Raw genomic sequence first — 72,089 nt, 5'->3', positions numbered from 1 at the left:
CCTTTCACAATAGTATAGCGTTATAATTAAGAGCATGTTCTGTGACATCAAGCTTCCTAATGCCTATTCTGTCCTATCACTAATAGCAGGATACACAGGCAGTGATAACCTCGCTAATCTATATCTCTTCATCATACACTAATTGTAATAACTCACATATGAAATGGTTAGGAAGTACAGACTTTACACTCTTCATAAATGTAAAACACAAAACTATAAACAAACACCTAGAAGATATGTAGGAAAAAACAGGGATGACCTTGGATATTGGGCAATTACTTTTCAGATACAAACCAAAGACACAATCCATAAAAAAAAATAATAATAACTGATAAGGGCCTCCATCAGTTAAGCATCTGACTCTTGATTTCTGTTCAGGTCATGACCTTACAGTTCATGAGTTTGAGCCCCGCATCAGGCTCTGCACTGACAGTGTGGAGCCTGCTTGGGATTCTCTCTCTCACTCTCTCTCTCTCTGCCCCTCCTCCAATCACACTCTCTCAAAATTAATAAATAAACATTAAAAAAATGATAAACTGGACTTCATTAAAATTAAAAGAGGTGCAAACTCCTTAGATGGGAGGTGGTAGGGGTATGGGTGAGATAAAGGGGTTTACAAGGTGTAAACTTCCAGTCAGAAAATAAATAAACCACAGAGACTAAGAAGTACAACACAGAGAATATCATTAATAATAGTTTAATAATGTTGTTTTGTGACATATGGTGACTATACCTATCCTGGTGAGCACTGAGTAGTGTATAGAACTGTTGAATCAATGTCATATGGCTAACACTAATATAACATTGTATGTTAATTATACTTCAATAAAAAATTATAAACTGCTCCGTGAAAGACACTGTCAAGAGAATGAAGAGACAAGCCACACAATGAGAGAAAATATTTGCAAAATACATATCTGATTAAGGACTGTTATCCCACATATACAAAGAACACTTAAAATTGACCAATAAGAAAGCAACCTGATTAAAAAATGAGCTAAAGATGATACAAGATGCCTGAACAAAGAATACATGCAGGTTGGAAATAAGCATATGAAAAAATGTTCCATGTCATATGTCATCAAGGAAATGCACATTAAAACAATGAGATACCACTGTGTAACTGTCAGAATGGCCAAAATCTGGAACACTGATAACACCAAATGCTAGTGAGGATGTGGAACAAGAGAAAATTTTGTTTATTGCTGATAGGAATGCAAGATGGTTCAGCCACTCTGGAAGACAGCTTGGCAATTTCTTACAAAAGTAATCATACTCTTAGCGTATGATAAGATCTAGCAATTGTTCTCCATGGTATTCACCCAAAATGAGTTTGAAAACTTAAGTCCACACAAAAATCTGCACCAGATGTTTATGGCAGCTTTGTTCATAATTTTATTTTAAAGTTTATTTATTTATTTTGAGAGAGTGTGTGCATTTGCATGCACGTGCATGTGTTTGTGAGTGGGGAAGGGGCAGAGAGAGGAAGAGAGAGAATTCCAAGCAAGCTACTGCTGTCATAGCAAAGCCTGACACTGGGCTAGATATCATGAACCCTGAGATTAAGACCTGAGCTAAAATCAAGGGTCGGATGTTTAACCGACTAAAGCACCCAGGTGTCTCAGCTTTATTCGTAATTCCCAAATCTTGGAAGAAACGAGATGTCCCTCAGTAAATGAATGGATGAATAAATTGTGGTATATCCAGAAAATGAAACATTAGTAACTGGTAAAGAGACATGAGCTATCAAGCCATGAAAAAACATGGATGAAACTTAAGTTCATATTACTAAGTGAAAGAACTCAATCTGAAAAGGCTAAATATTTTAATATTCCAACTATATGACCTTCCTGAAAAGGCAAAACTATGGAGATGATAAAAAGATCAGTGGTTGTCAGGGGTACAAGGCCAGAGAAATGAACAGGCAGAGCACAGAGGAGCTTTAGAGCAGTGAAAATACTTGATATCATTCAATAATGATGGGTAAATTTCATTATGCATGTGTTCAAGTTCAGAATGCACAACACTGGGGGTGCCTAGCTGACTCAGTCAGTTGAGCATGTGAATCTCACGGGATTGTGGGTTTGAACTCCATGTTGGGTGAAAAAACTACTTAAAAATAAAATTTTAAAAAGAAAAAAAGAAGAATGTATAACACTAAGAGTGAATCCTAAGGTAAACTGGAATTTTGGTGATTATGATATGTTAATATATCATTCTGGTAAAAAAAAAAATTCTGGTGAGTGACGTTCGTAACGACAGAGACTATGCACATGGGGAGGGAGGAGGTATAAGGATAATCTATGTACATTCTTCTCAGTTTTGTTGTAAACCTAATGTTGCTCAAAATAAATCATAATAAAGTCACAAAATAAACTTCACAATCTTCAGAGGAAAAAAAGTGTCTAGGCAGGATGGTGTGGCACATCATAGACTCTCAGTAAAGGTTAGCTATGATAATTGCTGTCATTACCACTATTATTATCATTCCATGTCCAAAGCTACAACCCTCGCCCACCTAGGCCTCACCATCTACAGTCACTTAACTGGTTTCTCTCCTTCCTGTGTTGCCCCTTTCCTATGCATATCTATTCAGCAGCTGGAACAATTTTTTTTTAATGTAAATTGGAATCGCATTATTTTTCTGACTGAAAAATCTTCTGTGATAGCCTTTTACACTTAGATTGATTTTGAGTTATGTTCTGTGATGCCGAATGCAATTTGGCCCCTGCCCATCTTCCCAATTTCAATGCTTGCTACGCTTCTCATGTTTCATTCACACTCCTTAGCTGAAAGAGGTTTTCTTTTCCTAAATCATGCAAAGATCTTTCCCATCCTCCCTGCCCCATCAGTCTTTCTGGAATACCCATCTACTCACTCTTCACTTTTGTTTTCTCTCAAATGTCAGCTTAAACAACACCATCTCAGAGAGGCCTTCCCTGACCACTCAATCTGAAAAATCTCCATTCTTTACTCTCACAAGAATTTATTTCCATTTCTGGCATGTACTGTACTTTCTAATTAAATACTTGACTATGTGTTACTGGTATATTGCCTATTTCCCACATGAAGGCAGGGTATATGACTATGTTGTTAATCGTAGTATACCCAGAGTTGTATAGAATATAGCAAATAGTCCAAGCTAAATAAAATAGTTGTTAAGTGAAATGTGCTAAAATAATTAACTGAAAGTATATGGATTTTGATTAAACATTAAATGGGGAAAACTAGGAGCCACATTTTCAAATCTTTTATAAAATACTAATATTAGCTAAGATTTACTGCACACCTGCATCTGCCAGGCAAAGCATATGTTATTGTTATGTTCCTCCCAGCAAACCTGCAATTTACACACAATCATGTACATTTTTCTGATTTAAAAAAATGAGGCTCAATTAGATTAAGTAATGTGCCAAATTATGCAACTTGTTAACAACAGAATCTCTAGTTCTGTGAAGTTCCAGGATCTTCCCATAACACCACAGGATAGCTATTAATGTAGATTAGACATTATATACTCAAAATTGCCAATTTCTTTGATGAGAAACTGAGGTGCAGAGAGACAAAATGCCTAACTGAATGCCATGCAGTTAGCAAATAAGAGAGAAGGCCTCTGGACTTGCAGTCCAAAGTGTTTCTGTCTCCCCTGTGTTGAAATACAAATAGCAGTTAAAACAATAGTTAATCATTTCAGAAAATCTTAATAACTTATCTTGTTCAAGCAGGAGGTCTACAAATAATTTACACTATTGTTAAAGAGTTTTTCTTTCTTCCTTAGGGGGATTATGCCTCTTCAGTGTTTTAGGTGTTTAAAAGGTGTTGTATTAGCCTTTGTAATTTGACACTTTTGAAGTATAAAAAAAATCCAGGCATATGGCAAAAAATATGTGTTCTAATTAATGATTACTTTTTGTGTCCTTCAAATTTTCTTCATCAAATCCTTTCATTATCATGTAGAAAAAGAGAATATTATTAAACAGACTTTTGTATATTTAGACTTCACTTCATTTGTAAGCCTGAAAGCTCCTCTAAAAGCAGGATGACAGGAAGAGGCAAGACTAAATAATTACTGAAAGATATCTAACCAGGTTTTATATGATAGCAATATCACAACTGTCTCCCTAGCTCATTTACATTGTTCTGAAAAGGTTATTACCATGGTATCCGTAATAACTGGCACACTATACATTTTAACAAATGTATTTTGAAAAACAAAAGTTTCCAGAAACCCAATAACAACAAAACATTTGTGATAAATATGTAATAATAACATTTGTAATAAATATGTAATACTTATTAGGGAAATAATATGTGGCAAGCACTGAGCTCTGATTATTAATGATCCATCTCATCTAATCTTCAAAATAACCTAATAGTAAAAAGAAAAGACCTTTATTATTCTTTTCACTCATGAGAAAATTGCACTTCAGGCACTTTAATTAACACCTGTGACTTCCTAGCTGGTAATGAAAGAGCTATCATTCTGACCTAGATCTTCTTGGATCCCAAATCCATAAACTTATCCAAAACAATGAAATTGAACATTAAAGGATGCCTTTAGAAAGAACAATATTTCTCAAAACTGTTGGAATATTCTTCAGAGTTTCCCCAGTGTGTGTTGAAGGTTGAGAATCATTAACCTACATGAACAGCTTCTTAAATGCTTGCAAATAGGAACAGAGTAAATTATACAAGTTCCTTCTAAATCAAATAAACATCATTTTATACATACTGGATCAAAGATTCATCTCAGCTTCACTGAGCTGTACCTGTATGGTTATTGAAGTGGGTTGGAAAGAAGGAGTGTTTCAAATAGAAGAAATCATGAAGGGAAGAGAAAGAAGGGTGTCTTTTAGAATGAATTTATTCAATGTCATTAAGACTTGATAGTATGATGTGTTAGTCAAACTCCCCCTCAACTGATAACCTTTGCAGAAGCATTATGATCCTTCTCACAGATCTCTGTCATTCAATTTTCCCATTTGTGAAGTAATTCTTACCTTGAAGTAATAAATCTTACACTGTAGGATTGATGTGAGAATTAGATACATCAAATGTACTACTATTTAAGCAGAAACTTAATATATAATGGTTAAATGGCTGAAAGTAGGGCAAATGGGAGGACACTGTAAACATGAACTTCAAAGGTGGGCATGCGGTAAAGAGTGAGGGGGACAAGGGAAATTCTACCATATTAAGAGTTTCAAATTAATTCTAAACATGACTATTATTTTAAAACACAAAATTCTAACCACACGAAAGAATTTGTAATAAAAAAATGTATAATCACATTTGTGTTTTATATAAATCATTATTATTCAGTCCTTTGGTTCCAGATTTAAGATGGTTTAGGGGTTTCAGGGAGAAAATAAAATCAGGTAAATAATGTATACAAACTATTTCAGTAATCCAAAAATGAAATTATTAGGGCCAAAAAAAAAAAAAAAGCCAAAGCTTTAGGGATGGAAGAGAGGATTGCAGTCAATCCTTAGTAGGTAGAACAAGCTATGGTGAACAACTCAATGTGAGTATAAAAAGTAGCATGGGACAAAATAAGGTTTCTGTCTTGGGTATTATTTTACTAATAATTATTAATAACTAATAATGATGGGGCTGGAGAGAAAAAAATGAGTTAAGTTTTGTTCATTTGGAGTTTATAAAACAGGAGAGAAAACAGGTGGCAAGGACAGGAAGCTTCTGCTCTTTTAGAGTAAGAATGTCAAACATTTCTATTTTGAAAAGAAACACCTATGATCAGGGAGAAAGCTATCTCATTTCCCATTAATATTCCTCAATATATGATAAATGCAAAGACCGGTTCCACCAATAACATAATTCCACTGGAACAAGAAATGAAATCACAATGATTGTGTTTATATTACATTTGTTTACCTAAATCCTATACTATTTTCCTATAAGCTAAGATAGTTGGGGAGTTGAAAACAGGAATTTATTAATGTGAGTAAAGATGTATGTTTTTGCTTTGCCCTTAGGATGTAGGAAACACCTGTAATCCTTGAACTACACCATGACACAGAAACTGACTCTGCTAAATATACAAACTCTTGATCCCTTTATTGTTTCATGAAATATTCATGAATTTTAATCTCTGTTCAAAAGAAGTTATTCCAAGAACATTAAGAATATGCTTAACTCAAAAAAATTAAAATGACAAATTTTAGGACACATCATTACACTATGTTTATACTGATGAAAAGTGACCTCAATATCAAGGGCCCTGAGACTCTGACATGTTGAAGGATTTGAAAACTTATGTTTTCGGGGCGCCTGGGTGGCGCAGTCGGTTAAGCGTCCGACTTCAGCCAGGTCACGATCTCGCGGTCCGTGAGTTCGAGCCCCGCGTCAGGCTCTGGGCTGATGGCTCAGAGCCTGGAGCCTGTTTCCGATTCTGTGTCTCCCTCTCTCTCTGCCCCTCCCCCGTTCATGCTCTGTCTCTCTCTGTCCCCAAAATAAATAAACGTTGAAAAAAAAAATTTTTAAAAAAAGAAAACTTATGTTTTCTCGAGCTCAGTGAATAACTGATTACAATATTTAATAAAAAAGCTGAGGGAAGCGCTGTAAGTTTTTCATTACTCTTATCAATTAAAACTCTCTGTTATAAATAATAGAAAATCAAATCCAGGGGCGCCTGGGTGGCACAGTCGGTTAAGCGTCCGACTTCAGCCAGGTCACGATCTCGCGGTCCGTGAGTTCGAGCCCCGCGTCGGGCTCTGGGCTGACGGCTCAGAGCCTGGAGCCTGTGTCCGATTCTGTGTCTCCCTCTCTCTCTGCCCCTCCCCCGTTCATGCTCTGTCTCTCTCTGTCCCAAAAATAAATAAACGTTGAAAAAAAAAATTAAAAAAAAAAAAGAAAATCAAATCCAAAGCAGTTTAAGAAAAAATAATCTTCATAAGCCCATATACTTCCACAATACATGACTGGGTGTAGCTTTGAGGTGGCTAAGTTCAGAATTGTCTTGGTCTGCTTCTACTGAATTGCTGTCATTTCTAAGGGCTACTCGGTTTTCCCAATTTCTTCAGTTTTACCACATTAACAACCCAAGTGGACAAGAGAGTTTGATTTCCTTAAAGAAAATCGGTTCTCACTAGCTTTGATTGAGTTTACTTGGATTGGTGACCCCCCCACCCCACCCCCCAGCCAAAGAAGTGATCATAGCAAGAAAGATGGAATGTGCTGATTGGCTTTTTCCAAGTCACATGCTCCAACTCTGGTGACCAGAAATGAGTCCAGCTTCATGCAAAGCATATGAGCTGAGGATAGGGTAATGATGTTTCACAAAGCAAAATTGAGGACTACTGATAGATGAAGAGGGTGTTGATGCTGAACTTCAAAATATTAAATGTCCATGTAGTATAAACAACTTGGAATTGTTCCTGGCACATATCAAGGATAGAAAAAAAATTTATTTGATCAGTAAATCTTAGGAGATTCTCTAGAGTTCTATACCCACTGAATTTATCAAGTCACTACAATACACAAGCAATAACAACACAAAGAAGTTATCTTTATATGTATAAGTAATTCATTCAAGCTGATATACAAGTGCCAAATAAACCTGAAAACAAAGTTTAACTGTATGAATCATCATTAATAAGATGTCTTTTAATTTATCAAATTGGCGATTTTAAAAAGATACTGCCAACTTGTGAGAGTAGAATGACAAGGACCTCATATATAGAAGAAAATTACTATATTTCTGTTGAACAGTTGTCAGCACAAACCAAGAAACTCAATATCGCAAACTGACAAAAAATTGGGAAGAATCTATATTTCAAACAATGGTTAGGTTCATTATGGTATAGTCCAGTGATATTTAATACTATAGAATCATTCCAAGTGTTTTGAAGATTATGGCAATATATGGGGAAATGCTTATGGTGTAATGTGAAGCTAAGTACCAGAGACAATTTCACATTTATTTATTCATCTCTATTTATTTATTTATATGTTTTGTAAATATTTTTATATATGTATATAAATATAAATACAAATACAAATATAAATATTTGTATATATGCACACACAATACACACATGTATGTGCACATACAGATACAAATACAAAATATTAATTATGGTTTTCATTAGGTCACCAACAAATTGACACGTCTCTGTATCATTCTTCATATTTCAAATATCCTTCAAGAAATGCAATTTACTTTTATTATTTTTATTTTAAAAAATAACATTTATTTATTTTTAAAGGAGAGAGAGACAGAGCATGAGTGAGGGAGGGACAGAGAGAGAGGGAGACACAGAATCTGAAGCAGGTTCCAGGCTCTAAGCTGTCAGCACAGAGCCTGACGCTGGGCTCAGACTCATGAGCCATGAGATCATGAGCTGAGCCAAAGTCGAAGGCTTAACAGACTGAGCCACACAGGCATCCCTACAATTTACTTTTATAATTAAAAAAAGTAATTCTTGCTCCTTCATATACTATTAGCAACTTAAGTGAGATGATCACTATCTCTTCTCTAAATCTTTACAATAAGCTTCAAACCATTCTCCTCCCTGACTCCCTGCTTCATATATATTCTCCTGAGTTTTGTCAGTTATTTTTCCATACATGTATCTGTTTGTAATCCATCCACATTTTAAAATCCTCAAGGTCTGGTACTGACTATATCAGTAATCCTTGTAATATTGTATAAAAGGTTCTTCACAATCTATCATAAGTAACCTATCCAGTTTCATATCCTGCTCCTGTTCATGTATGTACCTATAACTATGGCTCCAATGCTCCTACAAAAGCCAACATGTTTGGCAAAGTATACACACTTTCATCACTCTGGTTATTGGTTTATGCCATTCTAGATCCTAAAATGTCTTTTTTCCCCCTTCCCAGCTGCCAAGGCCTCACTAGAATATTTTTTACTCCACTAAATTTTTCCCAAATTATCTACCCCAGGTAGACTTAGTTTATCTTTGTAATTCCAAGAACAGCAGGTGCTATAATCTTCATCCTGTATCCTCCATGCATGCACAGAAGAGCAACACACTAATAAGTACTTGCTAAGTGAATAAATAAATGGATACCTCTGGTCTAAATGAAGTCACAAAATGCTTTTGGAGCCCAAAGGAATAATATTCCTAATTCCTTCTAAGAACTTAATTAAACGGCCATTAGAACACAGTTCCTCTTAGATCCAGGACCATTCTTAACTGGTCATGTATCTCTTAACTTAGCTTCTATGGCATTTGTGCTCCCAACTGTTCACCTTCCCCTCTTTTGATTCCTATGCAATATCATTCTTTGTATCCCACACTCTGTCCACAGGTGCACCTCAAAATATACTCATAATCTTCTTTACCTATAGTTTCCTCTAAGAGAATTATATAATCTCAGTTCATCTATGGCCCATATCATGATGGTTCACAAATATTAGTGCTAGATTCATATTTAAGTTTTTACTGGAGAAATACAGTTCAATACCTGAAACTGACTATTCCCACAGCTGAACTCATCACCATTATCCTTTTTGTTCTATACATCATTTTTTCTAGAAATGAAAGTTATAAGTCTCACATATATTTCTTTCCTAGCTCTCCATCATTCCATATCAGTAATTTTCATTTTCACTGATGTGCTCCTATATTTTTATTTTCTACCCATCCTTCCAAATTTCCATTTTCTTCTTTTTTAAAAAAAATTAATGTTTATTTTTGAGAGAGAGAGAGAGAGCAAGAAGGAGGGGCAAAGGGAGAGGAAGATACAGAATCTGAAATAGGCTCCAGGCTCTGAGCTGTCAGGACAGAGCCAAACACAGGGCTCAAACTCCAATGGGGAGATCATGACCTGAGCCGAAGTCAGAGGCTTAACCAACTGAGCCACCCAGTCTCCCCATCAAATTTCTATTTTCTAATGCCTAATACAAGTACTTATTTTTCTAGTTTATACCCTTAACATCTGATTCGCTTCCTCTTGTTTGCCAAACACATTTCTCTATTATTATTATTATTATTATTATTATGATAGATGATAGCTAGCTACCTAGATAGATAGATAGATAGACAGACAGATAGAAAGAAGGGAATTTTCAGCAAATATCCCCTACTTCTAAATTTCAAATTGCTTGAAGACTGAGTCTGAATTCCACATATACTTGCATTTTCATTCCATCGACTAGCTCTCATCACAGTAGATAGCACACAGGAAGTGCTTAATATACGTTTGATGAAATGAGTTAGTATTCATGAATTAGTTCACCTGTATTTCTATCTCAAACCATCCATGTGTTAAAAATTATTAAATATCATTGGTCCTAGTGCTTGCTATACCATACATTGGTAATTCATATGGGTTTATACAAAAAGGAATAATTGGCAACTATTTTCCTCCTCAACAAATGGTATCAGAATTTTTAAATCAGCTATTTTTGCTCTGTTATGACAATCCCCATGATCTTGGCCTATAAAAGGAGTGCTAACACAAATGCAATTCAGAAAGTCAAAGGGTAGATTTTTATGAATTTGTATTTCCTTCTCCAGGGAGATGTTGTAGAACTTTTATTAGCTCTATTCTCACAAGTCGCAAAGAGTTGGTAAAATCTAAATTCTTTACTCCCTCTACGGAGTAATATCATCACAGAGTTACAGCCACTGTAAATCAAAGTCTACATAATATACTTTATTTAGAAATTATTCTTAAAAGTAATAGAAACCATCTGGCTGTCCACTCCCTCAGTTACTTACTATAGCCAGATTTATGAGTTTGTGGGCTCAGGATTGCCTACATCTTCTGAGTATTGAGGTAGGAGGAGACATGAAGACACAGTTTACTGACATACTATTTTGATAAGATACTGCTTCTTTAATCTTCACAGCATTCTTCAAAGATAAGTGGTATGGAAACTTCGAGATATATTCCCTGAGATAATGCAAAATCACTTGATTGGCTCCCTACCTTGGCCCAGCTCATGTTTTCAAATGGGAGAAAGCTAATGTTCTTACCTTCTGTTGAGAAAGGAAAGATTGGTTTAGAATTGAGTTTCATGATCACTTAGAGCTTTCTCAGTGTATCATCAGTTATATGCATGTAACTTGCACTATCTTTGTTTTATGCCTTATACTGTAGTGAAGACTGAATGAAAAAAATATCATTTGTCATTAATCTGACAGTAATCAAAGCCTGCACTTTACTTGGCAGAATTTTTAGACATTAGTTATTACATTGTGGCAGGGTTTTATTGAATTATCCTGTTGGGGTCACGCCCTGTTGAGGTTCCCCAACCCGAAATTTGGCCCAGATGTCGAGACTGATGACGCTACACACAAAGGCACACCAAGGGGATGTGAAAATGGTTATTACTTACATATTGAGACTTTTTTGGGGAGAGCAGGGTGGGCCTGAGCAGTTCTGAAAATGACCTTAGAGTTTGGGGCTGGGGTAATGGATCCTGCATGGCTTGAATTTCCTGCCCAGATCAAAGACTTTTTTTTTTTTTTTCAGCTTGCTCACATGAGAGGAAAAAGGTAAGGAAGAAGAGATGGCACTTTAAATCTGTCGGCAGTTAATCACCAAAATTGTCCCATTACACAGTCCCATTTTATACCTTAGGAAATTTTCCGTAGCTCAGAGAGGTAACTAACTAACTGAAGATCACAAAACATATTTGTCAGAACCAGAACTCATATCAGAGGACAATTTCAAGGGACTTGTTTTTTCCACCATACCTGTACTGCCTTCCTTAGAGGGAAGTGACTTGATTAAAAATTAATCTGAGTTGCTTCCCTATCTCCATTTGAAAATGTTTCCTAAGACTTGCTGTGACTGAAATGGATCTAAGAAGCAATTGCAACTGAAGTGTCTGCACTCCCTGATATAGACACAATGTGTCAGATCAGGACCTACTTTTGGAAATCATTGTCATCTAAATAACAGAATATTTTAAGATACGATTATAAAACTCTAGTACTATAAATCCTTCACCTGCCCAAATAAATCAAACAATTCCTACCAGCTGTGCTGCATGTTATAACAAGGAGGTAAAATGTCTTTGTTAGGTCAACTTCACTTGCTAAGAAACAGTAGGGGTTCAGCACAGAGTCAGGGTTCCAATGCCTGCTCTGAGTTTACTTGCCTAACTTTCAACTTCTATTGCTTAGGTCCTTGTTCTGGTTCCTGTATGTATAAAAGACTCATCTCCTACTTTCTCTAAAGCCTGGCATTACTGCTTATCCTTTAACTATTATGTGCCCTAAAGTAAATGCTGGAGCATTGGATGTTCCCAGGTCTCTGCTTTATCAAACATACCTGATCACAGTTTATATCATGCTATAGCTAGCCTTCATCTTATACCCTATTAGCAGCATGAGAGGAGAGGTATCATTACTGAGATCCTATTACCCAAAATAACACTCATGGGAACAAAAAGACAAAACTTAACTCTGTAATGGTAGTTTCTCTCTCCCCCCCCCTACTCTGGCCTGCCTGTTTCTTAAGAGGCTTTCTTACTGGACAGAAAAAAAAAAGTCTAGAACTCAGTTCTTTCTTTTCATTTTTAATTGTTTTTTTTTTTTTTTTGCTAATACTCATCTTTTAGTAACTACTGTCTTTCATGCCTATCATATCTTTATCATAGAGTCTTTGAGATACTGCTTCTTGGGGTTTTCCGAGGTCTAAAAGGTTGAGCCACTTAGAACAGTTTTAAGAATTTGAGAAATGGCCAGGGAGAAACTTTCTCACTATTTACTAACATTTTTTTAACCTGGGTTGATTCTTTGTGATTCATAATCAACTTACCCCAGGAATGTCTATAAAAGATAAATTATATTCTTACAGTCTCCATGGAATTATAGAAAGTAAATTTAGCATCTTCAATTCTGGAAATCTCATTTGATAGAAACACTAAACCCATCACAAGTATCAATGATGGACTCATGTAATTCTCCAATTCACTTTATTCCCTAGACTTTCCTCAATGGTAAAATGGAATCTGCTATTTTTGTGGGGTCTAGAAGTCTAAATAGAATTTCTACCTTCTAATTTAGACCAACATAAAACAAGAAAGACAACCAAATGAATTATCTTTATGCATTAAGTAGCTGGACTTCTTGGAAGGTCAATCTATGATACCTCTTAGGAGTTAAATGCCAAGAGTTCACGGCTGTCAGAAAGCACGTTGCTATTTTATTGAGGTTTTGAAAAGACCACTGTTGGATTAATGGTGCTCAAAGGGAGACCATTTTAGTCCCTCAAAATTTACCAAAAATTAATGTTTTCTTTTAAAATCTTATATTCACTAAGGAGTCTTTACTCCTTGAGCAGAAAGTAATTTCCACCAAACTCCATGACTCAAAATGCAACATTGGGGTTTGTGTTTACATGTGCACATTCACCTGAGATAGTTCTACAGCAAGGTAGAGAGCAGAGCCTGCTTGCCCAGCTGATAAATTTCTATTGATAAATATTGCTATTTATTATATATATTTCTACATATTTCTATTATAATAGAAATTTATCTATAACCTACTGTCATGATCCTTGAGTCCACATTGTTTGTTTTGAGAGCCGCATCCCTCTAGATGAAGCATTGCTACATAGTTGGCAGAACGCAAAATTTGTAGTCAAATTAGCTCTAGATTCAAAATTTAGTTGGAATATTTGATGGCTATGTGGTATAGAACATGCGATTTCACAGCTCTTAACATTAGTTCATTGCCTATAAAAAGGGAATAATAATTTCTACTTCATCTAGTATAAATATTTGAGTGAAAAAAAACCCTCATTTATAGTAATACCAGGGGCGCCTGGGTGGCGCAGTCGGTTAAGCGTCCGACTTCAGCCAGGTCAAAATCTCGCGGTCCGTGAGTTCGAGCCCCGCGTCAGGCTCTGGACTGATGGCTCAGAGCCTGGAGCCTGTTTCCGATTCTGTGTCTCCCTCTCTCTCTGCCCCTCCCCCGTTCATGCTCTGTCTCTCTCTGTCCCCCAAAAAAATAAATAAACGTTGAAAAAAATATATAGTAATACCAATAACTTATAGCCATTATTATTAAAAGTCAGTCATTTGGCTTCATGGCCCATCATTAGGAGAGCAGATTCTGTTTCAATCAGTTCTTTCCCTAGAAAGAAGCTGGTAGGAGATATCTATGTATGCAGTTCAAAAATTAGATATCAAGGATTCCAATTCTCAGCTGATATTCAATATTACTTAGCAATAGTTTTAACATTTCTAGTTGATTCCCCTTATTCTTTCATTCTTCTATACTACCTGACGGCCCCAATCTCTATAAGGTAACTCAGTCCTTTAATCTTTTGATCATCTTTTTTTTTTTTTAATTCTTTTAATGTTTATTTATTTTTGAAGGAGAGAGAGACAGAGTGTGAGTGGAGGAGGGGCAGAGAGAGAGGGAGACACAGAATCTGAAGCGCAGACTCCAGGCTCTGAGCTGTCAGCACAGAGCCCAACATGGGGCTCAAACTCACAGACCGTGAGATCATGACCTGAGCCGAAGTCAGAGGCTTATAACCGACTGAGCTACCCAGGCACCCCTGGTCATCTTTTCATTGCAAGTGCTCTTCATTTTCCTTTTTCTAGCTAAATATGTCTCTGGGACTTTACTTACTCTTTCCTCCTTGCTGTTAGTATTTCTAAGGAGAATGTCTTCTCTCAAAGGAGTTTCTTTCAACCCATCTTCTCTGTTCATGACAGGCTGTATCACCTCTTTCTACTGCATCTCCTCTCTTTTCCTTCTCGATGGCTTTTGTTCTTACTTTATTAAAGTGTTTGCACAACTCTTCTCTAAAACATCTTGTTGCTCTGATCTCCCCTTAACCTAATGTCGCACCACCTTTCTCTTACCTTCATTTAACCTTGTGCTGTCAGAAATCCCTTATGAAAAAAACATGGGATATGAACATCTTTCTATATGGTATTAATTACAACTTGTAACCTCTTTGAATCTCAATTTCCTCCTTTGTAATTTTAATTTAATTTAATTTAATCTAATTTAATTTAATTTAATTTTATCTTAGGGAGAGAGAGTGTGTGTGAGCAGGAGAGAGGGGGACACACACACACACACACACACACACACACACACACAGAAAAGTTTAAGCAGGCTCCATGCTGAACACAGAACTTGATGATGGGCTCAATTCCACAACCCCGTGATCATTACCTGAGCTTAAATCAAGCGTCAGATGCTCAACTGACTCAACTACACAGGTGCCTCAATTTATGCTTCAAAATAACAGGAAACAGATTTTTTTTAGTTGAAAGATTTATATTAAAATATTAATTCAAAATAAAAACAAGAAAAGTAAGCATGATCCAAAGCTGTAAGGGTAATTAAGTTTTGCTTCCTATGCATTACTTCTTTTTCTTCTTCAGCAGAATCAAAAAGGGGAATCCTGTTGCCAAAAGTTTGGAATGTAAATGTGGTTAAAAGATTTGAAGAATAACAATTGAATGAACCTCATTCCTTGGCACATAGTAGTCATTAAATCAATGTTTGTAAAGGAATTTTCTAGCAAAAGCGTGTCGTATTGTGTCTTATATTTTATCAGAAAAGAGTGGTGAGAATCAGACAAATACCATGCCTTCCTATTATGCAACTTTGACTTTCCAACTGTTTTTCACCTACAGATGAAGAGAGCTAGATTTTCCCTAAATGGTGGATCCTGTCTTTCTTCATTAATTTTCATTTGGACCTCAGAGTAGCTAGTTTTATTATTGTTCATTAGTGCCTTACAATATGATCTTCATTATCATCATGTTGCACTCATATAATAAAGGCTACTTTAATCTTCACAGTCACCTTTCTTGGAAGAAAAGTTATGCTTTCCAGAATCATGAATAAAATCAATAGCTGATCCTGGAGGAGATTAACACCAGAATGTGACAACTCTAAGTTTCACTCTAATAACATATGCTTGTCTTCTATCTGCTTTAGAGATTATAGAAATCAAATTGAATGATAATTATAACCTAGGATCTATGTAGGTAAACTGATAGATGTCATCTTTATTGAAAATAGAAAAGGTATAATTAGCTAAAGTTATTTTAAACCCATTTATCATCTTAGTCATTAAGGTAGTTCTGAAAACATCTATAAAATACCTCAAGGACCAAGAATTCATTATACATTGGTAGCAATTCAGAACACAATATGCTGAATACCTGGTATCCTGGGTCCAACAAAAAATGATTATGAAGTACTATGTTAACATATAGAATCTGTCAAGAGAAATTAATGGGAATAACGATCAAACAACGTCAATGAGAGTAAAATTGGTAAAACAAGTGTTAGCATTTTTCTTTGTAGTCATATTAGCTATCAAAATTATAGTTTATATACAAATCAAAACTGTTTAAAATAATTTTGTATGTAATCTTAAGAGAATATCAAGAAAATTTATTATTTTAGATTTCACACACTAAGCTTACAGAGTTGATATCTATCCATTATTTTTCCATAATTAACTATGAATATAGGTATGAAGAATATTTCTTATACCCCATAATTTTATTAGGACAACTCTTGCTACTAAAGTATTATTTTGAAGGATTTTAAATTTTTTAATATAAAAGAAATAGATTGTCTTTTGAATCCTTTTGTTTGTTTGTTTGTTTGTTTGTTTTGACAATCTGCACAATTCTAATTGAAAGGGTAATCATAGTATTTTGGTATCACAAAGAATCATAACTAAGTTATTAAACTATAAATGAAAATCGCATATTTTGTTTTAATCTTTATAATGAAAATTGTTTTCTCATAAAAAGATCAAAGTGTGCTTACTACTTCCTTGGATTTTTAAAGAGGTAATGAGCAGCAAACTTGGCAATTACTCATACATATTACTAAATGTCATTCATTAAAGAGCAGCAAACTATGAAGAAGGAAAGATATCATCTATTAAGGAGAGAGACATTGGTCCGATTTTATACTCCGTGAGTTCTTATTCTTCATTGTAATGCTTGAATAATTTGATGCACAGCATTACAAATAAAGGTAGAATATTCTTGAAGTCTGTTTGACTTTGGCTTAATTGAAATGCCTCTTCCACAATCGTGTGTGCTAATTCAACCAGCAAACTTGATGTGCTTTTAAATGATACAAAGCTAGATAGTATATCACAATTTGCAAATGATACATCATGATGTTAAGAAAAATCTGTGTTGCTCTTACCAATCCACTGGCTTGGGTTTCTGTAAATCTCTTTTATCTGCACCAATAATTACCATACTTCAGCAAGGCAGCTTTAATTAAATGTCATCCTTTAAAATCAAGAAACACTTACAAGGTCAAGTAGGTCTAGGATAAAACTAAAGTTTGCTCTCAAATCATGGATTACTTGATATTCTGCTATAAAGAAAAATTATAAATGGGGCATACATAATTCTCCTCATACAATTTTAATGAGATTTTGACCAGTTCGGAATTGTTTCCTCTGTATAATTTTGCATCTGTTAGTTGAACGATAGATAATACTTTCTTACTTTTGACTATGAAAAAAATTTCCACAGGAAAGTATTTCATACAATAAGTCTGGTATTTCCTATTTTTATGAAAATCATTTTATGAGACCTATAATCAGTTTTTGCCAAAAGCAGTAAAAGAACTACTTTGGTTACAATTCCCCAGCTGCTTTGTAGAAGTCCAAAAGATGATTTTGTTAACTGTTTCATTCTATTTATGTGAATGTGTGTGTGTGCATGTAAAATTATAGGAGATATGTTGTACAATGTCTAAGGTATTAAAGGGATAACCAGAAAACATGTTGATTTTAATTGTTTGAGAAAAATATGAAACCTTGAAATATCCAGTGCTTACGCACTGAAAACTATACCTTCAAACTTTTATTAAATTATTTTATTTTGGGGGCACCTGGGTGGCTCAGTCGGTTAAGTGTCCCATTTCAGCTCAGGTCATGATCTCGTGGTTTGAGAGTTGGAGCCATACATCGGCTCCGCACTGACAGAGCCTTCTTTGGATCCTCTGTCTCCCTCTCTCTGCCCCTCCCCCCTTGTGCGTGCATACACATTCCATCTCTCTCAAAAATAAATAAACATTTAAAAAAATTTTATTTTGTATGTTCTATATGTATGTGGAAGTGATACATAAAGAAGTGCGCAATTATTTCTACAGGGATAGTTAGACTTAATGCAGGAGCTGCAGTTCTAAAAAATGTAGTAACATTTATTAATTACTTTAATGCAAACATGATATCATATGATAGATGAACAACAAAAACAACGACAAAACTGGCTGCAGGTCACTCAACTCATTAATGGTGACATTGGTATTTGAACCCAGTTAGTGGGATTCCAGAGTGCATAATCTTAAGCCTTAGGTTCTTCAGCCTCTGATAGCTAAATATTTGTAGGAGTTGAGAGAAGGTCAAATAAAAAGGAAAGCCTGAGCAAAGACTAAGGTATACAATAGCATTATATGTTGGGCAGACTTGGACACAATTTTCTCAATATGTGTCTACTTCTCCAGCTTCATCTCAAATCTTGCATTAAGTAATATGCAGTGTTTATATGCATACATTCTCATCTCTGTATCTTGTATAGACTCTCACTCCATTTAGAAGCTCCTCCCATCTTCAACTTTTCCAATATCCTTTAAAACCCAAATCAGTAGCCATACCTTCCATTGTCTTTCTATCTCCCATCTCCCCTTCATTCCCTTAAAGTGCTCTATATCATGCTATTGAATTTAACACACACTTTCTAATTATTTAACTAATTATCACTAGTATCAGACACAATAACTAGCCTAGGAAATCCTGATAACATTTTGTTGATCTAAATTGAACTTAAACATAAACTTTGTCTTTTTATTGTTTTCTTTTCAGCCTGCTACATATTACAAACTCAGACTTTTTTTTTTTTAAGAGAGATGGCACATGCCAGCTGGAGAAAGGGGCAAAGGGAGGGGGAGGGGGAAGGGGGAGAGGGAGAGAATCCTGAACAGCCTCCATGCTAACAGCACAGAATCTTGATGCAGACTCTATCCTATGACTCTGGGACCATGACCTGAGCAGAATCAAGAGTCAGACACTCAACTGACTCAGCCACCCCAGCATCCCTAGAAACTCAGACTTTTAATGACTAAGTGAATAAATGAATGGGTTATATGTGTGCTGGACATATGCACATGATTTAGTCTACTGGCCTGAGTTTGAATCCCCTTTCTGGCATTTAATTGGCATTTAATTTTTACAGATGCTTAGCTTCCTTGAGCCTCAGTTTCTTCATCTGCAGGGAAGGAAAAATGAAAACTATCTTCCCATATGATCACCAATATAGAATGAGATGATATAAGGGAAATGATCACAATAGCACTCAATAGAGAGTCAATGTTCAATATATGGTAATTATTAGATATTGACCTATTAGGAATTAACCTAGTTAGGTTTTTGGTATTAGTGGCCTCATGAATATTCTTATTTTAATTCCTTAAACATTCCCCAAACTTGATTCTTCCACAGTAGTCTAGATACAATAATGAATTAGGAACATTTACAAGCTAGTCAACATAAATACCCAAATAGGCAATATAAGATTAAGAATTCCTACAATTTTAAAGGAAAAAAAAAGACATTCTAAACACAAATACGAGTTCCTTTTACAGGGGGAACTTCAGGGAGTTATAAGCTGACCAAATTTTAACAAGTTTCATATGACTACCAAGCTGCCCATTGATATTCATTTTCTAGAGACTACTAAATTGTTCCACACTTCTGGAAAAAAGTCATTTAAATTTCCTTTTCATTATGTATACTGCCTTCGAGAGACCAGGAGCCGTCCTAAAGAGACATTCAGTGTGGAACTAAAACCATTTGAACCATTTATGGAGTGAAAATCGGTTATATTAGTGCAAAGTGAGACATTTCTGTAAATGTTAAAGACTTTTAAAAGACTTTTAATAATATCTTAAAGTTATCCATGTCTATTCTAGCCCTGCAAAAACTTTAAATTTTGTACTTTCTTAAGTCAAGGCAGTCTCTAATATGCTTTAGTCATGTATGCATTAGTAACCAGTGTTGCTGGAACAAAATCAATGCAAATTAAACTTTTTTTGTAAAATTTCAACACAATTTATATAGATGTTTTGGGCTACTTATTCTCTAGTTGCATTTAGTATCATTTGTTCAAAATAGAATAAAGGAAGAATATTCTTATTAAGTTAAAGGCCTATGTTTCCCAAAGTGTACAAAATATCACTGCTTTACTAACTTCAGCCATATTCAATTTAGGGAAAACAAATATTTTAAAAATTCAAGCAAAGCATTTTGTACCTCAGTTTTAATAAAATCTGTGCATTGTTGATTATATTAGCAAATTTTATAAACATTATTAATGCTGAAGACATTTAAATTTATAAAACAAAATAAAGCTGTTAATTTTCTTAAATTTTATGAGTAAATATTTTTAAGTACTGATAATTATGTATAAGGATACTTTTGCATACCCAATAATAATGCACAAATATACTTGAATTTAGCAAATATTATTTGACGTCTTTTTTTTGTGTTTGGAATTTTAATGCAGAATGAGTACTTATTAGTGTTTAATAAAAGACTCTTCTTTAGAGAACATAGGCAGTGATTCTACCTAATAAAATGTCTGAATTCTCTGCTGAAACTTCTAGATTTTTTCCAAAAATTACTTTACCAATATAGTACATGTGTTTTCAATCAAGAGACAACTATTAAAAATATCCTGCTATTGAGTCCTTGATTCATTTACCCATTTATTAATTCCAACCTTTAAAGTTTTTACACTGTGCAAATCACACAGTTTCTGCTCATCTGGAGCATTTTATTTTTATAAAGAAAGCTGCTTTATAAATATCAATGTGATAAAAAAGTTATAAGATCCACATTACGAAATACAGTGAAGGCTGTTTAGCAATACTGAGAAGGAAGGAATAATTTCAACTGTGAGTGTCAGAGTTTCATAAAAATAGTGACATTTGAGCAGGGGCTCAAAAGGTAACTGGGGTCCCATAAAGGGAGTCAAAGGAATGGCATTAGCCAAAGTGGAGATCTGAGAGAATGCAAAGCATATTTGAAGCATATCATATAGACTGACTAGTGTTTACTCATGGAAAGAGAGTAAGATAACATGGGTACTAATTGTCAAAGTTCTTGTGTGCAAGTTACAAAGTTTAAACTTTGTTGATATTTAACTAGTTTATTACTTTTGCTACTCTGCCTCATGTTGAAATATATTTGATTTGACTTACAAAAATGTTTAAACTAGAATAAAAATAAATTAACAGAAATGTAAAAGGAATACTAGCACCTAACTTAATAAACTTATGAAAAAGGACCTGAAAGAATAACACAGAATCTGTGGGATGCCTGGGTGGCTCAGTCAGTTAAACGTCCGACTCTTGGTTTCTGCTCAGGTCATGATCTCACAGTTTTGTGAATTTGAGCTCTGCGTTGGGCTCTGCACTGGCAGCATAGAGCCTGCTTGAGATTCTCTCTCTCTCCCTCTCTCTCTTTCCCTCCCCCACTTGTGCTGTGTCTCTCTCAAAATAAATAAATAAACCTAAAGAGAGAGGGAGAACATCTGGAAGTGGCATGACAAAGGGCAATGGGTTATGGAGTTGGATTCTAGAGGCCTTGACCCTTGTCTTCCTCGCTTCTATTTGGAAAAGTATTTGTGTAGTTAATGGGCTACTATGGACCTAACCAAGTTTCTTTGGAAGGACAGCATTCAGTGTGAAAATGTAAAAGGCAATGAGGGAGGCAGTGCAAAAATCAATTCAGAATTACTTGGATACTGAAGGACCTTAAGCAATTAGAGTAAATGAGGCCAGAGAAATATATGCTGAATTTGCTTGAACAATAAGATAAGCAGATATTTTGCTTTTCTTAAAAAAAAAAAAAAAAGTTTCCTTTTCAAGCTTCCACAGACATAGATCAAATGCAGGCACAGAAAGTGAGGTTGAATATATAGCATCTTTCTTTTTCTTTTTCTCATATATGGCAGGTAGGAAATGGTCATCAATTCTTTATACATCTCCCATTGTTAGGTTCTCCAGTTTCCTCCTCTTAAATCTGGGCTTATTTCTGAGTGCTCTGACCAGTGGAATATGGTTGAAGAAAAGCTATGTAGATCCGAACCTAGACTTCAAAGAGCCTGTCATGTCAGCATTTATCTTGTTTTCTCAGAACCCTCAGCCATCATATAAAAAGTCTAACCTGCTAGCAAAGTCTTGAGATTGCCTTGAGATGAAGGGAGACCAGGTGAGCCCAGCCCGGTCACCGGATGAATACCAACAACTGGAGCATAAGAATCACCCAGATGAGCCCACTGTAAATTCCCAACCCACAAAATCATGGTGTTGCTTTAAGCCACTAAAGTATATCCCCTCTGTTCCATATCTTGTAATGTATAATTTATTAAACACACATAGATGAGTAGAAAGCCTACTTCCCAAAATGTTGTATCAGAAGGGCCATCCTACTTCCCAGAATTTTAGATGAAATGAGTTAAAGGACTCATCTACTGAATAATAAATATGAAACACTATAATAGAGGCTAGGATCATGCAAATGAAAAAAGTGACATAAATTCTGTTCTGTAGAGGTCACAATCCAGTATAATAGTAAGGGAAATTAATAAAATATGAGAATAGGATACATGTGGCCACATCAGAAATTTGCAGAGATTAGGTGGCCAGAAAAAGAAGATATCATGAATGGCATAAAAACAAAGGAAAACAAATCGATCCCATTATATACAAAGCTCGTTGGCCAAATGAGCATGCAAACCGTAGAGGCTTTCAAAGCAAAAACTACAAAAAACCTATTAAAAGCTACAACAACTTTCAACAGCAAACCTACACATACATTTAAAGGCCATAAACAAATGAAGGAATTTGGGGGCCCTTGAGAAAAAAGGAAAATTCACCTGGAATTTAAGATACCAGAAACTTTCTTCAGGTGTCAGGAGTTACATAATATCATCTTAGTTCATTTATTGGGCCTATCAATTTTTCCAGAAGAAAGACATTTCTTATGGGGAAAGAATTTTTATTCTTTGTTCAATTCTTTTGTGGCAAAAAAAAAAAAAAAAAAAAAAAAGAAAGAAAAAAGGAGTTCAGTGTAGAGGTGCTAGTTATCTCACTCCACTAGTTATCCACTCCACTCCTCCTTCCTGTTATGTTTTAGACAAGTGTACTGGTGGTGAAATAAGCCCACCAGTTTTCTTCTAAAATCATTTGTTGAATCTAGATCTGCCCATTGGTAGTCTTAGTCCACTCACTTATTCCTGTATAGTCTGTACAGATCTTCCATATGTGTTGACAGAAGGAGTGACTATCAGCCTCCATCTCAACTTTCCTGTCTCCAGCTTCCTCATTTTCCAAAAGTTAGTCCCATTTGAATGCTCAGTTCTACTCCACAAGAGAGACCAATTCTGACCAATTCTGAAGAACTTTGTCTGATAGAAATCTTATTTTTGAGTAGGCTTTCTCATACAATTCGTCTTAGGGTGTGGGCCATTGCTGACTTTTTGGCCCCATCTTGTTTCCCTAATCTTTCTCACTGCTAATCCATCCAAGGTATGGCCAATATTGAGCAGCATATATTACAAATTACTGAAAGCCACCTCCCTCTTCCCTAACACTCCTATTGAGACAGTACTTCTCCACCCATTCCTGAAGTCAACTGTTCCTCCTTGTAGCACAACTTGTCTGAGACTCTAGTTTTGTACCTTTTGCCTAGTTCCAGATTTTTTTTCTTAGTCATCTAATACTTTGTTCTGAAGAAGAATAGGGAAAATGACAGGAGAGCATCACTCCCATCCCCGATTACATGAAAGTCGCACTCAATCATTTCATTTAAGGAGTAGGTCTCCCATATGATTCTAATGCTTCTTTGGCCTTATCATCTAGTTCATTTGAAACAGGATTTTCGGAACTGAATAAAACACAGTCATGAGTAATAAGCTTATGCAGGTAGACATTTCTTCCTTAAATTTATCCCCTCTCTTCCATATATTACAGAGCCTTTGGAAAACTTCCTTGTCAACAATGTATGAATCTTCTTGCCAAAGTCATTTTTCCCAATCGCTGACAAGAGGCCATAATATTACAGAAATGTCTGTAGAATATAATAAAATCTTTTTTCCTTCACTAGCCATGTAAAAGAGACCATCTTTGCATTGGAAACTATTTAATCTCTCAACTTCTTTTGGGGGAAGTAAAGTCACTCATATGTTTTTCGGTAGAGTACATTCTGTTGTCTTCTCTCAGGCCATGTCTTGCCTTGCAAGAAGTGGGAGTAGTAGGAGTAGAATCCAAATCCTCCGTGCTTCATTGCCAGTGTGTTCTGGAATAACCTCATTCAGAGGGCTTCGAGCATCTTCTGGATCCTATGGGCTGTCTCAGAGCTGTTCAAGGTACTATGACATTTTTGGGAGAGTGGTAATTATTTTTACAAGGAAGTGCAAGACTTCATAGAGGAGGAAAAAAACTTCATGGAGCAGGTAATACTAAAATTGAGCTTTTAAAAGGTAAGTAGAAATGTGCTGGATTACAAACAGTAGAAAAGGAACATCTACCAGAAGGAATTTAAGGAAAGAAACAAAGTTTTACAATAGTATAGAATAATATGGAAGGGAAGACCTTTAGGATGCCTAGGAGAAGGGCGGGTAATGAGATTTGAAAGTGAGATTTAGGACAAAGCAGGAAGGATCCTGAAAACTGTGCTAAGATTTTTTGCTTTTATGTAGGCAATAGGACAAAGGTGGCTAAAAGGTTCTTTCCCACTCTTCCGGATTTCTGGAAGATCTCCAGGTTTGAGAGTTGCCTGAGATAATTAGCATGATAACAAGTAGAATCTTAGGAAATCAAAAGAGAAGTCATTAGGAAAAGGATGCCAACAGGGGGTTAGGGGAGAGCTGTTACTTGTTATCTATATCTGTAAAGTACCTTTTAAGAGTACCAAATCCTGTATTTGATTTGCACTGGAAGAAATTTACAGAGAAAATGGAAGGTTGGAAAAACAACTTGTGTAGAAGCCAAAGCTGTTACATACTCCCTAAATCGATACAATTGGTTTAAGAACCCGGCCAGTGAAAGTGGGAAGAGTTAACAACTCTGGGGCATAGATGTAACAGGATAGGAATGTTGAATAGGAACAGAGTGTGGAACAGAAAGGGGGCTGCCAGGACAAATTTTGCATAACACTACATAGGCAAATAGATGGACAGGGAACAATAGTACGAATTAGGAAGCGCTCAAAGGCCCCAAATGCATTGCCAAGAGTATTTGCCTTTGTTTAACCAAATTCATGTTGCAATTGTTCAGCCTAAACAAACTTGAAAATATTACAAAAAGGACAGAAAAAAACCTTCTTTCAGAAATTGAGCTCTAAGCTCATTTTCTTCCAGGGATGCCTTTGTTATGAGGCAGTAAGACACATTTCTGAGATTCTTTTGTCACTAATTTTCTTTTTCTTTATAATCAGATGTTCTATCACCAAATTCTGACTGATTGCCTTGGGGCAAAAATATATGTGCCATATTTGCCTCTTGAATTTTGTTTAGCTCAAACGCAGTATGGTTTGTGCTTTTGTTCAGGTGGATGTTAGAGTTAGGTGTAATTTGCTCAGAGTTTTGATCCACCTCCTAACAGCTTTCTTCTCTACCTTGTGTTGATTCCAAGGATCTTGTCTAATGGAAAAGCAGCATAAGACAATGCTGAAAGCAAAATGAAAAACAAAACAAAACAAAAACAGACCTTTGACTTTTACTTATCACCATCAATCCCCATGCCATTCAGTTATACTCTTTGTCTTAATAGGCTTCCAGCAATAAAATTCACATTTTGAAAACCCACAAACTATTACTACACTTTAGTAATATTGTCAGGCATTGTCCAAGGTCCAAATCTTACAAAATGGATGGAAGGTAATTTTGAAGAAAAAAAATCCCCTCTCTCCGCTAATGAAGATATTTTTAAGCAAGGATAACATGATTCTCTAGGTGGTAAAAATCTAATGTGTTTTTTCTGCTTTTAAATTAAGGTAGCAATTTGGCACTCACAAAGTAATCTTGGCCATGTATCTAAAAACAAAAACCAAAACCCTTGTAGCTGCCAGGTGTCTAATTTTCTGCTTGTCACACTCCTGCATATGAACTGGAAAGCCAGGCTGTTTGAACAACCTCAGCAAGCCCAGTTCATACTTCGGTTGAGTTGGAATTTAACGTGGCCCTCTCAGCTTTCTAGACTTCAAGCAGCTTTCAAATTCTGCTAATACTGTATGAAAAACCAAAGCACCCTAACCCAGCAGGGTATAAAGATCCTCAGCTTTTAACCAGAGAATGTAAATCACGTTAATGCACAGCTTTTCTTTAAAGGGTCTATCTGTGGACGATGAACAAATCAGGTGAATAGTATAATAATGATTTCTAATGCAATCATTTGTATGCCAATTAGTGAATTGTGCTGATTTTCCACCAATTAATAATTTGATAACAGGCTGTGTGTACATGGACAGTCATGCCCTTGGTCATCTTTGAAGAGAAATAAATTGATTTAAAGGGCATACAGTCTGCCTCCTATTCCAAGTGTAACAGGTATACTGACAAAGCAATTGGCAGAAACTAAGGCATTCTATATACATTGTCTTGTTAAATGCTCATAAGCCTATGAAGTATTTTCAATTCAATAACAAGATAAAGAACTTGATGCTCTTTATAGTGACTTGCCTAAGTTTTTAACTCTTAATTAATTTGGAACTACTCAGCTTCCAAAGCTCCTTCCTCAGTTGCTGCCATGATATGGTGACCTAAAAATGGTATGAAAGCCTTCATGCTATTTAAAGAAGAATGCTAGAGTGTAGAGCAAACAAGAATGTAAAATATGAAACGCATGAAGCAGACGATTCATTTTGAATAAATAATTGTAAAATTGGGAAAATAGAAATCCCACGGCCATAAAAGTACCAGAATAATTTATTTCATCAAGCAAGAGAAAAGCAAGCAAACTAAAAACTGGTTGCTATCATCACGACAATTCTACTAAAAGTTTCAGCAGACTCTGATTTACTAACATTTGCAGAAATCTGAACAAACAGGACAAATCAGATTAATAATTAATTCACAATTGACAAAAACCATTGGGCTGCAGAGCCATTCCTATGAATTGCAGATCCCATGTGACATGCGCCATATTACTGCTCATACTAACGTAGACATGGGCAAATTAACTGTGAGCTGCCGACAACAAGGAAGCTGAAATACAGATCAATGCTGTTATTATGAAGACAAAACCAGCACACCAAAATGCTTTCCTCCCACTGTCTAACATCATCCATATTGATGTTTTCTGTCAATATATAATAATACACTGTCACACTTGATGGGACAGGAGGAACAGATTACAGAGAAATTGCACTGGAATATGTTTTTATACATTGTTTCTCTGAAACGGTATAATCAAAACAATTATTGATTCAGGAACTTTGACTGCTTGTCCCTACAAGCTGTGTGAAGCATGGCAGGAGAAGTTACATGTTTTTATTCATTTTACCATTGTGTTTACAAGTGTTGGTTAAAAGAAAAAAAATCTGGAACTTACTCTTCTCACACTCTTTCTTTGCCTCCACTCATATTGGATATAGCAATTCTTGATTTCTTCACTCTCTCTTGACAAAGACAAAAGTCTCCATCTTCAAAGTGTAGTCATAAATGAGCCTATTTTCTTCACCTACTTCACCCATCCTCATCTGACCCACCGTCATGTTCTACCTGGCCCTGAGTTACTGCAGTATTCTCTTAACACATTTCCTTTGGGCCCAGGTGAGATTATCAACATTGTAGTCAGTTAACATCACTCCTCTGTTCAAGACTTGCCGGTAGTATCTCATATGGCTTAGAGTAAAAGCCAATGTCTCTAACAAGATGAAATCCATTCCTCAAACTCAAACTCCATGTTTCATTGCCCTTCTGACCTCATCCCTCATCTCTGCTACTCTCTCACTCTTACTTATGCTGCTCAACAGCCACACAGGTCAACTGGAGCTTTCTAGTGGTCCAATTGGGATGTTCATGTGTTAGGACCTTTTTATTTGTACCTTCCACCACTTAGAAAGGCTGCTTTCTCATTGAGACCTTCTTTGATCCCTCTCTACTTATAAAAGCATTTTTGCTCCTTTTGGGGGGGTCTCTCTTACATTTTATTTTTGTACAGCAATTGTTAAAAACACCCTATGACCCAACAATTGTTCTACTAGGTATTTATCCAAAGAATACAAAAATGCTGATTTGAAGGAGCATAGGCATCCCAGTATTTATAGTAGTGCTATCAACAATAGCCAAATTATGGAAAGAGCCCAAATGTCCATCAACTAACACGTAAAGATGTGGTACACATATACAATGCAATACTACTCGGCAATGAAAAAGAATGAAACCTTGCCATTTGCAACAACATGGATGGGAATAGAGTGTATTATGCTAAGCAAAATAAGTCAGTCAGAGAAAGACAGATATCATATGATTTCACTTATATATGGAATTTGAAAAACACAACAGATGCACATAGGGGAAGGGAAGGAAAAATAAGATGAAAACAGACAGGTAGGCAAACCATAAGAGACTCTAAAATGCAGAGAACAAACTGAGGGTTGCTGGAGGGTAGAGGGATGGGTTAAAAGGGCGATGGAAATTAAGGAGGGCACTTTTTGGGATGAGCACCGGGTGTCATATGTAAGAGATGAATCACTGGGTTCTACTCCTGAAGCCAAGACTACGCTGTATGGTAACTAACTTGAATTAAATTTTTCAAAAAATCTATACATTGTACATATGTACTTATCCTTATGATTGTACATAAGCTTTATCAAGGTGTTGATTTTTGTGGGAGAAGGGAATATATATATATACACACACACACACACACATATAATTATATAATATTATAAAATATAAATATATATAAATTATATATATGTGTGTGTGTGTGTGTGTGTGTGTATATATATATATATATATATATATATATATATATATATAATTTTTACTATTGGTATTCTCAGCACCTGGAACAGTTCTTGTCCCATAGTACCCTTTCAATAAGCATTTTCTCGATAAGTAAATAAATCACTCAATCAAGACAAACATACCTCGGAAAACTAATGATTTAAAATACTAAATATCTCATATGAAAGTTGTGGTTAAAAAACAAGAATTATGAGGCAGAAGTTAAGATTATAGACCCTAAAACCAGACTGCCTGATTCTAAAGTTGATCTTCATTATATTGTAGCTTGAATTTCTATCATCTCTACAATGGAGGAAATTTTAGGGACTCTGATGTATAGTCATCATAAAGATTAAGTAATTGTGTGAACGTATACACACACACTTTAAAAAGAACCTGGCACTATAAGACTCTTAGCTACTTTAAAAATAATAACTATTTTCTTAGAAACGAAAAAGACTATAGAGCTCACCCAGTCCAAAACCATCAAAGACAAGTAGAGGAAAAAAGTATAAAACCTTATGCTCAGGATCAAAAAACTGATGAATGGACTCAAACCAAAACCCAGATCATCTCATTTGAGTCTTGCTGCCCTAAGTATACTCATATATTAACATTAATTATTATATTATTATATTTAACAAGATAGGAATCTGAGGAAATGGGACATAAGACTTTTTTTTTTCCTTTAGATGCTAAAATAAACACTGTCTATTGCTAAAATTTTGGAAATCCAAGAAGCACTGCAACCCTTCTACCTATATATAATACCCTCCCAGTGTATCTATTTAACATTCTTTGATTTACAAATTAAGATCATATATACTGTTTTGTTCATTCTTTTAATAATATATTTGAAATTTGTTGAGGTTTTACTTATGATTTTATATTTTCACCAAAAAAACCCACCATTTTATGTGATAACTATTTCTTAAGATGTTTTCAATAATGTGCACTCCCAGTTTTGAAGAGATTTCTAATTCTAGACACCTAGTGATTCAAATGGGTCATTAGAATTAGAAGCATTACCTCATTTCCTCTGTACCCACGATGACAACCTCATGGCCATGCATTTGGTAGATACCTGACAAAATGTTTGTTGAATGCATAAATGGCATTTGTCTTCATTGAATAAGCACTCATCACAATTGCATTATTGCATGTTTTAATTAGTTAATAGAATTAATGATCTTAATACCTAAATAAAGATGCGTAATTCAAGTCAATTGTCAACTGGAGTTTCTTCATTATTATTCTAATTTATATGTAATGACTGAAATCATAATGTTTGAGCACATTTTCCTTCAATTTTGTCTCTGTCATATGCCAGACTTGGTTTTTTGAAAGTTACTTTCTTAATGACTTCCAACTAATTCCTTAACAATAGTTACATTTAAGTGATTGAAAAATGAAATAAGCATGTTTAAGCCTAGCCACTTGTTTGACTGCAGATGTTTTAAAAGTTCCAATCATAGATAATTACTATAATTAATGGAATCTTTTTGATGCAATGATTTTTTTTCAGACTTTTTATGTATTATTTTATCTCTGGTTTTCTCTCTGTGGAGGCCTGAAATTTAACTGTTATAGGTTTTTGTCAAATGGTTTTTTTGCTTTTAATCAAAATACAGCAAGTGTCCAGATGGTTAGGCTAAAGAAAAGTCTCTACAAAAGTCTCATTTATGTTCCTGACTGATGGATTTAACAAAAATTAAACAGCCAAGTTTTCTGGCATTGTGATATTAACGTAGTTTCTTTCTTGAAAATAAACTCACCAAAATCACTATCAAAATGTTCTTCTTTAGAATACAAAATTGTATATACTTTAGTTTCTAAAATCTGCTCTTTGGAACTATATAAAAAAAGAAGATACATTATATTATTAACAAGAATTTGTTTTTTATATTATATATATATATAATAATTATATTATTAACAAGAATTCCATATATATATATATATATATATATATATATATGGAATTACAGTTTTTCTCTACTTTTATTTTTGGGTATTTTCAGTGTCCTTATTAAAGTATATGACATTTATATGGATACTATAAAATATTTTTTGTACTCCTTTTCTTTATATGTTCTCAATTTAATGTCCAAATTTTTAAGAACTCTTAAAGAAAAAAAATCATTGATTGATTTCAGCAGGCCAGGTGCTGAATCAGAGCTTGATTATTAGCACCATAACATTCAACCATCACAATACCCCTCTGCTAGGATGTTATAGTGCTTTTACCAGCAGCAAGCCTTGCTCTTCTTTTTAGGTGATTCTGGTTCTAAAGCTTATGCTCTTTCACATTTAACAAAATAGTTTCCCAAGAGCTATTCAAGCATGCTTTTTGGTTATTGTTGTTGTTTGTTTGTTTGTTTGCTTTTAATGATAGCCAAGGAGGGTATATTTTGGAGAAGCCCAAGGAAATTATCCCTTACTCTGAATGTTGTTACTGGGATGTTTTATCCTATTTACAAACTAACAAATTAGCTAGTCACATATTCAAAGATGCTGGTAGAAGACACAAGAGTCTTCGGTCAAAGACAAAAGTCTTCCTTACTCATGGCACAAAAGGCAGCATAAACATCAGCATATTTGTTCCATTTCTCTTGTTCCAGAGGAATGACACAGATGGACGCAGGATGCCTGCTTATGCTCTGAGAGGAACCCTGAGCTTTAGGAATGAGTTCTTTTAAAATGGTCGGCAAGTAGGCTTTCTTTTTTCCACCTTTAGTGGGAAACACTATCTCTGTCGTCCAGTGCTGTTAACTTTACAAACATTGAAAAGATATTCATAACAATGAGCAGTTAGGACCTGCCTAGAAAGATGCACAAAAAAAAGGAAACCATGGAGAATTGTCTCATACTAATATTCATTCTTTGTTTCTACACTCTCTTGGCTTCCGATGAAATTTTCCATGATTATACCATTCTGCTGGCCCACTCTGATTAATCTGGACAGCAGAGGCTTAGGAATATATCTGTTCAATTTCTCTCATATAGCAATTAATTAAGTCTACAATCAACAGGACAATGATCAGCAAGATGAGGTTAACCTACAGAATTGACCTCATCCATGGCCTGGGGACCCAAAATAAGTCAGTTTAACAGCTTCCTTAAACCATCACAGCTTACCTTCAAAAGTCAAGTGACTTTTGCTTAAGCTTTTACATCCATATTACCCTTGCTTCAAAAATTATTACAGGTAAACAGGATATAGTAGTGAAAGTGCAGATTCTGCTTTAGACTGAAGGAAGGAAATATCAGGCAATTCTGTCATTCATAAGAGCCCTATTCAGTGGGCTGAGTCAGATGTGAATACTTTCTAGAGCTGAGGTGGTATTATTGTTCACTTAAGCTAAAGTCAGAAATAAATATGGACCACTTTTTTCTAATTGAATGAATCTCTGTAGAAGTACATGACCACAGGGTCTGCATAAATAGTGAGTCTGTTTTGCTACTGGGAGGCCTCTACAATTTTCTGAAGATTGCATGATCTACTATTGTTTTGTTTTTTTGTTTTTTGTTTTTTGTTTATATACTTGAAGGTATCTTATGACCACCCCTAAGGTAAAAGTGATTATGTTTGGAGGAAGACTGCAAGTTAATACCTGACTTCCACACAAAAAGTATAGTTCAAGGGGTACAAGTGCCTCTGCCAAGAAAGTGTTGTTTATAATTGTTGAAGTCCTCCTAGTGTGATCTATATCAGTCTGTGGGCACAAGTCCACATTACTTCCAATGTGTACTCTTGGCTAATCTTGGCTAGATGTTAGTCCTCACAGTTCATAGTTAAAATAATTCAGTTAACTCTTGTTTGACTGCAGTTGTCCAACCTGTCCTGTTTCATCCATACCACAAGCCAAATGGCATTCCTTTGCCCCATAAAAATATTGAATGATGGCTATAGGAGTGGCAGTAGAAGACATCTGAAGGTATTGACAGGTGTTTTGCAAGGAAGTAGAAGAGCTGGAGCCATCTCCCAAACTTTCCTATTGACTTCCCAGTAAAGAGAAGGAGAATTACAATCAAATCATGGTTAGAAAAGTCTAGCAGAGGATAGAAGACTATGCTAGGGGACCCCTAAACCACTCTCATGCTCAGTGATTTACTAGATCTGAGCACAGGACTCAGAAAAAAACTATTTTACTGAAATTATGGCTTATTACAGTGAAAGGATATCAATCAAAATTGGAAAAGGGAAAAGGCACATTGAAAGAAACCAAGCACAAGATTTCAAATGTCCCCTCCCAATGGAGTTTCGTGAAATGCACTTAATTCTCCCAGCAAAGTTGTCTGATGTGTGTGAAGTGCTGCCAACCAAGAAAGTTAAACCATGCCTTGATGCCCAAAGTTTTTTCTAGGGCTCCTGGAAAGGTAAGTCAGGAGGAATAAGCCAAATTTTGCAGGGGCTCACAAATTTCTCCTGCAATGGTAGCCCTTGCATCAGAAACAGAGCCCTACATTTTGTACCTAGTCTGTAATGGTGGATATATTTCCATGTTCCGTAGGGTAATGAGTCCAGACAACAGTGGTGACATTATGGGTGACACAGCCTCTATCAGCTGCTTGATTCCACTAAGTCTCATCAGAAAATGGACCTTTACTAGGACCAAATGTATAAATGACCCAGACAGTTTGATCTGTCTTTAATCTGCCAGTCTATAGCTGTTCAAGTTGAAAACAAAACAGTATGCAAGCAACAGCTCGTGAGTCAATAAAGTATAATAACCTTTATTAAAGGGAAATTGACCAGAATTATAAAATTGAACTTGAGTTCTGACTACTGATTGAAGTGCCCAATTGCATTTTTTTTTTTTCTGTATAGCTGGTACGGAGATTGAACAGCTAGAGTAGTTTAGTAGACACCATTTGTTTTCAGCTTAGTCAAACCATTAGTGAAACAGGCCCAGGAATTCACCTCTGCGAATAGAAGGACTTACGGAGCTGGCAGCTCAGCCTCAGCCAGCAGGATGACTGGAAAGTTTCCCTCAAACACCTAACTACTACTTTTTCATGGAAAGCTGAAGTGCCCCTAGAGGTCAATTGTATTCCTGAGTTTTCATTTGGCTGAAAGGGTTTTGGTCTTTCCTGTCCTGTTTGTCATGGAGTTTGAATTGGCCTAGCCCCAGTTGGAAATATCAGACCAAGAATCACAAGACCTTCATAAGTTAGGCATTCTGTTTTGTACAGAACCCAGTAGGAAGCTAATTCACAAGATGTCGAACTGGTGGCCATGTCAAAAAAGTGATACATTAAAGAGTGTCTCTGGGTCATCCTCCCTTTGTCATAGGCTCAAATAAGCAAAATTATCAGTCACACAGACCTGTAGCTCAAAGAGTCATTACAAGTGTGATGTCCCAATGGTACTGATACTGCTCTACATGTAGCCCTTCCAGATTAGGAGAATTGCCTCTGGCATTTTGTGAGCATTCACAGTAAAACATATAAACCAAAACAATAACAACAACAAAAAATTAGCAATGGAAACCATGACAACAGTACATTAAGTTGGTCCAAAAAGCTCTACTCACAAAGTCTTATTTGCTTACTTTCCCCACCATGCCATTTGTCTAAATTTTATCAGTTGAATTCAGCATTCTTGCCACATACGATGGTGACCTGTTTGCCTACATCAAAGAGAGCCATATGTTTCCCTCACCTCTCCCAAATTCCTCAGCTTACTCAAGATAAATGTGTACAGCTTTGGTATCTTTGGGGGAAAGAAGGATTTTGGCTTTACCCTTAATTATCTTCTTTTTTTTTTTTTTTTTTTTTTTGAAAGGAGTTAAATTTGGATTAGATGGAAGGGAGGAATCAGGAAACACAGAAAAAGAGATTATCACACACCAATGAGGAAGATTTTGCATTTACTTTCAGGTCTGACTGCATGTTGAACGCTTAACCAAATCAACTTCTGATGTTTTCAAAATACCCATAGCTTTATCAGATAGGTACTCATCGCTAACACCATTTATTTCAGCTTTGGAATCCTCTGGTCTCAGCAGCTACAGCTTTATAATGAGTTCTGGCATTTGTATCTCACTGTCATGAAGTCATTGCTTTTTGAATTAACATGGAGAGTGATCAAGAACCCAGTACCATTTGGGCACTTTGTTCCAGTCCTATTTCTTCCTTCTTTTTGTGAGATAAGGGCTTTAATTTTTATATTTGTTCTCTACCCTGTGACTTTGCTAAATGTCTTCAAAAGTTATTACTTGGTGTTTTCTCCATAAACAACTATGATTTAGAGAATAGAGAGTTTTACTTCTATGGATCACTTTGTTGATCACTTTGTTGTTGATCACTTTACTTCTACGGATCACTTTGTTTTTGAAAAGGGGAGGGAGGTATTTTACTGGCTAGAACTACCAGTGCTTTGTTGAAGGAAAGTGGTGAGATTGGGTATTTTTATCTTGCTCTTGAATTTAAGGGGAAGGTGTTCAGTCTCTTATCATTTAGCAGGATGTTAACTATGGGTCTTCATGCAGGCTTTTTATCAAGTTAATAAAGTCTCCTTCTATTCCTAACTTGTTGCCAGTTTTTATCACAGCAAGTTATTGGATTTTGATAAATCCTTTTTCTGTCTATTGAGATGATCATGTGGTTTTCCCCCTTTATTCCAAAGGTTGGGAAATATAATTCATAAGTCATGTGCAGCCCGTCACCTTTAAATCAATATTTTTGTAAATAAATATTTAGTGGGACACAGTCATGACCATTTTGTTTACTCTCTTCAGCATAATTGAGTAGTTCCAATAGCTGCCCCATGGACTTAAAATCTAAAATATTTGCTATGTGGCCTATTACAGAAAATAATTCCCAACTTTGATTTATTCTTTTAATATGGTTGTATTACATTTATTTGCAGTTGTTAAATCAATTTTGCATCACTGAGATAAATTCCAATAGGTCATAGTGTATAATCCTTTTAATAAATTATTTGATTCTATTTGCTACTATTGTGTTAAGGATTTTTTTTTCATTAATTTTCATGATGCATACTTTTCTGTATCTTATTTTTTTTTTTTTGTCTGGCTTTGGTCTCAGGATAATTCTGATCTCGTATAATGAGTTGAAAAGTACTCCCTCCTTCCCTACAACTTCTGAAGAATAGCTCTGTATTATTTTTTCTTTAAATATTTGGTAAAATTCACCAATGAAGCCATCTGAGCCTAGACTTTCCTTTACAGGAATGTTTTAAGTTACTAACTTAATTTGTTTACTTGTTAGAGTCTATGCAGTTTTTTTAGTTTTTCTTGGGCTCCTGTGGTAATTTATATCTTTCTAGAAATTTGCCTATTTCATCTAAGTTGTTTAATTTGTTCTCATAAAGTTGTTGTTCACAATATACCTAATTATTGTTTTCATATCTATATGATTGGTAGTGATGTCTCTTGTTCATTTCTTATTTTGGTAATTGTGTCTTCTCTTTTTTTTCTTGGCCGAATTAGATTATTTTTGTCAGATTTGTTGATCTTCTCAAAGAGTAGAGTTTTGATTCCATTAACTTTATGCATTGTATTTTACGATTTCGTTGATTTCTGCTCTGATCTCAATTACTTCCTTTCTTCAGCTTCCTTTGGGTTTTGTTTACTCTTTTTCAAGTTATAAACCATATAATATAGTATTATAATTATTTCTTTAATCAATTTTATATGTCTTAAATAAGTTAAGAGAAGTGATAAATGAGCATGTAAGTATCATTTTCATATTAATCGACATATGTACCATTTCTGAGCTTCTTCATTTTTATGTCAATTCTTCTCAATTTTAATGACTCATTTTAGTATTTGTCTAGGTTCTGTTATCAACAAACTATTTCAGTCTTGGTTTATCTGTGAATATCCATATTTTCATTTTATTTTTAGAAGATAGTTTTTCTGGAGACAGAATCCTTTGTTTACATAGTTTGTTTGCTTACTTCTAGAGCTTTGACTATTTCATTACACGCCTTTTTGTTTCTATTATTTCATATGAGAAAGAAATTAATAATGTATCAATACCCTTCCCTTATATGTTGTTTTTCTCTTGCTGCTTTCAAGGTCTTATCTTTTCTTTTGTTTTTAATAGTTCAATATATCTAAGTATGTGTTTCTGGGTATTTATTCTATTTGGCTTTAAGGTTTATTTATTACATTCAAATGTGTAGAGGAATGTTCTTTATCAATTTAAGGATTCTTTGGCCATTATTTTTTCTAATGTTTTTCTGTCAATTTCTTTCCCTTCTCTCTCTCTTTTTTTTTTTTTGAGATTCCCATTACATATATATTGATACATTTAATGTTGTTTTACAGGTCTCTGAGGATCTACTCATTTTTCTTTTTCTTCTCTTCTGCTTGAGTTTTTCATTCATTTTATTTTATTTTTATTAGAGAAAGTGTGTGTGCACACACATATGCATGCATGGGGGAGGGACAGAGAAAGAGAGAGAAAGAATCCCAAGCAGGTTCCACACCCAGTGTGGAGCCTGGGGAGGGGCTTGATCTCATGACCCTGAAATCATGACCTATGTTGGGATCAAGAGTCAGATGCTACACCAACTGAACCACCCAGGTGGTCCCCCACTTTTTTTGATTAATTGAATAATTTCTATTGATCTATCTTTAAACTCATTAGTTATTTTGCTCTCTGAAATCTGATACTGAATTGCTCTAATTTTTAATTTCAATTGTATTTCTTTAACAGCATATTTTCATTTGGTTCTTTTTAATGATTTTTATGCCCCTATTTTGAGTCTATTTGTTGGTTCACTTTTGGTATAATTTCCTTTAACTATTTAAACATGATTTCTTCTAGTTCTTTGACATTATTTCCGTACCTGTTCTGAAGTCTTTATCTGCCAAACTCAACATCTACTGGATGTTTCTGTCACTTATTCTTCCTGTTTTTTGTATGTCTCAATTTTTTTTATAAATAATATATGGTAGCAACTCTGGATTCTTTTCTACCCAAGTAAATTAATGTTATTATTTCTTTTCTTATTTTAATTTTTATTTCAGTGTAAATAACATACAGTGTTGTATCAATTTCAGGTGTTCATTATAGTGATTCAATACTTCCATACATCATCCAGTGCTCATCATGACAAGTGCACCCCTTAATCCCCATCACCTATTTCACCCATCTCCCCACTCTCCTCCCCCTGATAACCATCAGTTCATTCTGTACAGCTAAGAGTCTCTCTCTTGGCTTCTCTCTTTTTTCCCTTGCTCATCTGTTTCTTAAGTTCCACATATGAGGGAAATCATATGGTGTTTGTCTTTCTCTGACTGACTTATTTCACTTAGCATTGTACTCTCTACCTCCATCAATGTGTTACTATTTTTACTTTTAAAAAATTGTTTTGTTGTTGTTGTTGTTGTTGTTGTTGTTGTTGTTTGTTTCTTTTGGGGGATGGGGGTGCTTAGCAACTTGACTATATTAAATCTGTGAAATCAGTCTGCTTCACAATTTGTCGTCTCTAATGACCATGGCTAGTTTAATTTTTCAGTTTTGCTTTATTTTTATTTTTTTAAGTTTATGTATTTTTGACAGAGAGAGAGACAGAACATGAGTTGGGGAGGGGCGGAGGGTGAGAGAGGGAGACACAAAATCCAAAGCAGACTCCAGGCTCTTAGCTGTTAGTGCAGAGCCCAACGCAGGGCTCAAATACACAAACTGTGAGATCATGACCTGAGCAGAAGTCAGATGCTTAACCGACTGAGCCATCTACACACCCTGCCCCAAGTTTTGCTTTATTTTTAAACCAGGCTTCCTAGGAGTCACCTCAATGTCTGAATAATTTAGTGGCTACTAATAAATGGAGAAAAAAATGTGCTCAACAACATTGAGCTAGCAAAGCTTTCAATATATGTTTGTGGTAAAGGATGCAAATCCAAACTCCACAGTAGTGTTTGCTTTGTATTTTTTTTCAATTTGATGCCACTTTTGCTTTGTGTTGATCTTTTTCCAGTATCCTCTGTTCATGAACACAGACTTGGGGTTGATCTGGAGTGAGTGGACAGGTGGGTTCTCTGTGGTCTCTACTGTATATGCATGTAGCCTCAACTAAGCATGACCACAACCTCAAGCGAACAGAACCTTAGGTCATCCCTACTCACATGCCACAAAGATTATCTATTTCATCAACAATGCCATTGGTTGGAGGCATTGGTTATCTCTCCCAACAGACTGAGACCTTTTTAATAACAGTAACAAAGCAGCCTGTAATCTCAGCTTGCCCTGTCCTACAAAAATCTCTACACTGATTTAAGTACGAAGAAGAGTCATGGGTAAAAACACCACAGATTTTCACTGCTAATACCTCCCAATGCAGCAATTTTCAAGCATAAATGCTTCTCCTAAATTGCCTTTGATCAACTTACAGAGCACAGGAATAGCTGTTTTTCTCACTTTTACTCAGCTTTATCATTGCGTTGCTGGGAGAAGATCTGTCAACCTCCTCACTTGGCTGTAGCCCCAAGTCCCGCCTTCTTTTTAACATTTCTAAAATAATCTCATTTATATGGAAAAAAAGTCATTTCAGTTAGCTTAGGCTGGAAGTGATGGACCATTCTTATTTGTTAGATAAAATCTTTTCTTTCCTCTTTCCTTCTTTCTTGAATTGATCAGAGCAGCCCCAAGCATATGAAAACAAAACAAAACAAAACAAAACAAAACAAAAAACAAACAAAAAAAACTATGACTACAGAGAACATGCTTCTACTAAATAGGCTGTTTAGGACTTGCCATTTATCTTATCTTTGGCTACCCAGTTCGACATACCTAGATATTTGATGAAAATTAATACGATCTTATCATAAAGAAACATTGTCCTTTGGAGTATTTTAATGCAAGTTAATCTCCTTTAAATGTTGTCAGGGTGGGAAAGGAAGGAGACAAACTGTTTTCTAGCAAACCTAAGAGTGGACATAAAAACAAAAAAACATTCGTTATTAAAAAAAAGGGGGGTTTGTTAAATCATGTATACTATGGGAAAGTTAACAAACCCTTTTGGGTTTCACCCAAAGGAAATAGTATGCAAAACAAATAATAAGATAGTATAAAGTACCTTGTCAAATCTAAAGTATTCAGTAAGAGTGTTAATATAGTTAATACAAAATTTGGAATAATTTAAGAAAGAGCAATAAATTAAGAATCTTCTCTATCAACCTTGGGAATGCTCTGCTTTTCAGAATCATTTTAAAATAGAATCATTCTTGATGTAAAAAATGTTCATGTACTATAGAAATTCTCATTGATTTGACATCATAGGATCTTTAGTCGAGTCCAGGTTTTGAATTTAGGGCTCAGAATTACATTTCTCTGAGTATCATTTTACTTATGTAAGATGAGGATTAAGAAATGTCTATCTCATACGATTGTTATAAAAAATGAGATAGCTTGGCACAGAATTCAAAGCAAATGTGGAACCCCCCCCCCTTTTTTTAATGTGGAGAGAGGAACAAGGGAGAAGATATTGCCCTGGGTGCCTAAAATTTCTTTAAGACATGGAAAGGAGTCCTCCATGACCACCCCTAAAGTAATTATACTTTGGAGTATTTTAGGCTAAGTTTCCAGAAAAAAGATAGAAAAGGTATTTTGTGGGTATGAGAAGGTAAAAATTGGAGAAATAGAAAAAGGATAGGTTGATTGAGGGGAGCATGTAGTATAAGCTCTGTTTACATAAGGTGATAAGCAGTTGAGCCTATTTTGATCCTGATTCTAGAGATGCTTTCAGCTTAGAAAATACAAGGAGACAGACACAAAAAGACTACTTCTCCAGCATGTGGTATCTATGATTGATGCAGAAACTATAATGGCATGTTCAAACCCAAAGGGGTGAGATTTGACCTTACCTTGGCAAAATGTCACTATATTACCAGGTCCCATCCTCACAGTTTCTACATGAATTATTGACAGTCAATAACTCTTCCATTCAGTCTAAGGATGTGCTAGAACATGGTGTTCCATAATCTCCCCCAGCTAATTTTGCCGGCATTTTCAACAGTTTTGTCATGACTCTTGACTTTAAAGAAATGTAGTTTTTTCATCAGTGACTTCATATTTTTAGTAAAACATTTATATGAAACAAGTTACATGAACTTTGAATGAGACTGTTCACACTAACAACCAAAGAAGACTATCAGAATGAAACACAGCCAGATCAGTGTTCTACCTCAAGTCAGTTTCCTATCCAGGCACCCAGGGTTTTGTTCCTGGAAAAAGAGGTTATAATTTTGTCTCTCTTATTTTCACATGCTGTGTGCTTGGGCAGTCATATCAAATATCTTCTCCATGATTTTTGTCCAGGAACCATGACTGAGTTCTTAGGGTCTTAAAATCTGCCTATCCTGATATCTAAACGTATTTTTTTCTGAAGCATGTTTTCAGATAATATTCTCACACTGTGTATGTACTATCAATTCCTACTGAGGTATAATACAGTTCTCAACCCAGAGTTGTCATTTTTACAACTTTTCAAGCTCAGTGGTACCTGCACTATTATCACTAATGAGAGATGACCGTGACACAAAAAGAAGCACATCCTAGATATAAAGTAACAATAATCCCACAAAAAATAATGGAGATGGGGTACGTGGGTGGCTCAGTAGGTTCAGCATCCAACTTTTGGTTTTGGGTCAGGTCATGATCTCATGGTTCATGGGTTGGAGCCCCACATCAGGCTCTGTGCTGACAGTGCAGAGCCTGCTTGGGTGTCTCTGTCTGTCTGTCTCTCTCTCTCTCTCTCTCTCTCTCTCTCTCTCTCTCTCTCCTCTCCCTCTCTGCCCCTGGCTCATACACACTCTCTCTCTCTCAAAATAAATAAATAAATAAACTTTGCAAAAAACAAACTAGAGACAGAGTGCTGTTCCTTTATAATGCTGGTGACTGGAGACTGACCCAACACTTGTAAACCAGCTGTCTTGCATTTACTTGGTATAATAGGACTTAAGGGAAAAAATAATAAAAGTTAAAGCTTCTCAGCATACATAAAAATGAATAGTATTATCATGGGTTTTCCTTTAATTTCATTTCCTTCTTGGTGTACATGCATAGTTTTTTGATAGACATTGGGGATTTTAAAGTGCTTTGCAGCACACATCCCTGGGTGTGTGTGGGGTGGGGGGGGTGTGGGTGGGAAGTAGGCACTTATTCTCCAAGTTAGGAGTAATTTGCTGGCACTGCATATCCAGGTTACTTATGGTGGAATTATGTAACATCTTTGTCATTTATACTCTATGTTCCAAATATTTACTTACTAAGCAGGAACACACTAATTGAAGCCCATTGTAAATGAATGTAAAGTACAAAGTATTTGTGTGGCTGTATGAGCTTATTTATGAAAAGCAAGATGTTCTAGTGTAGAGTAAGTGGCACCAAGTTGAAGTGAATGTCTTTAAGAAGGAAATTACCCAAACATGTATTTTATTTATGCCATATGTTTCTAATAAAACCATTTGAGGAGAATTTAGAGAGCTTTAAATTGGAAGATGACTAGACTCTCATTCTGTGTAACTCAGTGTTAATCTGACCCAATACTCTTCATGCTCTGCCTGCAGCATCTGACAGCTTCAGTTACTATGAGTAATTGTAACCACGGCAACATGACAGGGCATAATTAATGACTGGAATTCATCTTCAAAATATGAAGAGTGTTCTAAATAATAAATATTAGAATAATAACAATACCTCATACCTCTCTTTACCTTCAACTCTCTTGAAAATTTCTGCAAATTAATAACTGTGATCTTGCAGAGATGAGGCTATGATTGACATGCATTTAATATTAAATAGAGAATTAAATTGTGTGAAATTGTCATATTAGAAAATTTATAGCAAAAACCTCCTTAAATTTCTACAAATATACACAAGTAGATACTCTCTTTCTATCTTTTTCATGCCCAACCAGGTTGAAACTTTTGTTAATGCAGTTTCATCCCAATAGAGTATTGGAGAAAGGCACTCTTGGCTCCAGACTATACTAGTTTTGTGAACTTGGGCATTTATTAATGTTTTTAAGCCTGCAGAAAAATGAGATTGATATTAATAATGTTACCATAATAATGTGGTTGTTGAGAAAAGTATAGGACAGAGTCCATGTAAGTATGTATCTCAGTACTTACCTATCAAATAATAAATGTTAAATAAATGTTAGCAAGTCATTAACACATAGGTGTAATATATGCTACATACGCTCAGTGAATGGGGCAGATGAAATCACTTGCCTAGAGCAATATAAGCTCCATGATAAAGAGATGGACAATAAACCTATAAACAAATTAATAAATATATCAAAAGAGACAATTTCTGGGTGCAGTGAAAGGGTAAAATAGGTGCTGACTTTGGGGAAGGGGAGACAAGACACTATTATATTTAGAGGTTGGATAGAAGTCTCCATGAGGAGCTACCACCTCATTTAAAACTTAATCATGTAAAGAGCTGGAAGGTGAGCATTCCAAAGTGCTGTAATAGCATGTACAAAAATCCTGAGATGGATTGACTATGGTTTGAGAGTAATAAAACAGCAGGAAGGGTAAAGAATGATGAGTCGGGAGCAGTCAGTGGAAACTGGTTCATACTGAGTCCTATAGGCCATGGTTAGTTAGGAGCTTGGGTTTTGTTTTAAGTATATATTGGAGGGCATTTGAAGACTAGTTTATCACTAGTAAACGTAGTGGTAGTATAAATTGCAGTAGCACCAGTAGCAAGGCATTAGTAGCACTAGTACTCTTCTTGGAATACCGCAAGCATTGTTTATAGAAAACAATCCATAACCAAATGTTTCTTCAATGGTTAAATGACTTACTATATCACGATTAATGATGTAGAGTTAAATATGCTAAAACGGAAAACTTCTTTGAATATGGAATATATGAAGTCAAACTTCTGTTGTATTTGTCATCTCGTTGACCTCCGATGTTACTTCTAATGATCTCAGTGGCAAAGATAATATTGAAAAATATTTAACGGGGCACCTGGGTGGCTCAGTTGGTTAAGCATCCTACTTCAGCTCAGGTCACGATCTCATGGTTTGTGAGTTCAAGCCCCACATCAGGCTCTGTGCTGACAGCTCAGAGCCTGAAGCCTGCTTAGGATTCTGTGTCTCCCTCTCTCTTTCTGCCTTTCTCCCACTTGTGTTCTTGCTCTCTTTTTCAAAAATAAATAGAATTTAAAAAGTTAAAAACATAATAATATTTAACAACCAGTTAATCGAGAGGATGATATATGCAAACAAATGGTACCAGTAAACCAGGCTGCTGATCATCTGCCTACATTCTCCTTTCCCATAGTTGCTCCCTGGATTCTACACACATCTACCACATAGTAGGCACTAAATAAACATGTGAACAAAGCAACAGGGAGAGATGTTGTTAACTAGCCATAGGACATTCTGGTGGTTGTATTCCTTTCATAGGGACTCCCCTCAAAGCTCCCCAGGTCCATTGCATGTATCATTAAACAGGAGAGCATATGTAGTGAAGCTTAGTAAAGCATCTAGTCTATAAAAAGTACCAAATAATTTGTTCAGTGAATCTTGAGGGTGCATCATCTGAAACTCAAAATCATATAGCACTAAGGTTTCTGCCAACAGACATGTTACAGCTCAAACCAGTCTAAGAAAACGTTCAGCAGAGATTTAAATAGCATATTCCTTTGGTTAGACCACACTTTTTTTCCTACAGTTTATTAGGCAGCAAGATTTATCTCAGTCTCTCTCTTCAAGCTAAAGTGTGCGCGCACACACACACACACATTCATACATGTAAATAAACCAACAGAGAGAGAAAATGCTCTCTTTATTGATTTCTGGACTATAGGAAAAGGCCTAAAGCACTGTCTAGAATAAAATGTCTGCTGTGAGAATGATTTTTTAAAAAAATAATTAAATCTAACGGAATTTAAAAATAGAGAAGAGATGCATTCCTTTTATTCTGCAATACACTTAGATGGAGTTAATTTTTAAAGAGGCAATCAAATAAGCATTCTCTATTCTGACTTTTTCTAGTATGAAAGATCATTAATTTTGGCATATTTATTTTCTACATGGCCAATTTTCTAAAATCGATTATTAATTAACATAAATTTAAATCAATATTATTTTTAGGGTAAAAAACATTGCCATTTAAGGTAGAGGAAGACAAGGATCACATGCCATTAAGGTTACCACATATCGTGGAACATAGCCTGTGTCCACAAGTTCATAATGGTGGGTTTAGGAGTAGAATCTATAAGGAAAATCTACAAGTCACATTTCAGCAACAGAAGCAAAAAGCTTCCCAATCTGCTTGTCCCACAGAGAAAGCAATGATGAGGCTGGGGACTGTTGGACATAATCATCTTTTCTTTCTTTTTTTTTTTTTTTTTTTAATAGCATAGTTCGAGATACAAGCTATTGGTGGAGACAAGCAAACCATTCGGGTGCCAAGTAGTTGGGGTTAAAATCCTAGATGTTTATAGAAGCTATCTTATAGAGCTAGATGCCTAGCACCTAGAGATTTTTGAGGCCTATGGTAAATGAATTCTTTCCTGGATGGGGCAAGGTGGGTGTGAGGAGTGCCCCCCCACCCCCATACCAAAGGATGAAAATCACAATGATTCCATGATGTTTAACCTTTTTCAGTGTCTATGATTTGTTAAACTCTATGGCAAATGTTTTACTTATGTCATTTAATCCTCACAAATTCAGTCTTGAACTTTCCATAATGTTTCTTTAGATTTGATACATTTAGGTTTGCTATTTCTTGTAGAATCAAGCATGATAATTTATGCTTTTTGAGCTAACCATCTATTTTGGTGAAATATCCATGTTAGCTAAGCATACAATTATTTTATTTATCAATATACTCAATACTAAGAAAACAGCGTTAAGTAAAACAATAAGCAACTGCTGGCAGTTTCTTACATTTTACAGAGGGGTCAGCAAAAAATAAGCAAATATATAGCATGGTATGCAGTAAGTGTTACGAGGAAAAATAAAGTTGTTTAAAGAAAATAGAGACTGACAGGCATATAAGTGGTTTATTTTATATAAAGCAGCTGAAGAAGGCCTCTCTGGTAAGATAAAATATGAACAGACACGAGAACAAAGAAAGTTAGTCTGGTTGACTTATAAGGAAAGAACAATCCAGACAGAGCAAACAAAATGCAAAGTCCCTGAGGCTGAAAGTGATTGACTTGTTTAGGAACAGCTAGCAAGCCTGCAGGGCTGGACTGGAGTAAGGGAAAAGGATAGAGGGTGCCAGGGAGGGACAGTTAAATCAGCTGAGAGCCATGTTAAACTTGAGATTTTACTCTAAATATATATTGTTCATGCTACTGACATCCTCAGTAACTTTTATTATAGCCTCTATTCACTTATTTTGTTGTTTTATATTTTTCCTTTGATCTGATTTGCAGTTTGTTCATTTTCATTTTAAAGTTTATTTATTGAGAGAGAGAGAGAGAGAGAGAGAGAGAGAACAAGTGGGGGAGGGTCAGAGAGACGGAGAGAGAGAATCCCAAGCAGGCACCACACTATCAGCACAGAGCCAGATGCGGGGCTCAAACTTGACCATTAGATCATGACCTGAAACTGGGGCGCCTGGGTGGCGCAGTCGGTTAAGCGTCCGACTTCAGCCAGGTCACGATCTCGCGGCCCGTGAGTTCGAGCCCCGCGTCGGGCTCTGGGCTGATGGCTCAGAGCCTGGAGCCTGCTTCCGATTCTGTGTCTCCCTCTCTCTCTGCCCCTCCCCCGGTCATGCTCTGTCTCTCTCTGTCCCAAAAATAAATAAACGTTGAAAAAAAAAATTTAAAAAAAAAAAAAAAAAGATCATGACCTGAAAAGAAATCCAGAAGCAGATGCTTAACCGACTGAGCCACCCAGGCGCCCTGTAGTTTGTTCATTTTAAAGATATATAATAGAATACAGAACTGGACTTAATATCTTGATTCTATTTTTATGATTACAAATTTGTCACTACCCTCATATTCATTATTCTATCCACTGCTTTCTTTAGGTTAGATGGGTTTTGATTTTGTTTTTTCCTTATGTAATGATAAACTACTTGATATTCTTATTTTTTATTATTTACAAAATAAAGGCACTATTTTCTCAAATTAGAATGGCAATGTTCATTCTTTGATTTTATACGTGTTTTGTTGTTGTTTAGCATAACCAGTGACTCAACAGATATTTAGAACTTCTTTCCATGCAGTTCTTCTCCCATCCTGCTTCCTGAATGTGGGTTAAGCTTCCTTCATACACTCAGATTCCATTTCTCTTTACTTTAAATTTTAATAAGATATTATGTGTTATGTTACTTGCAAAATACCTATTTCATGTGAAAATATTTATCTCTAAATCTATATATTTTATTCTTGTGTCTCAGCACTTGCTCCCACACAGGCTTCGAGTTGATTTTATTTTATGCTTTCTGTTTACTCATTTTTATGAACACATATCTACTTAGGGTTACTAAGAGATAACAGAACATAAATATTTCTATGAATACCAACACAGGATTATTACAAATGTGTTATAATTCTATAATTGAAAAGAACTGGGTCTCTCAAACTAGCCAAATCTTGAGGATAATCCTTTTAATTCTTTTTAATGTTTACTTATTTTTGAGAGAAAGAGACAGTGTGAGTGAGGGAGGGGCAGAGAGGGAGACACAGAATCTGAGGCAGCTCCAGGCTCTGAGCGGTCAGCACAGAGCCTGACACGTGGCATGAACTCACGGACCATGAGATCATGACCTGAGTTGAAGTTGGACACTCAACCAACTGAGCCACCCAGGTGCCCCTTGAGGATAATCTTAATCATAATTTTAATGTATAAACCAAGACAATAAAACTTTTGTTATTATTCCTAAGAGTAAACAATTCAAGAGAACTGAGACTACAGCTGGTTTAGAACCTCGTGTTGGCAAAATATTTCTTTTGTGTGTGATCTTGGGTTGGTTCCAAGGAATAGTATTGGCAGAAATAATTTAATTTTTTTAGAAATAACTTAAATTTTTGAGGAATATCATGATGACTCTGTTATGCTTTCCATTTTTCAGTGCCTATGGTTTGCCAAACTCTACATTATCTTTTTTACTTATCTCATTTAATCCCCACAAATAATTTGTGAAAAGTTCCTATTTTCCATGTGCAGATGGGAAGACTAGTGCTTTCAAGTATCCAGTTAGAGAAATTACCATGTTCTCTCCGATATCCAATTCTGTTCTCTAATTCACTTGCTAAGAAAAGAATTGCCATACTACAATATACAATATTCTATTTTTTTTTTTAATTAACCTTCTTCCTCTATAAATGACATCAAATTAGATGTTCTCTGAGTTCCTGTCCTTCTCCATTTGTTCTATGGGCTTAGAAAAGTAAATAATCAACACTAATTGGATTCTGTTTTATTTTGAAATAAATGTTAGTACAAAATAGAACCAAATTACTTAGGAATCATTTATAAAACAAAGGAACTTTTAATAGTTAGAATATTGATTGTTACAATAATCATTGATTGGTTGTTACAGAAAAGAAACTCAAAATAACAGTGACTTAAAGAAAGCCATATTTTATTTCTCTGAGGTTACCATTTGGTTAAAAGCAATCCAAACTAAGTATAGTGCATTCATGGTGTCAGGATTGTAGTTTCTTCTGTCTTATTATATCACTTTCTGCCACTCAGGGATTCTGCTTAAGCCTAGATATCTGCATTGAAGCCAGTGGGCAGGATAACTGGAAAAGGTGAGGGCACACTACTTTCTTTTAAGGTCACAGAAGGGAAGTCGCACACATCATGCATACATCACAGAAATAATGTAGTTTTATGAGCTAACAAAAGAAGGTTGGAAAATGTGACCTGTACCTGGACACTCAGGTACTTAGCAAAAAATCTTTTACAACCTAAAAAAGGAAGACTAGATACTGGGTGACAACCAAAGGAAATGTTTTCTTTTTTGATAAATAATCCATAGTTGAGTCTACACAAAAATTGTCTCAGTATTCTTCTATTTGGTTAGGTGGATAAAACACAACTATAGAAAATCCCAAAGACGGAAACCAGAGAGAGGTGACAGTTCAGGATCCTTTAATATCTTTTAGGAGAAAAAATGCTAACTACAATGCCATGGGAAAAACAAAACCAAAACAAAACCTTGAGTCATTAAATTTCTATTCTGGAATTTTCTGTAGGTTAATTGGAGATCTGTGGCTCATTCTAAATTATGTCTTAGGTAACAAAATATATAGGCATGTTGCCTAGTTAATTAACTTCTTTGGATATGAAGAAAAAGTCTTTACTCCTATATACTACTCTGTTTTACAAATATCTTAAATGTACCTGCAGTGTCTTGAAAACGCACAGGTCACTTTGAAGAACAAAATGATCCAGGGATTTAAAGCAAAGTTCATCTGTCCTACTTGTATATTTTTGTGATTCACACATAAGCAATCATGGACTTGAGGAAGGTAAGAGTGGCATGGAAAAATAGCGAGAACAGCTATTCATGTAATCTTTAAGAAGAAACAGTACTTCATTGACAATGCCGAATCATACACAGGTTCCATACCTGCATTTCAATTTTTAAATATCTGTAGAATAGGTTTCTTCCTAAGTGTGTGTGTTTTCAAAGACACATATACTCATATACATATACATTAGTATTAGTATTAGTATTGGCATTAGTAATAGAGCTCCATCTAGCGTTTACAGATATTGTAAATCACAGGTAGATTTGTTTTGATAGTTATTTAATAATAAATCATTTCAAGAGTAAATGTCTTTAATTATCTACATTTACTTCCTCACAAGACAAAAACGTGAGAAATTTTAAAGGAGTACCTTAAATGACAAAACCTCTATATTCCAATTGTAATATAATAGAATGGATATATATATGTTTAGGTAATTATAACCAATGTATATAATTAATGCATAATTATGTTCTTAAAATGATCATTTATTCTCAGAAGAAAATTATTTATTATTATTAGTCATATTTTAGAAATTTCAATATTTTTGATTTATCTCTTAACTTTACTTAGTCTATGGAGAAACTCCCAGTTTCCACTGAAGTTAATTAAGATGACATTCAAAATGCTAAACGCAAAACACTTACAGTAGTATGAAATATTCAATACAGTGTCAAAACTAGGTCACTTAACACAATACAAAATTAGTTTTACTAATCCTTTTGGCTTTGAGAGATCTTATTTTGCACCAATAAAGTTTTGGCAGATAAAAACAAGTCCTATTGAAATAAACCATCATCATATCTATGTTCAGCTAAAATATTGTACGTTCTAAAGTACAGAATCTCATTTGCTAATATTTCTTTAAGTATCTAGAAAATTCAGTTTCCTTTGTGCCAATTTCTATATGTAATTCCATTTACTCACTCATTCATTTACCTGCTCAACAACTATCATTGACATCCTATTATATGCCAAATACTCTATTTAAGTACATTGGGAAGGGCTGCTAATCATTGCCCTGTATCCATTATCCTGGCCTTCCTTTGAGCAATTAAATCCACACAGCACCTCAGGATTTTGTTTGGTATCTGACCATCTGACTGCCATTTCCTACCCTATCCTGAAGCTGAGTATGGGCTTGAGATGGAATTTGAATTAATAGATGTGAGCATACATTAGTGTGTGTATATTGTGTGCATCTTTGGGTCACCTCTAAAACTAAAGCTTCTTTCCCAGCACTGCTTCTTTTCTCTTTCTGCAGAATGTAAAGAAGATAGAAGTCACTTTCACCCATGTGGATGAAAATCACAACCAATGAATCAGCAGAATAAAGAAGTGAAAATAAAACCTTGGGTCTCTTAATGATTTAAAGCTCTTAAAGCCACCTGGCCAACTGGACTATATCATGCAAGAGAAATAAACCCCTGTATTATTCATGTAATTATACCTTTGGATCTCATGTCTTGTTGTTAGAATGGATCTGTTTATATACTAATAAATGTACATACACAATATGAATGAAACATAGTTCCTAAAGGAACTCTCTAGAGGGGTGCCTGGGTAATTCAGTAGGTGAAGCGTCCAACTTTGGCTCAGGTCATGATCTTGCAGTTCGTGGGTTCAAGACCCAAGTCTGGCTCTGTGCTCAGAGCCTGGAGCCTGCTTTGAATTCTCTGTCTCTCTCTTTCTCTGCCCCTCCCCTGCTCACACTCTGTCTCTTCGTCTCTCTCAAAAATAAATAAAACATATAAATAAATAAATAAATAAATAAATAAATAAATAAATAAATAATAAATAAACTCTCTCTCTAGACTAATGAATGAGCCAGAGAAATGGACAATTGTATGTCTTACAGAATCATTACAATGATGGATGTCTGTAGGAATGATGTGGTCATCCTGAAAATTTTGTTGTCAAAGATTAGTGAATGCTTCAGGTGGGTCACAGTATTTAAGACTGATCTTGAAACAGTAGTTTAAGATCATTACCTGAAGAAGCAAAAGATAGGCAGAAGGAACTCTACAGATCAAAGGAACACCATTAACAAAGGCATGGGGAAGACAATCCAGAGTAAATGAGGCAGTTGGGAGATAGCAAATTACAAATGAATCAGAAAAAGAAGCAAGGGGCTGATATGATCCTGGAAAAAGAAATATGGTAGGTTTGTAATAACCTGTGAAAACAGGTTTATTGTCATTAAAATAAATTAGTATTTTATTTCATAGACAATGAGTTTTCAGCAAAGAAGTGATGTGAGCATGTAATTTATGAAACCATCCAGGGTTACTATGTTCTACATGGTATCAGGGATGGTCAAAGAGAGTTTTGGGTTTCTTATTATTTATGATTTTCCTGTATAATGAGAAAATTTCTCTGGTGTCGAAGATGCTTCCTTCATTCAAGTTAAAATATAAGCAGCTACTCAGTTTGGAAGGGACAATACAAAGAGATAAAAGGCATTCTTCTCTCAAAGATGTAATTAATCCACCATTTACATTCTCTATAGTAGGAAACATGGACAGTAATTGGAGAACTCTAGTGCTGACATTCCTTCTGCATTGGTCCACAGCAGCCAGTGCAGCTGAAATGCTGAAATCATTGAATGTAGTATTGCCTTTCACAATTTCAGGGTCATCAGCAATTGATATTTTGAATATATTTGCATATGCTTTGTTCCCTCTGTATAACCATCAGCAGGAAAACACAGAAGCAGACTTACTAAAACAATACTAAAAAATACTAATCACCACATAGTTTCAGCCACACAGAGAAATATTGTGGTGTGATGTTGAGGAAATGATTACTAAATCCTTTTTCCACTGAACTACACAAGTGTTCCAAGAGGAATGTTTCTATTCTATTTTGTCTTCATGTTTGTCACATCATAATCATGAATTCTCATTTAATGTCAACCAAGAGAATCCTGAGTCCTAGGTTTTGTGGGTTAGTTATGATTCTCCAAATTGGAAAGCAGTCTGCAACCAGAGGGAATTTAATAATACATGGAAGTAATGATTGTCAATCAGTGAGAAACTGAAATAAATCAGAGATAAAGCCCGATGATATAAGTTCATCAAATCAATGAGTTCTCACAGTTGGAAATTTAATTGACGATTAGGCCAACTTTTTCAAAACTGTCACACTATCAAAGATAATATCAGGCACAGCAAGGCTGTACATGAAGGCCAGACAGCAATCTCAGACACGGTAATTGGCAAATAGTGCAGACCAGCTGTCTATGCATTCTTGATATGTTTCTGCTTTGTGGTATGACTTTACAGTCTCCGAAAGGTCTAGCAGTCCTATAGGTCACAGAGCTTTTGAAGGGGTGTCTCTGTCTCCTCAGACAAAAATTCTGAACATATAAAAAGACATTTGGGAATGTATATGAATATTTTGGCAGAAGATTTAACATTCCCCAAACAATCAGACATTTTATTCTCATTTAGAGACAGTTTAAAGTTATAGACATAAGATTAATTTAAGCAGAGAAAATACAAATGGTCCAACATTTGCTCCTCATTCCCTAGAGGATTATTTCCAGTGCATGATTTGGAAATAGAATATTATTCATATTTGGGATATAAGTTCAGCACACATAATTTCAAAATACTTTTGGATTAGTGGAATTAGTCTCATATTGCTAGAAATAATAGATATGAATAAAATCACTTGCTGAATGAACAAGAATAAAGTCACTTGGCTATCCTGAATGGGATACACATTGAGAATCATTTCATTTCTTTTCAAGGAGCAGGATCAACACTTTTGGCTCAATCCAAACATGGCTTTATCCATATTATTATAAATTTCCAGTTTTATCCTAAAACAGATTGATTCAACAGTTATAATAAAACATGTATGCTATTTTGTGAGGCATAAATAGAATATAATTATGAAATAACATTGCCAAAGTTGCCAAATGTTATACTTTTCACATGGAGTCAAGATACCAATTTGAATAAATATCCCTTCCTATAACAGGTAATCATCATCCCTCTTGTACAGTTTTGTTTTGTTTTTGTTTTTATCCCTAGCCCAGAAGCCCTTGAAGAGTTTAATCTCCACTTACAGAGAAAAGTCTGCTCCCACAAAATCAGCTGTGAGCATGGTACGTTTCTATGTAAAGATATAAGGGCAGATAGTCCATTCCATTGCATAAATATGGGAGTTCTTATGGACAAACTGATTTATCCATGGTTGTATAAGCCTAATCTTTCTGTTGAAGATGCAGATAACAAGACTGTGTCCTTAACTACATAAATAAAAATAGGAATAGACACAAAAATACTATAAAATTTTTAAAGGAGAAAACAAAAAGTTGATTAAAACCTTTAACATAAATATTTATTAGGCACTTAAAGAAATAGCAACTCTAAATTGAAAGGCTAAAGGAGTCAGGGAATCTTAAAGGACTGCACAAAAGGACACCAGAACAGGAACAGAATGGAAAATAGAACTATGCAGTATGAAAATTAGCAACAACCATATCCAAACCTAGATTCTGAATATAACTATTCATGTCCTGCTGATGCTTTTTATTTTATTTTTGTTAATTTCTTCATGCTTATTTCTTTTGAGAGAGAGCAGAGAGAGAGCACAAGCAAGGGAGGGGCAGAGAGAGAATCCCTACCACACTCCATGCTGTCAGCATAGAGTCCTACATGGGACTCCATCTCATGAACTGTGAGATCATAACCTTAGCCGAAATCAAGGCACCGATGCTCAACCGACTGAGCCACTCGGGCACCCTGCTGCTGCTGTTTTTTAAACACCGATACCTCAGCATTAGATTTTACTCTCTACTATGCATTTTCCATACCTATCCAAGTATCACAATAAACTTGTACATACTAGAATGACCTCCATTTTATAGGTGAGGAAGCTGGCTCCCAGAACCTTTAATTTCGTTGAGGGTAAGATTTCCTGACATACTCATTTTCTACTGATATATAACACACTATCACAAATTTAGTGCCTTAAAACATTTGTTTATCAGGTCAAACTTCTATAGGTCATAAACCTAGAAGACTATGGATGAATTCTTCCTGGTCTCAAGATATTGGCTGCCCTTTGGCTCTTCTATGAAGTTTCTGTTGGGGGCACCTGGGTGGCTCAGACGATTAAGCTTCTGACTTGGTCTCAGGTCATGATCTCACAGTTTATGAGTTCAAGCCCTACATCGGGCCCTGCAGTGACAGCTCAGAGCCTGGAATCTGCTTTGGATTCTGTGTCTCCCCCTCTCTCTGCCCCTCCCTCACTCATGTTCTGTCTCTGTCCCTCAAAAATAAACAAACATTAAGAAATTAAAAAAAAAAATGAAGGCTCTGTTGAAGAATACATTTCCAAATTTATTGAAATTGTTGGCAGAATTCAGTTCCTCAGGTTTATAGAGCTAAGATGTTTATTTCCTTTCTATCTGTGAACTTGGGACTGCTTTTAGCTGCTAGCATGGCTACATTCATTGGCATTTCCATTTTCTTTAATTTTTTTTAACATTTATTGATTTTTCAGAGTCAGAGAGACATAGAGCACAAGCAGGGAAGGAGCAGAGAGAGAGGGAGCACAGAATCCAAAGCAGGCTCCAGGCCCTTAGCTGCCAGCACAGAGCCCAATGTGGGCTCGAACTCATAGACCGCGAGATCATGGACCTGAGCCGAAGTTGCCCACTCAACCGAGCCATGCAGGCTCCCCGGCATTTCCATTTTCAAAGGCAACAATGGCACATTGAATCCTTCTCATGCCTCAAATATCTTTGACTTCCTCTTTTGCCACCAGTAAGAGAAACTTCCTGCTGTAAAGGATGTACCTGATGGGGTCGGGCCTACAAAGATAATCTTTATATTTTAATATTAACTGAACTGAGAATATAATTACCTCTAAAAAGTCGTTTCACAGGAGTGCTTAGATTACTATTTGATTGAATAACCAAAAGATAGGAATCCAGCAGGTGCCATCTTTATAAATTTGTCAACCACACCTGACTTGTGAGGAGTGGAGCCAGAATTAGAATTCAGGACATTGATTAAAAATCAAAACCATATTTGTTAAAATTAACTTGTTAACTTATATTCAGTTAGTTAATCTGTAACTAACCTGTGTCTTATATGTACATTACTCTCACATCATTTAGAAGTTATTATGGCATTCAAGAAGACCAAGCTCAAGGTGAGTTGTTTTGAGAGCAGAGAATGTACTCAAAAGGCCATGAACTCAGAGAAGAATGCCAATGATGTGATTAGTGGCAGCAGAGAATAAAAGGCACGACCTAGTAGGCCTTTGCCCACTAGCCCAACATAGGAAGGCCCTATCTCTCTATTTTCATTTACTCTCTTATAATTCATACCATTTGCATAATAAAAGAGTCATGTTTTGGAGTGTATCCTTTATACAGTGTATAAAGGATAACCTTGTATCCTTTATACCTGGCATAGTTTCTAGCACATATTAAATGCTTTCAGAGAACCAGTACATAGTAGATGCTTAGAAAGACTGAGTTATACTGTTGAATTAATTAGGAATTAATTAGGAATGTATCAGTGCAAAACAAATACAGTTGACTCTTGAACAATGTGAGGATTGAGATGCCAACCCCCATGCAGTCAAAACTCTATATAAGTTGACTCTCCCCAGACTTAACTTCTAATAGCCTACAGTTGAGCAACCTTATGAACATAAACAGTATAAACACAAAGAGCAACTTAGCACATATTTTATTTCATATACTTATTATATACTGTATTTTTAAAGTAAGCTAGAAAAAAGAAAATGCTAATAATATCGTAAAAAAGGAAAATACATTTACAGTACTGTACTGTATTTATTGAAAAAAGTCCACCCAAACATTTGAAACCCATATTGTTCAAGAGTCAACTGTACTCTGAAAATAATTACTAAAATGAACAAAAATCAGGGGCCTGGGTGGCTCAGTCAGGTTAAGCGTGTGACTCTTGATTTCGGCTCAGGTCATGATCTCATGGTTCTGTGAGTTCAGGCCCTGTGTAGGGCTCTGCCCTGACAACATGGAGCCTGCTTGGGATTCTTTCTCTCTCCCTGTCTCTCTGCCCCTTTCCTCTCCCTTTCTGTCAAAAGCAATAAATAAAAACTTTGAAAAATAAACAAAAATCAGAGTCAATCCTTCATACAAAAACAGTGCTGTCTATCTAACATTTGGTAGCAATATAAGTAGATATGAATAAATGTTCATGCCATATAAGTAGATTTGAATAAATGTTTAATTCCTCCGTGAATGTTTATAGAATCACTTATCTTTTTAAAAAAATATTTGAGAGAGAGCATGCATGGGCTGGGGAGGGGCAGAGGGAGAGAGAATCTCCCAAGCAGACTACATGCTCAGTGTGGAGCTGGACCTGAGGCTCAATCACGGTCCTGGGATCATGACCTGAGCTCGAATCAAGAGTCGGGCACTCAACCGACTGAGCCACCCAAGCACACTTACATTTACTAATCCTTAATCAAAGCACAAGAACTTGGTTTCTCCAAAAGGGAGAAGTGTTACTGGGTAATAGCATTTTCTGCCTCAGGAAATATGGGTCAGGAATCCCAGGAACACAAAGTCAGCCATGCAAAAATATAAAACTTCATTTTTATAGAACTCAATTTCTGTGTCAAATGGTAACTTCTGGGAAAACTCAGTCATTTTTATCATTTATTAGGCATTTCAGTTAAAAACAGTCCTTTTTGGGACTTTTATCCTGCCCTAGATGTGACATTTGTCCAATTTGTTCCTTCATGGGAAGGGAGACTACTCATCTGGTCCTTGAGAACGGTTACCTTATATTGGTGGGTGTATTACTGCCCAGCCTCTTCTGTGTGATGTTTCTGAGCTTCCTGTATGATGTGACCTTATTATAACAAGGACTTTGCATGTCCCATGACCTTCTCTGTCTCTCTCTCTCTCCTTCTCTCATTGGACTTCTGTGTGTAACTCAGTAAGGCTGCTTTCAAGTTATCTATCCCATATGTTTTTGGGTCTCATATTCATTCTTCAAATCTTGTGTATGTGCCTATATTTGAAGAGCTTTATTCGCTGTGGGAAGTCTTGGCAGCAAGTTAAAAATAAATGCTATCTAAACTAACAGTCTCCTGCACAAATTACTCTGTATTTAACCTAAAGTTAGGTGCAAATTTTCTTTCTTTTTTAATTTGTTTAATTAAGAGCCAAAGCCAGGCAACATTCTTCTGTACCTTAATATTCTCATCCCAATCCTTCACCCTCCTTTTGGGGTAGACTTTGAGCACTGAGCACTGATAGTTGGTTCTGTCCTCTGTGCTATAGAAGTCTAGCTAAGCTAATATTAAAATAGATAAAGGGGCATTGTATAAAAGATATTTTCCTAACTATCAGTTTAGCTCTAAGTTAAGCTTCTTCATCCTTAGCATTTCTCTCCCGCTACTTAACTAGGGACTAATCACACCATGCCTTAGATTGAACATGGCTTTAATAGAAATCTGGCATGTTTCAAAAGAATTTATTCTTTATTAGTTCAGCAGATATAAGATACAGATATAAGAACAGATAGGTTAATTTTGAAAATCATAAATCCCCCTAATTCTCCTGTTCTAATTATATATAACTTAGAAACATGAAGCCAGGACCCATTTTTGCACTGAAGATACTGTTTCATTTACCTTTGTCCAGATGTCTACTTCCCTTTGTGAACACTAGATTTGAAATGATAAATATTACTTCTACTGAATATAATTATATTTATTCTTAGATGACTGAGTCCTTTGAAGAAAATATCCATGGTGTTTAACTATATACCTCTCCAGATGGATTGATGTGAGGAGAATTTTCATATAAACCTATATTTGTATTGTGTGTATGTATGTATATATATTGTGCATATTACTATCAGAGTATTTCAGTTAATCATTGTGACCTGGCTACCTTTCCATAAATTAAAATCACCTTAGTGTCCCTACATAGTCTTATTTTTCTCTAGCCTCAGCTAAATTATATTTCTTCTGTAGAATTTGTCTCAATATTCACAGAAAAGAATGATTTGAGGAGACTCGGTGTGTAGATGTATAGAAACAATTTTTTCTACTCTGTGATAACATAGCATGTGGGGTATATATTTAGCATAGGACCAATAGAACTCTCTTTTTGTACTACGATTTTTAACCCTCTCTTTGAAAAAAAAAACAATTCTATCTAGTTAAGATTGTTTTCTTTATTTCCATACCTTGCAGAGAACTTACACATAGCAGATGCCTAGAAAGTCTGAGTTGAATCATATTGTTGAATTACAATGGCTAAAACATGTGCATTTAACAATTTTTTAAATGTTTCTTCATTTTTGAGAGAAAGAGACAGAGCATGAGGAGGGTAGGAGCAGAGAGAGAGAGGGAGACACAGAATCTGAAGCAGGATCCAGGCACAGAGCTGTCATCACAGAGCCCAATGAGGAGCTCCAACCCACCAACCATGAGATCATAACCTGAGCCGAAGTCTGAGGCTCAACCGACTGAGCCACCCAGGTGCCCCTAATTCAATCACCTTTCAATATTCCTACTCTGTTGTAAAGAAGAAAAAGGCCTACTTGCCTAGAATCTCTGTAACTAGCTGCCTGAGAAAATCCTTGATCAGCTACAAGTAGCCAAAAATGTTAATTCTAATTATCAAGCAAAGCACCTTAAAGTTATATATCTAAAGTTTTGTAGTGTAGGTTTATTGATCAATGGAGGTGAAGGCAGCGACAGGAACTCAGAGATCACTTTCCTTGAATTCATTTCTTGCGATCTTTGTTCATATTACATTGACTAAACTCAAGTCAAATTAAATTGCCATAGACATGTGCCCCTAAATTCTGCCTCTCTTCATCTTAGACCAAGACCTTTTTGGCTCTGCCAGTAACTAAAAGCACTTAGGCAGAAACACAAATGGATTGAGAGATAGGGATGGACAGAAGGTCTATTGTTAAGCCCACCCTAGTTGACCATGTGCTAAAATCTGTCTGACCCATTTTCTTCTGTGAAAAATAATTAAACACAATATTTATTCCCAGCAAGCATGAGGCAGAGCTGGACAAGTACTTGAAGCTTTTCCTGCACATCTATTCCAGCACAGTTGACTTGTCAGGGACCACTCGTTTTGATTATCCATCACTCTGAAACTAAAGCTGCCAATCAAGGCATGTCATTTGGGGCATCAAATTAGAAGATTTCCGCATGTTCAAATGGGGATGAGGTTAGAGCTGCAAAATTGTACTCACTTGGTGACCTAAATATCCAGGAAAGAAAAAGCCAATGCCATCAAATATGGTGTCATCTCCTCTCCATGATTCAGTAATGAAAGCCCGCCGGCCAGCAGTCTGTCAGGTACATTCTGTTTAATCACTGGAAATCGTGTGCCCTGTATCTGTGAAGCCTAAATGGAAAAAGTTGCCACCGCAATTGCATCTTCCTCCCACCAATAAATCAACATAGACAAAGTAGGGAGAAAGAAGGCCACCTGACAGCTTTCCATCAGAGCGCCAATCATAAATTAGCACTCACAGAGAACATATCACACAAGACTGTCTTTTCAGGGCCTTTGAGTTAAATAATGAAAGGAGATACTTTAGTTTAAAAAGGTTGCAATTCCAGCTATCTCAGACGTGGGTTTCATAAAGGCAAAGAGAACCATACTGTGTAAAAGTTCATCCTAGCTCTAGAGGTAAAGCCATCTACTTTCTCTTGATTTTTGACACTTGGGATGGTTAAGAGGTGATAGGTTTTATAACTACAACTAGGCCAACCCTGATCTCTTTCACTGATAGCATTTCTTAAGCCTCTCCCCATGATGTTACGTGAGCTCATTGTTTTCTCCTTGTTTGAGAGAAAGCACTATTGTGTAAAATATGATTTTCAACTTGATGGCAGCATGCCCCAGTGACTTAGGTGATACTGGATTCTTGCATAAATTCACTTCATAAGGCCAGAAAAAAAATGCTTCTTTTGACAGCATGAGAAAGCAAGTTTCCTTCCTAAATCATTAGGTTAGAAATATACTTGCTCAGAACATATGCTGCATTCTATGCATCTTGGATTTGGCATATGGAGTTTAGAAAATTGGATACAAGGCCACATTTTAAAGAAAAAAACTGTATATAATTAAAATCCAAATTAATAAAATCACTATGCATCTGAGATGTATATATAAGTATATATATGTATATATATATATATATATTTATATAGATACACACACACATACACACACACATATAAACATCATGTTTCTTCTTTTCCTTCTCCTTTAATACCTGAAGAGTTCTAAGTATTTTGGTGTTTATGTTCTTCTAATAAAATGTGATAGTCTATTAAGGTTTTTTTTAAAAATAAAAATAGTATGAAAAAGAATGAGATATTGTACTATCCCTAACCTTGCAGATTTGTACCCTGGAAATTAGAGGCATATGCTCAAAAGGTTCAATTTATATCAGGTCATGATTAGGATTATTAAGAACATGTTCCTACATCTTGGTAATCTGTTCTAGAAACATATAAATGGTCCCCCAAAAAATAAAAAGGAAAAAAATAGTAATAAGAGATCTGAGAACTCACAAAGTTCACCTTGTATCTAAAATGGGGAAAAAATAAAATAAAATGGGAATATTCCTCAGACATCCCTAACAATTGTGATTGGGCCTCTGCTTGCACATTTCCAGTAGAAAGATGTACATTACATCAAAAAGTTGCTATTTTATCACTGGATAATTATAATCACTAAAAATATTTTGCCTTCTATTGAGGGGATATAAATAAAAATAAGTAAAATTCTGTCTGTACTTTTGGTGTGTCAGTCAGGAGCCCTGGGATTTATGCTTTTATCCACCATGCTACATATCTTTCCTGTTGAAATTAATCCCTAGAACATAATAATTATCTTAGGTGGGGTTAACCAATGCAGATAAAGAGGGAGTGCATCTCATTCAATCTGAAAAGCAAAATTTATTTAGATAATAACTTCTCTGTACTTTGTGTACCAAATAGGGTTCTGGAAAAAATAAATATCACTCAAGCACGCAACTGAGGAGTTTATTCAAGGGACCATTACAAAATGTGGGCAGAGTTATGGATAACCCAGAAGAATGGGTCAAGAACTCTGGGTCTTGTAGTGAGAAGACCTACCACCTCCCTTAGGCCTGAACTGGCAAGAGAGGGAGTGTTTACTGTCACCCAGTGGACATAGTTATAGGAGGATTCCTTGGCAGAGCTGTGGCCGTTTGTAGAGACCAAAGTGGCCCAGCTGGAGGGGGTTAAGCAATGAAATGCCCTATTCACACTATCACCCTGCCTTTGAACCACTTGTTAGTCAAATGCAACCAGATGCCAGAAGCAGAATGCTTATTGATGCAGGCCATAAAGATCAACCTCGCTGGGCACAGAGCAAGACAGAGAAAGATGGAGAGCAGCAGGTGTTGTATGGAAGTGTTCAATCACTCACTATATTGTACACCTGAAAGTAATATTACAGTTATGTTAACTAACTGGAATTTAAACAAAAATTAAAAAAAAAAAAAAACAAGAGAAAAATGGAAAGTAGACAAGAAAGTACAAATAAAATATTAGCACATTATGCACCAGAAACTATGCTAGATTACTATATTGTCTCACAGACCACTGAAACAGATGAAAATTTAATATATTAACAACATAAAAAGGGATCCTATTTTAACAGTCAGAAGGAGAAAAATCTATAGAATCACAGAGGCAAATGTGACCACTGACACTGGGGACCTGATCTCACTGGTTTTTGAATAAAATACGGTTTCAAACTTGCAATTCACTTAAAATATCTGGCTCATTTTGCATGAAGTATTGTTAAACCAATCTTTGACTTCTAATACCTCTAAAGTTGATTCTCTAAACTTAAATTCAAATTTTTATCTTTTTTTTAAACCAAGTGGGTTTCAACCCACTCTTAATATTCTCTCTACCCTCCTTACTCCTTACATTATCCTTACTCTCATTACTACACAACACACACATCCACATATGAATATGCATGAGGAATTAATTTCTGCAAAGAAAATCTTTTTATTCCTACATGTCTTTTATGATGACCTATTCTACTTTGTTTTAATCCTAGAGCAAATCATCCTTCAGTCTTCTGTTTACCAACTCAATATTGAAGTTTCCCTTCTTCGATTATAATTTTGCTGCTGTTCCTTTCTCTAACCTTACTCTGCTTCACTAATGCCTAGAATTCCAGCTTCAATCCCAAGTCCTCAACTGCTGAGGTCTTAAGTAACAGCTCTTAGGCAATTGGGATCTCTAGCCCATAACTCACTTTGGCCAAACTGGATTTACTTGACCCGGTATTTCAGAAACTGAGTTTTGATTTTGTTCTCCACCTCCTAGGAAGCATATCTCTTGAAAGGCAACAGAGTTCATGCTCTTAACAATCACAGGTCCATGTGGCTGTTTCCTCAAAATCTTAGTACAGGACCTGGCACACTTTCTTGCCTACAGTATAACTTTGATATATATCTGCTAAAAATGACTAAAATGCTGCCACACATTGCAATATCAGCCCTCTAGCTCCCAAGATTTCTCTCCAACACTTGCCACTCAGTACTAATCTTTGAGCCATTCTTATTTCATTCTGTAGTAAGGATATTTGACTCATTTGGGACACTGGCCATTGATATTTTTACCTCACTTGGCCTTTTTAATGAGTCCACTCTCTCAAATTCTGACCTACATTTAGATGTGCTTGTACATGAAGCCATCCTCAGAATAACAATGCCCAGCCTGAACACTTTCTTTCAAGCCTCTAATTTTATCTAATTCTTCCATTCCTGTCTACAGTTCTTTGTCTTGGTCATTCCCAGCTTGAAATTATTTCATTACCTACCTGGTTATTTCATATCCCATTGAAATGTATTGATTGCTTTAATTAAATATTTAATAGCTAAGAGATTTAAAATATATTTCTAAGGCATAACAAAGGACAATAAAATAGACACCACCAATACCTCCCATGGTTTCCCTCGTGCCCTTCTGTGGTTCTCTTCTCCTGACTCCACCAATCACACCACCTATGGTGACCACTATCCTGAATTTTGTGATTATCACTTTCATTTTCTCAGGTGCTTCACACACACACACACACACACACACACACACACACAGTCTATTTTGAACTTTGTATAAGTAGAATCATACTGTGTACAAACTTCAACTTGTTTTTTAATGATGAATATTGTCTTCATTAGATGGCCATGCATGTAGCTGTAATTCTTTGATTTTCATTGTTATATATGCCAAAATGCATCTTAACATTTGTTCTGTTAGTCACTGAGTTAGCTTTGTTTCTATCACTTTTCTGAATCTTATCCCTGCTAGTAATAAAAGGATGCTCTAGGATAAGACCAAGTCAGGCTTTATACACCATTCAATTTTGTGTGAGTGAAGAGAATAGAAATCTAAATAAATCTTAACACACTCACTAGGTAAGTTGATCAGTTGCAAGACCCATCTTAGACACTGGCATGTTCTGAAGTCATTTTTCCCTATCTAAGTAAAAATGCCTCAGTGGGATAAGAAGTCAAACTTCTGACTCAGATTGCCTGGGTTTTAGCTATAATCTCAATCCCTTTCTTTGTTTTGTTCTCTGTAAAATGAAGCTAAAATGGTGTATACCTAAAAAAAATTGTATTATTCTTGGATCAAATAATCTATGTGAAATACTTAGCACCAGGGGTAATATTAACATGAAAATAAGTATGCACCAAGTCCTTTAAAGTGTCCCTGCAATGTGCTCCAATGATCATGATTTTTAGAAAAACAAATTTAAATAAATTTTCCCTACAGTTAATGAAGACCAATAGCTTTTCACACACTGTCTTCTCCTGCATTATTCTTTCCCTTTTTTATGATAAGCATTAGAGTGACAACTACTTTTTAGGAGATTTTGATAGAAGGCTTTGAGATTATTAATGTGCTTGGTTTCCATAGGATATTCTCTTGTGATCTGTAGTTGTTTTCTATAGAGTGATATTACTAGTCACAGAAGTCATGGTAGATATATTTGTCACGGAAATATGGAAACAGCTTCAAGGAAAACTCTTGGTACTGATCACTCTGAAATCTAACCCAGCATTTTGACCTAAAGAAGTAGGGCCAGAGGTTGAGTCCCAATAAGTAAAATATCCTCTGGCATCTGCAACAGAAGCATGTGGAGAGTGGAGGAAAAATGAAAATTGAAATGTATGAGCCAGAAGCAAATCAGTGAATAATTCTTCCAATGACGAAACATGTACAATAAGCAGAGAATTCAAATTTTAGACGCTATTTCAAAATGGATTTTTTTTTTCCTGTCAGAAATACACTTAACAAAGCAGGATATAAAATTATAAGTGGACTATACAATAAAATGATTTCTACATGTGTTATATGAAATCAGGAGAAATTATTCAAGCAATGAGAAGTGAAGTGCAATATTTTTTTAGAACATTTTGAAATTAGTGATTTATTAAGTGGAAGATACATTTGAATAAAGTAATATAGTCTTGACTTACTCAAATAGTCTAATAAAGCTTTTTCACATTGGAGAACATTTAAATTTTTTACTGACTTGACATAAAATACTGACACTGACAAAGATAACATATTCATTATAAGCCCCTAGAATGAGGAGACATTGGATGATAAATTGTTTAATGAGTATTGTCAATTCAAAGTATTGAAGACGAGTCACTGCAAAAGAGTAACTAATATACTCTAAAATCTTACAGTAACATATGAAAGAAACTTGAGAAAGCTTTCCCAAATTTGACAACAATCCAAAAAGTTACATGGCATTACCACAGAAAAAAATGTGAGGCTGAATCTCTTCAAAACTATCCATTAAATAATAATAATAATAATCTACCCAGACAGTGGAGAGACTGACTTATCTTTATAACTAAAAAACAAATGACAAAATCATGTTTTTAATGTTTATTTATGTATTTTGAAAGAGAGAGAGAGAGAAAGAGAGAGCTGGGAAAGAGGCAGAGAGAGGAGAGAGAGAGAATCTAAGCAGCCTCCACACTGTGTAGAGCCCAGTATGGGGTTTAATCTCTTGAACAGTGAGATCATGACCTGAACCTTAGTCAAGAGTGGGATGCTTAACCACTGAGCCACCCAGACATCCCTACAAAACCAGTACTATGTGAAGAGATGCTCAAATAACATGTAACCATAAAAATAGAATTATGAAGACGTTTAATAAATGTATTATTTTTTTCTGGATTAGGCAACTTGTATATTTGTTCAATTTTTAAAATTGTGTAACTGCTAATGATTTACTTTTGTACTATAAGTAAATATTCACTTCCATACTTTAGTTTTCATTTGCTGTTTTGTATTATTTTCTTATTGAAACTTTTTCCAATTATACAAGCTTCTGGCTCCACATAGTCTGAATTTTATCAGTGACATAGTAACTGCTTCATAAATATTAGCCTTCAAAGCTAATATGTACATGTATATATAATATAAATGTATGGATGGCTATACATTTAATGTACACAGAGATGTTAATGAAAAAATAATGTACATTTTCATAAGTACCCATTTTTAATTTCCTGTAGTCTCTACTTATGTTCATTATTTATTATTCAGAGATTTTTCAGTTTGTATTTGGGTTATTAGCATTACATAAGATTAGACTGAGCAACAAAAGTAAAGCCATAGATGATTTTTTCCAGGTAGCTGGAGTGAAAAGTAGATAGTTAAAAAAAAATAGTTAAAACCTCCATAAAACAGTGCTTTGCCCAAGATGATAATTACTTGTATGTGTACATGTATGTATACATACATATACAAAATTAAGAGAGATTTCTTCAAGAGACTTGAAGTAGGAATGAAATATTTAAAAACTTGAATGATAAACAGGAGAATGTACTTCCCAAATATAAATGCATTCATGGATATATAGCATAATAATTTAAGACTGAAATCTAATAAGGTTGCACAACTATCAAGGTATTCTACATGCTTCTGAGTTATGAGTGGAGATAAAGTTTATATTAGAACTCTATCACTTGGAATTCTTCTACTCTGTACTACAAGAAAAAGTAATGTTTGCCCCACTGTGTTGAACATATTGTCTTGAAAAGAATTGGTATCAATTTTTGAAGCTTCAAGAATGGAGCATAAAATAAAAATACAGCTTGTCAGAAAAACATAGTGTAGCTGTTTGTGATACTGGAGTAAGAGTTTTTGCAGATGACAGTTCAATCTACTAAAAACAATGGCATTTGAAAAGTATTAGATGTACATATTATCTATTTTACATAAAATAGATTTTACATGAATATACACACAGCATGGGTACACATATAATTTAACACTTCAAGAGTTAATTCTGTTGCCCTTATTCACAATGGAAATTATGAAAAGCAATTTTGTGGTGGCTTTAAAAATATTTTAAAATGACTATATGACAGTATGTCATGTTGTTTTATATATCACAAATATAGTCATTTGACACAGCATGAAACAAAGTGTTATTGCTGGGTTTACTACAATACAGTATCATTTGTTCAAAGTCCTTCAAACAAGTAGTGATTTAAAGGAAAAAATTATAAACTCCAAAGTCAAAAGGCCTGACATTGAACCCTGATCCTGCCCTTTAAGGCTGTGTGATTTTAAGTAAGTGGACTGACTTCTCTGTACTCCTTTCTTCTGCTATAAAGTTGTCAATAACATGTCTTTAAGTTGTATTTTGAAGATGAGGTCAAATATGAAAAGGCACATTACTGTCTACCTTCTCTGAATTTTGGTGAAATTTCAGGTTCATTGTCCCTTCCACATAACCTCATGAAAAAAATTATTAGCAAACAAGGCAATAATATCAATCTTAGAGAGACACAACTTATTTAAGCCATACAGTTTCCCCCCCACCCCCCTATGGAAAAAACAAATGTTAATATCTCTTTTCAATGCTTTTGAGATTTCAGGAAACTTGGAGAAAATTACCAAGGAAACCATCATGTCTGTAAAAATATAACTTAAGTAAGACAGACAAACTGAATTTATATGTGTGTGTGTGTGTGTGTGTGTGTGTATTCAATTTTTCTTTGTTAGTGTAGAGACGAGAAGCCAGCTATAGAGTCTACTGTTCTGGAATGAGTTCACTATACCTATATTCAAAGAATTTCAGCAGTAGTAGGTATTTTGCATGTAATTTGGAATCCTAGTGTTTCCCATGTGTCAATATAAAATTGCTGGAACTTTAAAATTTCTCTCTCTCCATGTAGGTACATGAGTGTGTTTGTCCCAGCTCAAAAGCGATTAAAAATAATTAAGAAAAATACAAACCAAGCAAAAGCACATTGTGATTCACACAAGAGCTACTCCTTCTATCGATATATGAGAGAAGAAAGAACAGTAAAGAAAATCTATGAGCTACATATGCTAAAATCTCTGAACTATTTATGTTAATCATAAGAGGAGTAAAACCATGAATGAAAACCTGACCAGAAGTAAAATCAGTAGGAGCCTGAATGACCACAAACCAAACATCAATATCTTAAGGAAAAATTAATATAATTAAATATATTCTTGAAAGAAGCAAGCAAAGACAGGTTAGAAAAAGATGCTTCTTCATAGTTACAGAAAAGAAACTGTAGATAGCAAAATTTTTGTAAAACATTTTTCTTAGTGTTTCTAAACAAGAGAACAGAGCTATCCTGAATGTACAAAAAAAATTGTATTCAGTTGTCAAATGTCTACCAGAATTTTGAAAGAAAAGCTATAATATGGATACTGTTTCCCTATATCTCATTCTTCCCTCTGAAATAGACTTGCAGAAAACAATTCAAATTAAATGGCACCAAGTCCCAGAAATATATGACAATCATAGTGTACATGCTATTTTTTTGATCTTCCCAAGAATTCTGTGAGATACCAATGTTCCATTTTCTGATTAAGAAAAACAAGGTATGGAAAAAACAAGAAACTTGCATAAAGTTAACTTTATAAATAATCAGAAGTATCTGCTTTCCATTTTCTTAAAGTTTGTGCATAATTGATATTTCTTTAAATATTTGGTGGAATTCACTAGTGAAACCAACAGGACCTGTAGTTTTCTTTGTGTGTATTTCAATAATATTCAACTCCTTTTTAATAGATTATATGTGTAGCTTTTTGCTAGTTTGGATAGTTGTGTTTTCCAAGGAATCACTCTATAGAGTAAAATTGTCAAATCTATTAACATTAAGTTGTATACAATATTTATCTATAGTTTTCATTGTCCATAGGACCTTTAGTGTTTTCTCTTTTTGTCTTAATCTTGCTGATGATAAGTTTTGTCAGCATTATTCATCTTTTCTCATAATTAGTTCTGGGATTTACTTTTCTCTATTTTTTTATTTTATATTTCATTTCTTTCTTTTTTTTATTTTTTTAATTTTTTTTCAACGTTTATTTATTTTTGGGACAGAGAGAGACAGAGCTTGAACGGGGGAGGGGCAGAGAGAGAGGGAGACACAGAAGCGGAAACAGGCTCCAGGCTCCGAGCCATCTGCCCAGAGCCTGACGCGGGGCTCGAACTCGCGGACCGTGAGATCGTGACCTGGCTGAAGTCGGACGCTTAACCGACTGCGCCACCCAGGCGCCCCTATTTCATTTATTTCTAATCTTATCCTTACTATATCTTTTTGTCTAATTTGGATTTAAACTGCTTTTAATTTTTTGGTTCCTCGAAATATAACTCCAGATCATTGATTTTCAGCTTTATACTTTTTGATTATTTGTATTTAAATTTATGAATTTTTCTTTATACACTGCTTTAGCTACATTGCATAAATTTAGATACATTGTGTCACCAACTTTAGAATTATTTTCTATTTTTTTTTTTACAAATTATTCTTTGACCCCTGAGCTATTTTGAATTATGTTAATTTCAAAATATTTAGGAATTTTTTTAGATACCTTATTTCCTTGATTTCCAATAATTTTTGTTCAAAACATTCTACAAATTTTTATTTTGAAATAGACTGAGACTTAGTGAGTCTTTTATATTACAGAGGGCAAATGTGTAATCTGTCCTGGCTTCAATTCCATATATATACTTCTAAACAATATATATTTGTCAGCTGTTGGTTTTATTTGAAAATACCCTTAATTGGGTCTTATTTATGAAGGATATCTTCATTAGATACAGAATTCTAGCTTAATCTTTTTTTCTTTTCTCTCCTCTCTCTCTTCTTTTGTACTTTAATAATGAGGTTTCTTTATCTCCTGGCTTCCACCATTGCTACTGAGAATTCAGCCATCGTTCTTAGAGTTCAATAGAACTTCGTTCTTAGAGACACAATGAGTCTTTCTTTCTATTTTACTGGCCTTTTAGTCCATTTCTTACAAGTTCTCCGCTTTTTAGTACCTTGCCTGCAAGTCTCAGCTAACTCAGCATCCCCTGATTGCACTTTCCACTCGAGGGCTCCAACTCCTTATACTATGTAGGGAAGTGTCCCACACAGAAAGCAGGGTAAAACATTATGCTCATATCACATGTTTTCTTTCTTTCACAATCTTGTGCTGCCTGTTATCCAATGCTTGAAGTCCACTGTTCAGATATTTTGTCCAATTTTATAGTTGTTAAGTAAGTGAGGGTAAGTAAATCCAATACCACCTTCGCTTTTGTACCATGGAAATCATAGTTTAACGAGGAAATAAACAATAAACAAGACCATTAATTTAAAAATGTCTATGTTAGATACTAAGCACTAAGGATGGTATAAATCAGAAACATGAAGAGGATGGCATATGTATGGTGGAGAGGGAGGTTGGGGGGTGGTAAGTGAAGTAGTTGCTCTTTTTAAGAATTAGCCAAAGAAAAGTGAATGTGAAAATGACATCGGCAGAGAGTTAAGAGACAATCAGTTAAGATCCTTGGTGGGAAGGACCTTCTAGGTAAAGGAGCAGCCAGTGCAAAGGATATGCAGCAGTGTTGCTAGAAAAGAAAAGTGGCCACCAAGATTGGAGGTAAGGAATAAGGGGAGGAGTGCTGGCAGATGAATTTAGAGATTCAAATGAGGACTAGATTATGTAGTATTTTACAGATCATTTTTTTAACCTTTATTCACTTTTTGAGAGACAGAGACAGAATGTGAGCAGGGTAGGGGGAAGGGAGAGAGGTAGACACAGAATCCAAAGCAGGCTCCAGGGTCTAAGCTGTCAGCACAGAGCCCCACACGGGGCTTGAACTCACAACTGTGAGATCATGACCTGATCTGAAGTCGGACACTTAACCGACTAAGCCACCCAGGTGCCCCTACAGATAATTTAAAAGGCTACTGTTTTCTTTGAGTGAAGAAGGCCAGCAGAGGGCCTTGAGCAGAGATAGTTTACTATGCCTGGTTTTATGTGCCACAAATAGTCCCTGTGAACCAAATTTACGATTCTAAAATAGACTTGAGTCCTAGAAATGTGGTGTTGTTGCAAAGTTTCTGTATTTGGAGGACATTTTACCTGACTGGGACATATCCCAGGCTGTCTTGATTTAGCATGACTTTGAGGACCTTGGGCTTGTCTCAAAATGTCTCTGGTTCTCATTCAAACAATTCTCTGTATATTCACAGGCCAGTTGCTAAACAAAATTATGCTAGTTAGCTATTGTAGTAGTAAAAATACCTTCTAAGTTCTCAGGCACAAGAGTTTCTAAAGTAGGGGGCATTCTTATAGAATGACTTATAGAATAGTGACTGTGCAGTGGTCTTGAGTGATGAGTTTATACACACATCACCCATAGAAAGCATATCAGTTTGACTGCTTGGGTTATAAAGGAAATACTCATTCCAAGTGACTTAAACAATAAAGGGAAATCATTGGCTTATAAAACTTGAAGGTCTAGTAGTTCAAGAAGGTCATCAAGGATCCAGTTTTTTCAGACTTAGTTTTACCATAAATAGAGCTGGATTCACTCTAAAGTTGGCTCCCCTCTGAGTCCTTGTGTGGATGCCAGCAGTTGCCACATTCTCATTCAGTAGGAGAAAGAATATCATCTCAAGATCACCTCATTCAGTAGGAGAAAGAATATCATCTCAAGATCACCGAATAAATATCTAACTTTCCTATTAGTTGAAACAATTCTAAATAGATTCCTGTGTTGAGAGGAGTGTCATGTTCTGATGGGCTTAGACCTGGGTTGTCTGAAACATTGTATAAAGGTGAATAGGACAATATTGATTGACTTAAATAACTAGAAGCCTGTCAGTTATGTTAGAAGTATAATCAGGGCACCTGGGTGGCTCAGTTGGTTGAACGTCCGACTTCAGTTCCGGTCATGATCTCACAGCTCCTGAGTTCGAGCCCCGTGTGGGGCTCTGTTCTGACAGCTCAGAGCCTGAAGCCTGCTTAGGATTCTGTGTCTCCCTCTCTCTCTGCCCCTAACCCGCTCGCATTCTGTCTCTGTCTCTCTCAAAAATAAATAAACATGAGAAAAAAAAAAAGAAGTATAATCAATCCCACCCTAAACAAAGCTGTTACTGTATGAGGAAGAATGGAATGAATGCTACATAGACGTACATAAAAGAGTAATCTCACCAGTGCTTGGACCTCTTCTTCCAATGTATTCATGCCTAGAAAACTGACTTAACAGACTGCAGCTTTCATCCTCACAAGTAGAGGCAAGGATAGAGATCACGAGTGTTGGGGTCCTCCT

This window comes from Lynx canadensis, chromosome C1 (assembly GCF_007474595.2).
Source record: "Lynx canadensis isolate LIC74 chromosome C1, mLynCan4.pri.v2, whole genome shotgun sequence".
Classification (NCBI taxonomy): Eukaryota; Metazoa; Chordata; class Mammalia; order Carnivora; family Felidae; genus Lynx; species Lynx canadensis.
Note: the sequence above shows the minus strand (reverse complement) of the source record.